The following is a 72,089-nucleotide window of genomic DNA, read 5'->3' as shown; positions in this document are numbered from 1 at the left end:
CTTATTGTGCATATTACTTATCATTGCTTCTTTCTTTCTTCTCTCTGCAATCCCTGGCCCCGTATTATCGCTGCTTGCAGCTATATTTACAGTATTTATTTGGGTAGTCTCTCATGCAGTGCCCAGGTATTATTACAGTATTTTATTTGGGTAGTCTCTCCTGCAGTGACCAGGTATTACTAGTGTTTTATTTGGGTAGTCTCTTCTGAAGTGCCCAGGTATTATTACAGTATTTTATTTGGGTAGTCTCTCCTGCAGTGCCCAGGTATTATTACAGTATTTTATTCGGGTAGTCTCTCCTGAAGTGCCCAGGTATTATTGTCTCTGATTCAAGTTGACAATTTATTTCCAAATAAAGGAGCAGAGAGGAGTGTTTGACCAAAAAAAACTTTATTAATTCCAGCAAATGTCCACAAAAAGAAAAAGTCCAAAAATAACTTAAATAAATAAATATGTGGTCAAAAACTGTATGCTTCACCACCCTCACCAAACCATTATTCCCAAAATGAATGTAAAGTCACCTTAAACAAGATACACCTCTTCCTGTGAGAGTCTGTAAAAATACAACAAACTGTTCATAGTATAGAAGGGAAAAGAAAAAATTCTAAAGGAAATGCATACAGGCTAACTAAATCAACATGACAAGACACATTCAAAAATGTAATTGGTGCTATACCAAAACGTCTAACTAGAGGTGGAGGCTTCAAGATATCAAATAATAATAAGTGTGTCTATTCCAAAATAATATTTGGCATGAAAAATAATGAAAGAAGTGAACAAAACAAAGAAAACATAAAACTGGCTCCAACAAAGGATATGGGAGCTTAGAGTTGGGTCAGCAGTTGAAAACATGCATTAGAAACATCTACATGAATGGCCTTCATACAAAATATTGTTTTCAAGTGTTTTGCCCATGAAAATATGCCTGCACAAAGTGGCTTTAATCCATTGAAACCAGAGGCCTTAGAAAGATAATGATGTCAGACAATAATGGGTACATTTGCCAATTTTAACCCTATAGTTTGCCTCTAACATACCTGTACTTTGACACACAGAAAATGAAGAGGAGCACATTTTTCTTGTCTAAATAGGTCTAAAATCACTTATTAAAGGAATCTTAATCTCAAACTTAATCTGGTAGGAAACGGAATCTATTGCTAACAAAGTGATCAACAATCAAATATATCCATATAAACGTATTGTTGTACAATTCACAGAAAATGTATCATCATTGAATTTCTACTTCTACGTCTTGGTGGCACCACGACCCATGATGGATTTCTTAGTGTTTCTCTCAGGTTTCAAAAGCATTATATAACACTTTGGTCCAAACAGCGCCGCCAAAAGGCCAAAACTAGATGATAAAATAGCAAATACCTCCACTACATCTGCATATTTGCCTGGTGAGCTGATATATGCTGGGATGAAGGCTATCCACACGGCACAGAATATCAACATGCTGAAAGTGATTAACTTGGCTTCATTGAAGTTGTCTGGAAGATTCCTTGCCATGAATGCTAGGAGGAAGCTGAGGAGTGCCAGTAAACCAATATAACCAAGTAACACTGCAAAACCAACTGTCGATCCCACTTCACACTCATAGACTATCTTATCACTGTGGTATTGTGTGTTTTTATGAGGTGTTGGTGAGGCAGACACAAGCCAGACTATGCAGATTATTGCCTGGATGGAAGTAAGAGCCAGAACTGTTCCTCTCTGCTGCACTGTACCGAAAAACTTCAGTATGTCTGCACCCCCAGGCTTGGAGGATTTGAACACAGCCAACACCACCATAGTCTTTACCAGGATACACGAGACACACAGCACAAAGCTGATCCCAAATATTGCATGCCTCAGCTGACAAGTCCAGAGTCTGGGACGTCCAATGAACAGAAGTGAACACAAGAAACACAGTTTGAGTGACAGCAAAAGTTGGAAGCTGAGTTCTGCGTTATTGGCGCGTACCATGGGTGTGTCTCGATGATAGATGAAGATTCCCAGGACAATGGCAGAGATAAATGTGCCTAGCAATGAGATGGTTGTCAAGGACATACCGATGCCCTCGTGGTAGGAGAGGAACTCCACGCTCTTAGCGACACAGTGGTCACGCTGGTGATTGGACCAGAAGTCCTCTGGACAACTGGTGCACCCAGTAGAGTCTAACGAAGAAGAGAAGATTAAAGGGACAGACAAGGACAGGATCAGCCTAAAGATAACTTGTTATGCATACAGAATGTGAATATACCAGTTTCATTGCTGGTCTCTCCCTCAGAACAAGCAATGCAGTCAAAACAGCAGACGGGCTGTCCTTTCCTTCTGGCCAGACGGGTTCCAGGGGAACAGCTCTCACTGCACACTGACCGAAGTGGCTACAGAGGAAAGTAACAATGATCATGTTTCAGTTCAAACAAAATTACATTCACATCATGAGCTCAACATTGATTATTTTAGAAAGCCAAAGTGACCTTTTTGGTTTCAAAGTTCCAGAAGATTCTGTCTTCATCAAGGATGAGTTCTTCGCCTGCGGAGGCTGACTCCTTGAAAATACCTACTGTCTGAACCTTTGTGCGTCCATCAGGGAGCCACTCCCAGTTCATGATATCACATATTGGTAAGGCGTCACTATTCTCATCAAATGATACTTGATCACCAAATGTTGTGGTGAAGTTGACCTTTTCCAGGTAATACACCAGCTAGAAATGGTGATGAACAAAATTATGAAGAGACCAATGTTTTGTACCAATATCATATTTACATATTCATTATTATTCTAAATTAAATCCAACCAGAAATTCTAGTGAACTGTCTATTAATATCACACCTGCCATGGTTGTATTGTATGCAAACTGGCACAGCTGTGCCCAGCGAAAGGCCCTATTCCTGGCACACATTGCAACATGTCATGGAGGGCATGGGCCACAACATACACAGCCTTGTACACATTATACTCTGCCCGGAGGTTAGACAAATCCAACAGTGTAGTTTCTGCTGTAGCTAGGTCCTCTTGTCCAGTACACACCCTTCCACCATTATCCACCCAATCTGACGGAAGGGGTGCAAATTTACACTGAAATGTGTTCTCCCAGAACTTCCTCACCTTAAGAAACAATTAATTAATACTCAAACAGAAATATAATAACTTTTAAAACAGACATCAGATTCAAATTGCAGATTAAATACTAAATTAATCGTGTGGACAGCTTCACTTATACAACGAACACTGTGTCAGCAAAGCTCGCAGAATCATCAAAGATCGTAGTCACCCCAACAAAACATTTTTTCAGAAAGATGCCACATGGAAAGTGGCTCCACAGTCTCAAGGCCAGTGGCAGTAGATTGAAAAAGAGCTTCTTCCCTTGGACAATCACTCACTTGAACGCACTAGCGAAAGTAAAGCTTGAGAAACGCTAATGCCCCCAAGCTCCGAAACTCTGATGTACCTGTACACAAGTAACAATAAAGATCACCTTGAAATTAAACAAAACACTTACTATGCTGTTTTCATTGCTGTTGTCAAGGTCATTGTCAGGGTGTATTTTCAACAAGAAGTCCTTGAGGCCTGGTATCTCTCCACGACGGACTGCAATACCCAGGGTGCCTCTCAGGTAGGGCATGTAACGAGGAGTCTGGAGCTTTGGCTGTTCTATGAAGCTCACGTCAGCTATCCACTGCCGACCTGTCACCTTCTGCCTTATCACCTACAACAACAACAATCATTTATTTTTGTAATAATAATACAATCTTCTGCAAATTAATCAAGACAAATGCAATCTAATAAAATTCTAACAATGTCATTTAGTTATAGCATTGGGGTTATAGCATTGGAGCAGTTATAGTACTGCTTTAATTTGCTATTTCTTTTCTATATATATGAAAGGATGTCTTCACTTCAATATAACTCATTTCACATTCCTTATAATTATGAGTAACATGGATCAGAACCCCAACCTCTTCCATGAGTTTGATCAGACGGATCCCATATTCAATACAAACGACCACACGAGCTGTGGACGTCTTCATCACAGAGACAATCCTCTGGAGTTCAGCCGGGTCGTTGTCCCAGGGCAGAACCTCCACGTAGGCCAGGCAACCCCAGCCAGACTGGGCCAGCTCAGACTGGAAGATCTGGGCCGCATCACGGCCGTAGGCATCATCCATAAACAACAGTCCTACCCAGGTCCACCCGAACCGCCTCATGATCTGGAGCATAGCTCGCACCTGATTGGATAAAGAATGGAGGTACAAGTGCTTAAACTACATTATTCACATAGTGGTAAATCCTGGACCTTTGCCAACTGAATTTACGAAAGGTCTGTCTGTCTGTCTGTCTGTCTGTCTGTCTGTCTAAATCAGTGAATCTCCTACACAGATTCCACAATGAAAAGGTCTAATAATTCTCTTTTTGATGCCTTTCAACAGAGTGAGAGACCTTAGGCTCCAGCAGTAATACACACAAGCAAATGAGATATGAGACGTGATATGCAACACCAATTACACTCACTAGAAGGAGGTATTTGCCAAGTGTGTGGAACATGCACTACTTAGAAGTTCACCTGGATGGTATTACTTATGATTGTTCTAAAGAAGGAAGGGTACTGATTCCGGTCACTCAGACAGGAGCACATGGCATGGGAACTTATCTGAAAAAGACACAAAACATCTGTTCAGTACAAGTTTCTTTTCTTTCTTTTTTCGGATGCATTTCTCCTGCAAGCAAAGCATGTGAGTGGAGCAAGAACTGACAAGGCTGTTCTCATGCTCGACTCAACCTGTCACTCTGCTCACCTCTCACCAAGATGAAATAAATAAACAAATAAATATACTCATTATTGACAGTACCATTAATTCATTAAGACCGGGAACGCATCTGTGTCATTTTAGATTTGAGCCATAACCATTATTTTACGCTTCAAAAATAGCAGATCTACAAGCTCATAGATCTGCTATTGTAGATCTGCTATTTTTGAAACATCTTGAACATTTGTGCAAATCCTTGAATACATATATTTTTTGAAACAACATTCTAACTCAAATCTTTGCGTCTGGGGGGGTCCCTGGAACAAAATATTTTGAGATGGGGGTCCGTGGACAAATACATATCATTTTGGGAGGTCCTTGAAAGATTTTAGAACCACTGATATAAAATATGTTGATCAAGGGACCCCCCCAGAAGCAAAGATTTGAGTTACAAAGGTTCGATTATATATTTGATTTGCAAAAACCTTCACGATTTTTCAAAAATAGCAGATGTACAAGCTCATAGTGCGGCACTGTATATCTGCTATTTTTGAATAGCCAAAGTATAAAATAACGGTTAAAGTGGTTACAAAGTTGCGTTCCCGGTCTTAATGGGTTAAGCACCTTGATGCATGCCATCCAAGAGCTTGTGTAACATAATGTACATGCTTTTGCTATTTCATAAAAGATTCTGCATTTTACACCAAATGGTCACAAAGACATATGTGACCACGAGAGACAGCCTGAATCAGGGCCTTAGAATTCCTACTCTCAGGGTCCAGGAAGAATCGAACACAGAATGCACTCGACCTTATGAAAACCTACATTCAAAATCTGACTGCTCCGCTCACATGCTCTGCCTGCAAGTAAATATGTTCTATGTCTTTCAAGCTTTAAAATACCTCAAAGGCTACATTGATTGTACGTGATTCATATTATATCGCTTCTGTCGGGTGGAAACCTCATATGGTTTGGGGAAAAAAATGGAGATAAGAGGTTTCTGATATTATATTAGGTGATGGTAAAAAGGTGGCTCGAGTATAAGCAACTTACCAGGGGCACCCTGTACAAACCTAAGACACTAGACATGGCGATAGACATCGATGAGGAAGGATCGCCCACAATTCCCAGCACTGGGGGAGAGCCAACACAGCTCTCGTCCAGTTGACTCTTCTTCTCTCTCCCGCTGATCAGCGACAGCGCTGCGCGGAACGAGACTCCCAGCGTGAAACAGGTATCATAGAGAATATACCCCAGAGTCAGGTTGGGCAGCAGGCTGGGGTTGCTGTTGACCTCTGCGACGGCAAAAGCCATGCACTGGGCCCATCTGAACTCGTCAATGTAGAAACTAAACTAACACACAAAATGTCCCCCCGTAAACTTGCATGTTTATCTTTGTAGAAATATACAGAGGTGGAAAAATATACTCAAAGTACCAAAAGTTAAGTTCAAAAATGATTGAAATGTCACATTGCGACGCGCCTATTTACAAATAGCCATATATAAAACAGGGGTTAATGTATGTTTTAAAATTTAATCATCTAACTAACTAGTAACCTCATTTCAAATAATTGTAGTGGAGTAAAAGTACAATATTTGCCTCTGAGATGTAGTGGAGTAGTATTAAACATTGGAAATACTCCAGTAAAATAAAAGTACCTACAAATTTGACTTGAGTACAGTACTTGAGCAAATGTACTTAGTTATACTTTACACCACTGGAAATATACAACATCAACTTTGGTCCTCATGCATCAAAACAAGGTCCCCTGTTCTCTTGCGTTGCTGTTGTGTTTGTGATACTCACTCATAGCAAATGGGGTCTTGTTGCTCGGAGGTGAAAGACAGATCAGGGAAGACAGAGGAGAGGTGGATATCGAACACGGCACCCAGAACCAAGTCCCCGGGCTTGTATATTCTGTTGAGATTAAATGATGCCTGTAACTCACAAGAAGAGGAAGGTGAGGAAGACAAAGGAGAGAAGGAAGAGAACAAGGTCAAGTGCAAGTATGAAAGCAGGCGTATGTCTGGAGAAGCCTTCATGACTATATCTTCCTCTGTCTAACACCCCCCCTCCTTTCTCTGAATCCATTGTCCAGTTGTTAAGTTTTATACCCAGTGCTGTGCCATCCCCTGTGCCACCTTATGCCAATACGTAATCTTTCACAACACCTTTCTGAGCAGAGACAGAGGTAGAGGCAGGGCTTAAGGTATCGTTGCATGTCGGGCAGAAACCTCTTATCTCCATGTTCTAACTTTTTGTGTTTGTTTTTTTGTAAATTAACTCCCCACTTGATCATACCACAGCGTCACACAAAAGCATCAAAAGCAGCAGATCTACAAGCTCCAAGCGTGTCGCTTCGCGCCACGTTTTTGAATTTGAATCCATAAAAGTAACCTTTGGGCAGTCCTGTGTGTGTCAATCACACTATCTCACCAGGGCTACATTGACAACGTATTCACCCACTGTAGGTCATGAAATACATTATGGATTTTAGATAATACTTTTTTCAATAATATTAATTATAAAATTAAAAATGCATTTCTAGTTATTATTCTGTGGACAAATAAATCGCTGTTTTGAAGGTTTAAGGTACGGAGCCCCTGAAGGGACATTACTAGGTAGATTGTTTGAAGGGTAGGTACATTTTTTGGAAGGGTCACTTTATTTTTAAAACGTGGCGGTTTATGTTTTGTGGTATGGGGAAAAGAATAATATGTTGGCAGAAAAGAAAACGAGACTATAAAACATATTTTTAGGGGATGACATTTATTTAAAAAGGGGAAAGATTTTTTTTTTGGGGGGGTGACTTTATTTTTAAAAGCTGGCGGTTTATGTTTTGTGGTATGGGGAAAAAAATAATATGTTGGCAGAAAAAAAACGGGGGGGGCTGACTTTTTTTTAAATAGTTGCTTAATTATTTAAGGGTGTATAAAATGTATCTTTTTAGTGTATGACATTTTTTGAAAGGGGGATGATTTTTATTTATTTATGGAATATAATTTTTTGTCTGATAAAAAAAACTTTTTGTCAAAGTTTTTTTTTTTTTTTCAATGTTTTTTTTTTTTTAGGTTAGTTTTTTTTTCCTGCATGACTTTGAAAAAAAAAAAAAAAAAAAAAAAAAAAAATCTTTGTAAAAAAAAAAAAAAAAAAACCAAAAAAAAATATAGCCTATCTCGAAAATAAAACCTCTCCTTTTCAAACTCGTGCGCACGAGTTTGAAACTCGTGCGCACGAGTTTGAAAAAGCACTTTATTTTGAAGGACAGGGCTTCTGTCAAAGGAGTTCCGGCAAGTACGTCCCTTCCTCTTTGACCAAATTTGGTCACCAGACTTTCTACTTTCCACCACGGAGGAAATAGCTGGTCAGCTAACGGTAATTTGTTTACAGGGAAATGATTGTAAGTGATTATGTGCTCTCATTAATCTACCGCTATCTGGGAGAATTAATGAATGAATTAATGCGTGTGTACAGCTTGCTTACTAACGTTAGCCATTATGCTAGCTAACGCTAACGTTAGCACCGTTAGCTCCATGGGTAGCACCCAGCTAGCACTGGCACTGACCCACTACGTTAATGTACGTTGCCGATCATATTTATGTTGTATATGGCATTGGTTCTCAAAGTGGGGTCCGGGGACCCCCAGGGGTACTTGAGGGGGTTCCAGGGGGTCCCCAGCTAAATGATGAACAGGAACCAAATGGACCCGTATGGGTCTGTAACTCTGAGAGTGTACAAATGGAACCATAACGGGTCCATTTGGTTCCATTTGTACACTCTCAAGAGTTAAATTAACATTGATTTTACAATATGAATTGGGGTCCCAGAGGTATAAATGCCATTAAATGGGGGTCCGTAGCCTAATGCATGTTAAACTGGGGGTCCTTGAAATTAAAATGGTTGAGAATCACAGCTAGAGAGCCGTAAAAACCTTCTCTTATTGGGGTCCCTGGCTTATCTTTTCAAATGGGGGTCCGTGGGGTAATAAGTGTCATTTTGGGGGTCCTTGACATGAAAAAGTTTGAGAACCACTGGTATATGGAGTGCAGCGTTTCAAAGTGATTTAATTCTGGGGAGAGAATGTCATCATATTGGCTGGCATGTTCTATCATGTTCTATCACATGAATAACGTTGACACCAAAAATAGCAGATCTATATATACTGATGCAATATCAGTTGTATGTACAATACAGGCTATTTAGAATAATTTAGCACAGCTAAAGGAGAGGGCTGTAAAGCTAAGGTAAAGCAATAAAATATGTTTGGCCCCTGTAACCCCATATCAACAAATACTTCAAACTATCCAAATGGAAATGTCAATAAAATGTCTATTGTTTTAAATTCCAACTTCAGCTACAAAGGCAAAGCTGGTGTCATCGATAGTGGATACATTTCCATGCCTGAGGGACTGTCATGGGTCAGTAAGTAAAGTTAATACATTGTTACAAAACATTCCAATGTGAATCCTACTGTAATGTGAACCATTATTGGCAACTCTGAATTTCAGTGTTGCTGCTGGTTATTTCCTAATGTGTGCATGTGTGTTTGTGTGTGTTCTTTTCTGATAACTTTCTCTACTTTATGATGCATGTTTCAACCCAGGCCAGGGAGGAGTCACATGAAAAAGGTAAAGCAAGGTGTCTTGGATTGAAATAAGGTACAAGTTGCCCTTCCAACTCAAATGTACAGTGACTACTGTACATTTAGGAGTGGATGTGACTATGCTTTTTGCAACAAACCGTTCTTGTAAACTTGGATGTTCATCTATCACCATTAGCTTGGGTTAATCTTTTTCTGCTCTTCACAGAATCAAATAACTGCAGACAAGCCTTGCCAAAACATGTGGCCACCACTGCAGACTGCAGATGGGACAAATTCAATCCAAGCCATAATCGAAGAGTTGCCGCATCTAGTGGACACTCAAGGCATGGTGAGGTTACATCTCACAGAATAAGTTTAGTACAGACTAAATCGATTATTGTTTGTGCCTTACACATTTTTTTTGTCTTTTCCTGTCTGTAGATTTCTCAGGATTTCTCGATGTTAAATCCTGAGTGTACTGGGAGATGAACTCTGAATTATCTGCGAAGATCACTCACATGGCCGGCCAGGAAGGAGAAGACGGGTGACCTTCGCGTCAACATACAGTAGATTTGCTCTCAGCTGGTATTCACATAGAGCTCACATATTCCGGAAGCAGTATGGGTTAGCTCCCCAGCCTTGGTCTCCAGCCTTGGTCTTCCGTGAGGAAGAAGCCCAACAAACAGATGGATCATGCAGACACATTTTTTGTAATATAGCCTAATATATAAGTTGGCATAAGATATTGATAGCTAATTACAGTGACATTATTTTAATGCTGTGTAAGGGCAGGCATGTGTGTTCCACCTACATGTGCATTCACACTCATGTTCAGTAACTTTGGACTCTATTTGGACTTGAGCACTACTGGGGAATTGACTCAACCTAGACTCCAGATATAGTGACTTGACTACAGCACTGGAGCTTTGGAGTTCAATTTAACCTGTTGTATCAACTTGTAATAATCTTGTTCTTTCCTCTCTTTTCTTTTCTTCTTCAGCCTGTGACAAACCTGGTGCAGTAGCTGACCGCAGCAACCACAGAGTATCCATATGTTTTTGTGCTAGGGGAGGGGCATCAGTGTTCCCAAGCTTATGTGATGATAAATGGGGCGGCCTTGGCGCACCCATCTCTTTTGGGTGATGGGTGTTTTAAAGCATTTTATGTCTTCGATCTCAATTTCCCTGAAACCATGTTCCCAGGTTTGGGAGTTCATTCAGACTTTCATCTTTGACATCCCAGGCTTCCAAGATTTCAAAAATGGGTTACCCCCCACACCCCGTTCAATGGTTCAAGTCATCCTGATGATAGTAAAGTACACTAGCTTCCAAGAGTTACCCCCCTCCAATGGTTTGAGTCTTTGTCATGTAAGCTAAGTATACTTCAAGTGCAAAAGAAAAAGGTTTTTTAATTGGTCTATTTTTTGGCCAAAGGCTTTCTGTTAGCAACATGAATGTGGGAATGTATGTCGGCATAGCATGAGATAAATGCAACATTTAGCATGTAATGACTTATGTAATGAACTAAGATCTATATGTTTTGTGGGGTAATACTATTCAACAGAGTTCAACGTGACATAAGCAATTGATAATGTAGGAAACAGCAGTCATGAACATGGCAAATGTCAAAGCACAAATGTCTATTTGTAATTCTTGTATGCACTTTTAATTTAAGCTGTCATTTATATCAGTGTGTATGTATATGTGTATAAATATATATATGTGTGTGTGTGTGTACACACACACACATATATATATACGTGTGTGTGTGTGTGTACACACACACACACACACACACACACAGCTTTGGTGGAAAACATCGGATTGCTGCTGGACGCCCTGCCAAGGTTACAACCTGACCTGACCATGTCTACAGCCAGCCATCTAAGAGGGCTTGAACAACACACCCAACATGATGACACAGTGATGATGTGATGACACAGTTATTGCTGATGTATACATTTCTGCAAAGAGTGGCAAATAAAGACCCTGATTTTGTAGGCTACGTGGTTGTGATGAGGAGTTAAAGTGACCTATCTATTTGATTTATTATTTCAATAACTTCAATGACAATAGCTGTACCTTAGCATGTCAATGAATTAGAAAGATGACCCAAGACGACTCACCTCTGCATTCACATGCCATTTGAGGTACTAAATAGCTGCAATAGCAGAACATGACCCAAGATGATGAGACGATGATTAGCATGTTAATTAGAAAGATGACCCAAGACGATGATGATTGTTAGAGTGAATCACCTCTCTTTCACTTGTAGAAGTTGGAAGTAAGTATAGAAGTAACTTATTTTTGATCAAAGTAGTTTTTCAATCCTGTAATCTCATTCACATAATATGGGCTCCAGGAGTAGTTAAATAGGTCTATATGGTTATACTGTATACATGCATGCATGTATGTTTTTATTCTTTTTTAATTTGTAGAAGTGATTCTATAAATAGGCGAAGCTCTCTCTCTAAGCCTATCTAGTTTTAGTTCTCCAATAGCTGCAATAGCAGAAGCATGAGGCATGTTAATGAATTAGAAAGATGGGGGCATTATATAGGCTACTGCCCAATAATCTGTGTGTGTGTGTGTGTGTATATATATATATATATATATATATATATATATATATATATAAACACACACACACATACACCGTATATCTAGGTGTGCCCTGGGATCTTTTGGCTATGCCAGGTGTGCCTTGGCACCAAAAAGGTTGAGAAACACTGCTACTCCATTCTACATTGTGTTATTACGTTGGTGGCATATTATAGACCTACTTAATATTCTACAATTTATTGAAACTAAAAAGCGGCGCAATTACTTCAGACTAAACTTGCATTAGAAAATCGTCCAGAAGAGAAAAGGGGGAAATAATAATGACCCGTCCGAAGGGCCACTCTTCCTGGGTACCAGATGGGACGAGTGCCCCCCTCCCAGCTCTGGAGGTGTGCCTCCGAGCTCCAGGTGGGTCCCCCGTTGTCCCTGCCCGAGCCCCGGAGCAACTCAGCAGAGGGGGAAGAGGGGACCCCACGCTTGCCGGGTAGAGACGGTCCACGGGCCGCCCGGAGCTCCGAGGCGCACCTCCAGGGTAGGGAGGGCACTCGTCCCATCTGGTACCCAGGAAGGGTGGCCCTTCGGACGGGTCGGGCAGCTGAGCACCGGCCGACACGGGGAGCCCCGTGGACCCCTGGCCAGTCCACTGGGACCTCGGTGGAACCCCGGCTGCCACCCCCGCCACGGGGACCCCTGTGGACCCCCGGCCGTTGAAAAAAAAACTTTGAAGATGAAACAATACTTGAAAAAAAAACACTCACTTTGAAAAAAAAAACTTGGAAACAAATAATAATAATCTTTGAGAAAAAAAAAAATCTTTGAAAAAAAAAAAAATCTTTGAAAAAATATATATTTTTCTTTGAAAAAAAAATATTTTTCTTTGAAAAAAAATATTTTTCCTCCTTCTCAAAGTCGTGCGCACGACTTTGAAAAAAAAACACTCACTTTGAAAAAAAAACTTTCTTCACTTTGAAAAAAAAAACTCACTTTGAAAAAAAAAACTTTTTCTCCTAAAAAAAAACCATCCCTCTTTACAAAAATGTAATTCTCTAAAAAGATTATTCTATACACCCTTTAATAATTAAGCAACTATAAAAAAAAATGTTAACCCCCCCAAAACAATCCTTCCCCTTTAAAAAAAAATTCAGCCCCTAAATATTTTGTTTTTATAGCCTCCTCCTTTTTTTCTGCCAACATATGATTTTTTTTCCCATACCACAAAACATAAACCGCCAGCTTTTAAAAATAAAGTGACCCTTTAAAAAAATGTATCTACACTTAAAACAATCTACCTAGTAATGTCCCTTCAGGGGCTCCGTATTAAGGTGCTAAAAAAAACACATGGTTTCACATACATGAAAATCGTCACACCAGGATCCACATTGTACAACCCAGCTTAATGCGTCAGGGGCCACATTGTACAACCCAGCTTAATGTGTCAGGGGCCACATTGTACAACCCAGCTTAATGCGTCAGGGGCCACATTGTACAACTCAGCTGCCAAGGACGACTTATGACGACTTTTTAGTTTTCATTGGTTTTCCACCAGATGTGAAACCCTCTGTGCTTATAGCAACTGTCGGGCGACCGATCATACATTGATATAAATATTCTGTGACCAGTTGAAAAGTTAAGAAAAACTAAAAACGCTGGCAGCGGGCAAACGCAGCCAGAAATACATTTGGCAGTGAATGAGTTCATGTGTCAGGGGCCACATTGTACAACCCAGCTTAATGTGTCAGGGGGCCCCACGATCCATGTTGTACAACCCAGCTTAATGTGTCAGGGGGCCCCACGATCCATGTTGTACAACCCAGCTTAATGTGTCAGGGACCACATTGTACAACCCAGCTTAATGTGTCAGGGGCCACATTGTACAACCCAGCTTAATGTGTCAGGGGCCACATTGTACAACCCAGCTTAATGTGTCAGGGGCCACATTGTACATGTGTCAGGGGCCCCTAGGATCCCCAATGTATAACCCAGTTTACTGCTGCCACCTGCCTTGTATTGTACCGTCCTCTATGTAGTACTATTTTGAGCTTATATACCTGACATTTGAATATTTCTAATCTAATTTCTACTTTGTTTTGTTTTAGCAAAAAACAGTCATTGTCATCCCTTGTTAGCCTGGCACGGCCAGACTAATATCACTGCATAGGGCTTTTCTTTTTTTTCTTTGCACTGGCAGTGGCAGATTCGTCTGGTTTCCAGGCTAATCCTTTGTGTCCCCTTGAGGGACAGGTTGTTTGTCAGCTCCAGCATTTGGAACATTGCCAGTGAGTCTGTAAACACTTCACTCAACTAGAGAATGATGCAATCTCTAAGCTTGGTAAAACTGGGTGGAAACTATTAGGGGAAAAAATCCTACCTTCATATGGGAGTGGTGATATGATTGGTTTCTAAAGCAGTGGGCGTAGCTTTGTGTTCTCGCCGGTGTTCTTGCAACCAGCGTGATCTAATATGAGAGTGACGACACTAGCGTTGGAACTATAGCCCATAGCGGTCCGCTTTGCGGCAAAATCAAAGCGCGTCGTAACTCTCTCTCCCTATGGGTCTGCTTGCAACAACCTTGCATTCAGAAGTGTCCAGATGTATCGGTAGACAGACATCTCTGATCGTCTGGCAACAACAGACTATTAACCCAGGTGGATACAGACTAAACATGAACTAGGTAGGCAAAGGCTGGTGTGTGATTCCCACAAGTGACATCTGGCCCAGAGGTGGTGAAATAGTGGCTCAACAGGTGCAACGTTGTACTTAACCTAATAGCTTGGTCTATTGTACAGTGTCACAGAGAGGTATGAGCAACTATACATCGAAATGGTTCTTGATACAAAATACCGCAAATGTAGATATATCAAAACAAACCACAGTATTGCAGTGATCAGTGGGTTTCAGATGGGAAGGATTTCTTCTGTATAGATCTGTAACCATAGGTGTGCTTGTGGGGGTGATGGCATCTTACAATAAATGCACGGAATCTCTGTACGTGCGAGCGAGTGCAGTGCCCGGCATCGAGTTGATCGGATGGCCGGTTCTCCAGAACCGCCAGAAAAGGCTCTGGCCGTAGTCCAAATGAGCCAATTGAATACTGGCATGCCGCCTATTTCACGGTCATGCCACCTATGCTACCTACATGTATGCTGCCAACATAGGCCACATGCCTGCAGAGGGGGCATGCCGCCAGCATAGTGGCCTGCACCTTTGACTCTATAGCTTAACGGAAGCTTTTATGACTAAAGTAATTAAATACCAGCCGCTCCTCCATACCACCACAGAGCTAGGTTATAGGGGCAATCTACTTCTGTTTATCTTTGGCAGCCTAGGACATAGGTTGGTTGTAATAGGTTTCCAACAACTTGGGATGCCTCTTCTATCATTGGTAGCCGCCAAATATGGTGAAGACGCTGTTACTTGTACCCCTGAGGGGTGTTATGGGTATTTGTCCAAGATTTGCTGACTTTAATTTTATACAGCACTTTGTAAATATTTGTGTCCTTGTATTGAATCGCTTATGTGGGCTTATAAAAATGTGGGCCAGCAGTTGAAAACATGCTGGTGCGCTTGAGGTTTGGGATGGCTAATATTTGACCAACTACTATAAAGCGCAAGGATGAAGTGATTGATTGTTTGAATACTTCATGAACAGTTTGCAAAAAGTACAGAGGTGTAGTTATACATAATAATGCTAAAAGGATAACACAAAAAGCCCTGAGGGCTTGTTTCAATTGTGGTCCTATGTATTCAATTCATCAAGCCATATAAAGACATACAATACTACAAGAGATCATCAATATTAGGAGCAGTAAAAGTATATTTACAGAAAAACAGTGGGGGTCATTTATTTTAGCAAGCTAGAAGACTTGTCTAGGTCCAGTTTAAAATTGCAGACAGGTGCTCTTTTATGGCGGTTTTGAAGGAGGGTAGGGAGGGAGTCACACTTTTTGATGGCTGTTGGTAGACTGCATTCCACATTTTGACTGTATGACATTTTATTAATTGATTTAACCATGCCCCAAAAAAGGCAAAATAATAATACAAAAAGGCTTCCGTTTAAAAATCAAACACATCTATTAATCAGATCACTTGAATGTGTGAATGATAAGGCTATCAATTCAAATCAGCTGGGGAATGCACATAGGACCCTCTATCTGCCCATCTGTCTGTCTGTCTTTCCTCCCAATCGTCTGTATGGATTGGGAGGGAGTGGAATTATTTCTTTTTACAACCACGTACAGTAGCTAAAGTTATCATTCTTCTTTGTTGTCTGTCTATCAATCTGTTCCGTTTCAGTTTTGTGTTTAATTACATGGTGCACGGCCGCGTGCCCACCTGGTAAAATACATTTTCACCCAAATGGAGTTAGTGTGGGTGGGATTCCCAAACAGCTCCCACTCCCGGGTGACGCAAGTGATTTGTTTGGAGAAATTTACCGCACGCGTACCATGCGTTTGGAAAGCTTCAATTGATGTCGGGGGCCGCTCACACATGGGCAGACTCACACATTTGCGAACAGCAGGCTGGGGGAGAAGGCGGGATGCGGCTATTTTAATTTATTTCCTATGGAAGTCAGGTGGTTTTCAAGCGTCTCTCACCAAATGTAGCGTTTAAGGGAGGGTTAATCAACTTAGCACAAACGTTTCTTTATCATAAATAAGATAAGATAGTAATTACATGTACACTCACAGAAAAACACACAGAAAATGTATTATCATCAAATTTCTGCTTCTACGTCTTGGTGGCCCCACGACCCATGATGGACTTCTTAGTGTTTCTCTCAGGTTTCAAAAGCATTATATAACACTTTGGTCCAAACAGTGCCACCAAAAGGCCGAAACTAGATGCTAAAATAGCAAATATCTCCACTACATCTGCATATTTGCCTGGAGAGCTGATATATGCTGGGATGAAGGCTATCCACACGGCACAGAAGATCAACATGCTGAAAGTGATGAACTTGGCCTCATTGAAGTTGTCTGGAAGATTCCTTGCCATGAATGCTAGGAGGAAGCTGAGGAGGGCCAGTAAACCTATATAACCGAGTAACACTGCAAAACCAACTGTTGATCCCACTTCACACCCATAGACTATCTTATCACTTTCATATTGTGTGTTTTTATGAGGTGTTGGTGAGGCAGACACAAGCCAGACTATGCAGATTATTGCCTGGATAGCAGTAAGAGTCAGAACGGTTCCTCTCTGCTGTACAGCACCAAACCACTTCATAATATCTGCACCCCCAGGCTTGGAGGCCTTGAACACAGCCAACACCACCATAGTCTTTACCAGGATACAGGAGACACACAGCACAAAGCTGATCCCAAATATTGCATGCCTCAACTGACAAGTCCAGAGTCTGGGACGGCCAATAAACAGAAGTGAGCACAAGAAACACAGTTTGAGTGACTGACAATAGAAGTTGGAAGCTGAGTTCTGAGTTGTTGGCGCGTACCATGGGTGTGTCTCGATGATAGATGAATATTCCCAGGACAATGGCGGAGATAAGTGTGCCTAGCAATGAGATGGTTGTCAAGGAGATACCCAGGGCCTCATGGTAGGAGAGGAACTCAATGCTCTTAGGGACACAGTGGTCACCCTGGGGATTGGACCAGAAGTCCTCTGGACAACTGGTACAGTCTGTAGAGTCTAACAAGAAGAGCAACACGGTTAAATGGGCAGAAAAATACAAAATTGTCCTAAAGAGGACCTGCCTAGCTACATAATGTAAACTTACCAGTCTCATTGCTGATCTGTCCCTCAGAACAAGCAATGCAGTCAAAGCAGCAGACAGGTTCTCCTTTCCTTATGGCCAGGCGGGTTCCAGGGGAACAGCTCTCACTGCACACTGATCGAGGAGGCTACAGAGGAAAGCAACAGTTATACATCTAGAAGTGTGCTCTTCGAAGCATATATCACATTCAGGCTGGGTTGCCTAGCCATTGCCATGGCTGTTTAAGTCTTGGGTGACCATTAAAGGAGAGTTCTGGTCATTTTAGGTTGTATGTTTTATGTGTCGCTAATCACTCACCAACATACAAACTCATCGTGGAGTCTCATGATACTCAAACATGCGCTGAATGTCCCGCATGAGCTATCGCTCATGCAGAAAGACATGACGCTGGTTGCTTGTTTCTCTCACCTGGCATGTGCCAGATTTTGACAACAGGGGCAGATCTGGAAATATTCAACGTTCCTTTGTATGTTGGTGAGTGATTAGCGACACATCAAACATACAACCTAAAATGACCGGCACTCTCCTTTAAGGCATCAGGAACCTGGGGGAATAGCATATGGTGCATCTTTAGACAATTGTGGTCCCCCCTACGACCAAAAGTGAAAACGTGCTCTATATAGAGGCCCCTAAAAAATTTTCAAATCATTCAAATTTGGGTAGATTGAAAGCTGTGTTCCTCCAGCTATTTATTTAATTATTATTATTAGTAAATTATGCCCATCCCGAAAAATATGAATAAAAAAGGCAATCATATCTACATTATATGACTCCAGAAATATGTGTACTGATTTGTGTGATTGTCCCCAAACAATCTGTAGGAGTCGAGGTATTAAAGTCGTTGCTTTTTCACAGAAAATACTAAACATGCTGTATTTTGATTTATTTATTTACCTGATTGTGGTTTCCACCCCATATTATTTTGACATTGCTTTTTAGTTTGAACTTTTTCCCTTCCGGAGAAGAACTATCGTAGTTGCCAAAATTGACAATATTCACAGTGCCATCATCACGCATCTGCCAATTCACTAGGTCATACTGTGCCGCAGAGTCTCCATTGTCATCAAACACAACTTTGTCTCCGTTCTGAGTGGTGAAGTTCACCCGTCTCAGATGCTCTAATACCTGCAGAGACAGTTTGTCAAGTTGGTATGACTGTGAGGATGACTATGTGATGATGAAGTCACATTTCGATTAGGAAATGTGTCTTGTACAGTGCAATCATGTGGAGGTGAAAACATGTGTACAACAATCAACTTCATCCCATGCTACAAAAGTAACCATTAACCCATATAAAGACCTGAAGCCGATTCTAAAAATGTCTTATAAATCCTAACAGTGTTTCTCAAACTTTTTCATGTCAAGGACCCCCAAAATTATATGTATTTGGCCGCCGACCCCCATCTCAAAATATTTTGATCCAGGGACCCCCAGAAGCAAAGATTTGAGATGAAAATGTTAAAAAATATATATATTCAAAGATTTGCACCAATTTTCAAAAATAGCTGATCTACAAGCACAAAGTATATCTGCTATTTTTGAATAGCCAAAGTATAAAATAAAAAAGTGGTTAAATTATAGTTAAAATCTAAAATGACACAGATGCTTTCCCAGACTTAATGGGTTAAGGAAGGTGACTTACAATGTACCAACCCATACATTGTCCATGTGGTATGAAAAATACATGAACTCACTTGTATAGGCTCGACATCAATCTCCTTTGCACAGCGCTTTCCCAGCATGGTGGAATTTGTGCCACTTTTACATTGCAATAATGCATGAAGGGCATGTGCTACTGCATATACAGCCTTATAGACACTGTTCACTGCCCTAAATTCTGTCATATCAGTGTAGTCATTGGGGACCGAGACTGTTCTCCGGCCTCCTGGTGGCGCTGTAATAGGGCAATGTTAAAGACGGCGTGCCGTGATTTTCAGTGATAATATAATATTTCCCCTCCTAAAACATAATCATCAGGTATTATGGTTATAGCCTCCAGGTAGAAACTCAAAATAGTCAGAGAAGACATAAGACACCATAAAAACACCACCAGGGGGCTTACTGAAGTTCTATCAACCTCATAGACACATGAAAAACAGAAAAAGTGCAAAACCATGGCACCACCGCAATCGGACGCTGTGTTTATCATTTACGGCATTTTGTTCAAAACGGGCCACTCCTGCAAACTTTAGATGTCAATCTTAGCCAATCAGGATGAAATATGAAAAATCGAAGAGATCCGTCGTGATCATGTTTACAGGTCCCAGATTTAAGACCCATATGCAGATAAGGTTTTTGCTGCTGGAAAGCTGTGGTAAGGCCTGTTAAACAGGAATAAAAGAAATGGGACACAATGAGACGCTCTTTCTCCAGTCAGTCTTCCTCAGCAGAATCCAGGCATACTTATTAATTCACAGCCTGTATTAACTTTTCTCTTTATATTGTTCTTTACCTTTTCTCATCAATACACTTTTACACGTGACTATGTAGAAAATAATATTGTACAATATTTTCTTCTTTTCTTTTCTTTTCTTTTCTTTTCTTTTCTTTTCTTTTCTTTTCTTTTCTTTTCTTTTCTTTTCTTTTCATCGTATTTCAATGGGTTTCACTGTCACATTCAGTTATAATAACCACATTTTTACCTAACATTTTAGTTACTTTTATATTCATCAGTTGCATCGGTTTTAACCAAAACAGTTTGGACTAGGTCACAAACCCACTCAAATTGGACACATAATTTCATAAAAATCGATCTCAAATGAAAATAATAACTTCACCAACAACTGTATGCAGTTTATGACACTTCAGTGTTGTACCAACCAACCTGTTAAAATAGGAATAAAAGAAATGAGACACAATGAGACGATCTTTTTCCGTAGTTACTGCACTTTGGCTTTGTAGGGCAGCAAATTACACCTTTGTTGGTTGACACTTTTCCATGAAAAAACATCACTGAGGTCATAATAGACACAGACAGAAATGTTACACTAGATTTGATTTAAAGATTTATTCAGTATAAGCGGTACAGTAACATGCATCACAGCTGTAACTTAAGTAGCTACAGTAGTTTACATATGTGTGGACTATTTAATTAGAGAGCTTTAGTTGCCATCTTGCTCATCATATGTTTTTTAGAATTTAGCTCTGGCTTGAAGATTATGATATAGCACTTTGGGGCAAATATACATATCAACAAACCAAAACTAGAGGCAAGGATAGCAAATATCTCCACAGCTACAGTGAACTTCCCAGGAGAGCTGACATAAGCTGGGATAAAGGTGATCCACACAGCACAGAATATCAGCATGCTGAAGGTGATAAATTTAGCTTCGTTAAAGCTATCTGGCAATTTCCTTGCAAGAAAAGCCAGTATAAAACACATGAGCGCAAGAAGTCCAATATAACCCAGCACAGCCCAGAAACCAACAGCAGATCCTAGGGCACATTCCAGAATAATCTTTTCTTTATAGTGCTTCATATTCTTGTTTGGGAATGGAGGGTTGATCGTTAACCAAAGTATACAAATCAGAACCTGTACTAGAGTGAAAGCCAGAACACTGAGTCTTTGCTGCGCCGGTCCAAACCATTTCATGACATTACTGCCTGGAAGTGTTGCCCTGAAGGCCACTAACACCACTATAGTTTTCCCCAGAACACAAGAGATGCAGAGAACAAAGGTTATCCCGAACGCTGTATGTCGCATTATACAGGACCAGTCAGAGGGCCGGCCAATGAAGGTCAGAGAACACAGGAAACACAGCTTCAATGAGAAAAGCAAAAGGAAGCTGAGCTCAGAGTTGTTGGCTTTTACAATGGGAGTTTCCCTATGAACTATGAATATTATTGATATTAGAAGTGACAAAAATACACCAAGACAGCAAAATACGGTCAATACTACACCCATGATCTCTTTGTAGGAAAGGAATTCGGCAGATTTTGGAATACACTTGTCTTTATTTTCATTCGGCCAAAATTCTGAGGGACACCTCAAACAGTCAGGAGAATCTGCAAAAGAATTACAGTTACTATAATAAATCTAAACTATGAAACACTGTATGTAAAATCTTTATTAAAAAAAGCGTATAAAATAGTGCAATCTGTAGCGTCACATTAAACTCTTGAGGGAAACATGGAGCCTATATGAACGCTGAAGCCACTGCCTAATTACGTGACTATCTCCATTGTCCAAAACACTGGATATCTCTTGACAAACCAATATTAGTATTATTCATAATAATACTATTCACATTATTTGCCTATTATGCCTAAGTGTAAAAGCGTCTCCTTCTATCATCACTTTCTGACAACAGCGCAACACGTTGGTATGTTTCCACATGTGTCCAATCCTGCGCAAAATATCTGATCTACAAGCACAACACAGTTGCTACGTGACAAGCTGTATGCTTGTAGATTTGATCTTTTTCCGTCGCTTCTATCAGCTGTCCACGCTGACAGAAGCGTCTCCTGTCCTGTCTCTCTCTGTCCCGTCTCTCTCTGTCCCTCTCCTCCCCATGTCAGCGCAACAAGAGAACACATCGCTATGTTCCACAAATGTGCTCATTCCTGCGCTAAATATCTGATCTACAAACATAAAACAGTCGCTGCCTGACGAGCCCTCTGCTTGTAGATCAGAACTGTTGGCGCAGCATTGGGCTGCCAAATTTTGCGAGAGAGATAAGCAGTCAGGTCTATGAAAATGTTACTGCATGCGTTGTGCCCTGACAAAACAGTGAGGCATGAAACCTTGTAAATGGGGTTTATAATGGGGTTTATAGCCGAGGCCAATTTGCAACCCCAGTCCCTGGTTAGACCTTTCCATATAAATATACCTAATACATTTTTTTTACAAAAGGACATGCATGAAGCTCTAATCTCAAGTATGAAATATATTTATATCTGCAAAGTAACTAGTAACTAAAGTTTTCAAATAATTGTAGTGGAGTAAAAGTACAAGATTTGCTTCTGAGCTGTAGTGGAGTAGAACATTATTACCATTATGATGTAATTATATATATAATTATAATAATAATAATAATAATAATAATAATAGAAAGACGTGGAAAAACAAGCCCAAAGTCGCTTATAATAAGCAGACATGGCAACATAAGACTTGCAGCGCAGCCGAGTCTGCTCTCTACGGCCGCTCGGCGGGCTTCTCTGTGGGGGGTCTCGAGGTGTAAAGTGCTCTAGGGAGGAGGAGAGACGGGGAGAGCGATCAATTTAGCCGAAATAAAACGGCTGGGATGGGATACATGGTATGTATTTCATATTTATAATGACTTAAAAAAAAACAAAAAAACGGAGATGGTTTGAAACATATATTTAGGAAAAGTCATGAAAGGGGAACTTTCTCAGAGCTTCCTGAGAGAAGTTAAGCCACTTTCAATTCTCAAAATCGGTCCCATTGATTGCTTAGTCACGGAAGTGTTAAGCCTAATATTATGTCTTGTTTTCTTATAATTTTTGTAAGCACATGAGAAGGATTGCATTTGAAATACACACTCACTGGTCTGATTACTTATTGTCCCCTCTGGGCATTCAAAACAGTCAAAGCAGCACACAGGTTTATGCTTGTTTATGGCCTTACGAGTCCCTGGTGGGCATGGCTCTCTGCAAACAGACCTTGGAACCTGTCACAGACATAATGCAGTCACTACAGAGTATTGAAAACATTTAATAAATGGTCAAAAATTCTGTCATTTCACAATACTTACATAATTCATATAGAGGTATTGAAGTTGTTGCTTTTTCACAGAAAATACTAAACATGCTTTATTTGTATTTATTTATTTACCTGATTGTGGTTTCCACCCCATATTATTTTGACATTGCTTTTTAGTTTGAACTTTTTCCCTTCCGGAGAAGAACTATCATAGTTGCCAAAATTGACAATATCCACAACGCCATCATCACGCATCTGCCAATTCACGAGGTCATACTGTGCCGCAGAGTCTCCATTGTCATCAAACAAAACTTTGTCTCCGTTCTGTGTGGTGAAGTTCACCCGTCTCAGATGATCTAATACCTGCAGAGACAGTTTGTCAAGTTGGTATGACTACGTGAGGATGACGTGAGGATGATGTGATGGTGAACTAACCTTTCGATTAGGAAATGTGTCTTGTACTGTGCAATCATGTGGAGGTGAAAACATGTGTACAACAATCAACTTCATCCCATGCTACAAAAGTAACCATTAACTCATATAAAGACCCGAAGCAGATTCTAACCCCCCTGAAGCAAATATTTGAGATAAAAATGTTCACTTTAAAAAATATATATTCAAAGATTTGCGCCAATTAAAAAAAATAGCTGATCTACAAGCTCATAGCGCGGCACAAAGTATATCTTGAATAGCCAATGTATAAAATAATAAAAAATAAAGTGGTTAAAATATAGCTAAAATCTAAAATGACACAGATGCTTTCCCGGACTTAATGGGTTAAGGAAGGTTAATTAGAATGTACCAACCCATACATTGTCCATGTGGTATGAAAAATACATGAACTCACTTGTATAGGCTCGACACCAATCTCCTTTGCACAGCGCTTTCCCAGCATGGTGGAATTTGTGCCACTTTTACATTGCAATAATGCATGAAGGGCATGTGCTACTGCATATACAGCCTTATAGACACTGTTCACTGCCCTAAATTCTGTCATATCAGTGTAGTCATTGGGGACCGAGACTGTTCTTAGATCCTCTGTGCCATTACACATTGCAGAGGTGTTAGAAGGAGTGAAGCTGCATTGAAAGACATCCTCCCAAAAATCTTTAATACGAGCACTATGCGGTTCATCCGATGGTTTCAGGTTTAGTAAGAATTCAGCAAGACCTGGGATGGCTGCCTCAGGGATCGCGAAACCCATTGCCCCCTGCAAGATGTTCTTTCTCTTTGCAGAAGCTAGGTCGACAACAGTGATCCAAGACTCACTGCCAACCCATTGTTTCCCCGATATGTTTTTTCCATCCAATTTATTTAAGAAACTTTTTGTATGGGCTGCGGACATGAACAACAGAACCACCTTTGATGATGACTTTCTTATAGAATTTGCAGTGGCATCTACCCTTTTGCTGGAATGCGTCACTGAGAAATACTCCATGTATTCAACACAGATGCCCTCTTTTTTTGCTTCCTTACGGAATTCAAATGTAGCCTCCCTTGAGTATCTGCCAGCTGAACGAACAACGCCAACCCAGCGCCAGTCAAAGTGCTTCATGAGCTGCACCAGAGCTATGACTTGGAAGCGGTCACTTGGAACAGTTCTGAAGAATGTAGGATAGAGCTTTTTGTCACTCAGGCAAGCACAGGTTGAAAGGTGGCTGATCTGTTAAAAAAAAAGAATCAATAAAGACATTGTAACCTGAACGAGGCCTGGCTGAATTGGTAGAATAATGCATTGTTATGGTGCAGTAAACCACTCCACCATAGTCTAAACAACCACTGCCCTCACCTGTGGTATTGAGAATCGACCAATTATTTTGTTAATAACAGCGCTTATTCCGGAAGATGAGTGCCCCAACACTGCCTGAATTCTTTTTGTGCAACCCTGACCTTTGGATTCCTCTCCGTTTAGAGCTTCTATAGACGCCCGTATCAGGTTTTCACTCCCACAGCCATTGTAGAGAATGTAGCCCAAAGACACGCCAGGAAGAAGTTCAGGGTTTGTGTTGATCTCCTCCACAGTAAAAATCAATGTCCGAGCTAACTTCAATTCCCTGTCATTTCTCCTGAAAATTAAATGGTTGCTCTCAAATTCAGTTTCAGGGAAATAGGATATAAAAACAGGCTATATTACAGTTAATAACATTGAGGTTCAGTTGAAAATGAGCAAAATTAACCAAAATAGCAATAGCAGCATACCATTAATAATAGTAGAACATTAATATCTGCAGCAAAGTCCACATATTTTAGACCACAGTAGACCACCTTATTTACAATTTATTTTACTTATACTTATAAAACATATGTAATTATACTTACTTTGTGCAGTATGAATATGGCATGAATATGAAGTCTTTCTGACCTACTAGCTTGCGTGTACTTGTCATAGAGAAAACTCCTCCAATATAAAGGTCTCCCTCTTTCAAAAACTCCATAAACCCTGTTTGCCCTATCAGTTTGCATGTTTGGTTTTCAGACTTGGTTTTTGCCAGTACAGCAAACAGGATGATAGTGAGCCATCCCATGATGGGGCTCTTCCCCATTCTGTAGCAACCCTGACCAGGAAGTCAGGAATATTTATCAGTTTTTTTTCCCTCAGCTATTGTGATACCAACAGCCAATGTGAGCACACGCCACACGCTCAATTCTCAGAAGAACTTAGTTTGTTTTTATCATGCATGAAAGAACTTTTAACCAATTTCTTGAGCTCAATTCTCAGAAGAAATTAGTTTGTTTTTATCATGCATGAAAGAACTTTTAACCAATTTCTTGACAACAAAAGAAGTCAACAACAAACCCAAACTCCACCTGTTGTTTTGATGACTCTGGTTTGTTTGTAAGACACATATCTATGTGAGAGTTATACTCGCCACAAGTAAAAAAGTGGTGTTGGTGTGTGCGATTATGGACACGGACACACACACACACACACACACACACACACACACACACACACACACACACACACACACACACACACACACACCCCACACACACACACACACACACACACACACACACACACACACACACACACACACACACACACACACACACCCCACACACACACACACACACACACACACACACACACACACACACACACACACACACACACCTCTCTAGATCAGGGGGGTACACATTCATGGTTACCAATATACAGTAATTCTTTTTGATGTCAAAGCTGTTCTGAAGTGTTTTAGCAGCCGTACCTCTGGCCATTTGTATCACCAGTTGATCAATTTGACCATTCTAATAGGCCTACATTTTACTATCGATAATAATCCCTAATAACGTTACTTAGGTTACTTGCTCAATATCCGTGTACACCATAGTTAAGTGTAAATTGATACAGATTTTAATGTATGGTTTGAACCTAATGCGATACACCTGGGTTTTCCTTGACTCGTTCGTAATCATTTCTCAATTCTATCTATAGTATAGATACTATATTTTGTCTCTTATTATCCACTAGAACAGTGGTTCTCAACCTGTGGTATGTGTACCACCGGTGGTATGTGAGGCCTCCTCTGGTGGTATGCAGAGGAAAGAAAAATTACAATGTAATATAAAAACATTTTATTTTGCAGGTGCATGTGACTGAGGTTTCGACTTGCGCCTTCCTTGAAGACGCAAGTCACTCGTGCAGACCAGTCGAGCGCTCCAGTGTTTCATTTGTGTAGTCTCTCCTGCAGTGACCAGGTATTATTACGGTGCCAGGCTTCCAGCATGGACCCGTTTTGTTATTGTCATTATTCCATTTATTCTTCTTCTTCTGCCGTTTTTGCCAGTTCTGGCTGAACCGTGCATACGCTTTTTATGAAACTCGGCCATATGATAGATGGTCATGAAAAACTATCAAGAAATAAATCTACAATCTTTTGTCAAAAGGTGGCGCTATAGCACTCAGTTGAAATGCCAACTTTGAACAGGTACAACTCATGCCCTGTTTGACCTACAGCCATAAAACTTCAATACACACATGCGTCTCCTCATGATGAACAACTTTCACACTTTGACTTTTGACCTCTGACCTTTAGATCTCCAACCATTTTGAATTATATGAAAAACAGTTAAAACCTATCTCCTCCTGGGATTTTTGAGTAATCTGCATGAAACACATTTACACATGAACTTTGGACCTATGCCGACTCAACGATGCAGCGGATTTTCCATAAGTGAAAAAATGAAGCTTTAATGAGCCAATGAATATTGCAGTTTTATGACAATTATTCATCTGCCCCTAACATATACATGCAGACTCACATTTCTTTGAAACTTTGCAGAAATGTAAAGGGTCATTCCATATATCACTAAAACCAATCTTACTCCAATTGGTCAAACAGGGGCGCTGTAGCAAGTTTTAGCGGTGCCAGCCGCTCTACACCTGACTATGTCCGTCCGTATGTCCGTTTGAGCCCGGATGTCCGTTTGAGCACGGGCTTTAAACAGCTATAACTCCAGTTCGCAGCATGCCAGCAAGTCCAAATTTGGTATGTGGACTTACACCACCAATTGGGACGAGCATTGATTGCTGAAGCCCCGCCCTGCCCTATTATAGCGCGCTCTAAACTTCACTATGTCCGTCCGTATGTCCGTTATGTCCGTTTGAGCCCGGATGTCCGTTTGAGCACGGGCTTTAAACAGCTATAACTCCAGTTCGCAGCATGCCAGCAAGTCCAAATTTGGTATGTGGACTTACACCACCAATTCGGACGAGCATTGATTGCTGAAGCCCCGCCCCGCCCTATTATAGCGCCACCAGGAGGCCACTGGCTTTAAACAGCGCTTTACACAGCTATAACTCCAGTTCGCAGCATGGCAGCAAGTCCACATTTGGTATGTGGACTTAGACCACCAATAGGGACGAGCATTGATTGCTGAAGCCCCGCCCCGCCCTATTATAGCGCCACCAGGAGGCCACTGGCTTTAAACAGCTATAACTCCAGTTTGCAGCATATGCCGCCAAGTCCAACTAATACCACCAATAGGGACCAACTGTAATTACATAAGCCCCGCCCCCTCTGTCTTCCCATTGGCTGGGCTTTAAACAGCCATAACTCCAGTTCACAGCATGCTACTGAGTACAAATTTGGTACGTGGACTCAGACCACCAATAGGGACCAACTGCAATGTAGTAAGCCCCGCCCCCTCTGTCTTCCTATTGGCTGGGCTTTAAACAGCCATAAGTCCACTTTGCAGCATGCTACCAAATACACATTTACCACGTGAACTTAGACCACCAATAGGGACAAGCTTTAATTGCTGAAGCCCCGCCCCCTCTGTATTGTCATTGGCTGGGCTACAAACAGCCATAACTCCAGTTAGCAGCATGCCACCAAGTCCGAATTTGGTTTGTGGACTTACACCACCACTAGGGACGAGCATTAATTGCTGAAGCCCCGCCCCGCCCTATTATAGCGCCACCAGGAGGCCACTCATCAAAGGCACCGCTTCCTTCACACAGGGTGCGATTTTTTTTAAATACAAACTTTAAACAGGCAAAAGTCATGCCTCGTTTGGCCGACAGCCATTAGACCTGCTTACACATGTGCCTTGACTAATGAGGAACACATCTATCACGTTGACCAGTAAGCACCACCCTTAGATTGTCCGCAATCTTGAGCAGTTTGAAAAACACTTAAACCCAGGATTTTTCAGCTATCTGCGTGAAACTGTTTCATCAGTGTGATCTCTTTTTTCAGGGTTTCACGTCTGTTGGTCCAATAGCTTGTCTCACAACCTCAAGGTTGCCAGTTCAAGCCTCACTTGGTGCAGACTTCATTTACGTTGCATTTCACACAACATGACTGTATCAATGAATAACGTGAAGATAACTATGGGTTACGGCTGTAACCCCGGTTATTTGATATTATGAGCGAGACATCTCGCCTATGGGGAGCGCTCTCGAGCCGCGAACCACAGAAGCATTACATCATATTTTCTCGTACAATCTTATTGGAAGAGGCTTGATCTGTCACTTGTCAATCACTGTCTCCTCCCCCCCCTTTATAGTGAGGGCGTGACCGATCAACCCCAGTTCAACATTTATTTTGCCTTCTCATTTCACAACAAAACAAGAAGGGCGTTTTGGCGAGATGTCTCGCTCATAATATCAAATAACCGGGGTTACAGCCGTAACCCATAGTTATTTTTCTATTATTCACTCAACATCTCGCCTATGGGGAGACCTCATACTCATCCCTTCTTGAGCATCGAAGTCCTAGTCCTCTCCCAAGGACTCGTCTCTTACCTGAAGGCATCAGCCACTGCCTGTGCTCCAGAGAGTACAGTCCTAGTTTAAACTTTTTAACTAATAAAGAGAAGACCCTCACAAGGGCCTAACTCCTACCCGGGGCCACACTGAGGACTGCATGTGCCACAGGGGGCGCAGTCACGTCCAAATTGTAAAATCTGGCAAAAGTCAAAGGTGAAGACCAACTTGCAGCCGCACATAATTCCTGAATTGAGACTCCTTTAAAGCGAGCCCATGAAGCTGCCATGCCACGCGTAGAATGCGCTCTCAGCGCCTCCGGTGGCAGAACTCCTTTACTTGAATAGGCTAATTGAATAGCCTCCACAATCCAGTGCGACAGCCTCTGCTTAGTGATGGCCTTCCCTACCATACGTGTGGCCCATGAAACAAACAACTGGTCTGACCTCCCTTGAGATCTAGACCTGTCAATGTATATCCTCAAAGCCCTTACTGGGCACAGACGATTAAGCCTCTCATCCTCCTGAGAGGCAAACGGTGGCGGGTGATAAGCCACCAGCTCTACCGGGCAACAAGGCATCAACGGGTTCTTGGGAACAAAACTCGGATTCGGTCTTATTGTTACCCTGCCCTCTGAAAACCTCGTACATTCTGGATGTATAGACAATGCATGTAGGTCACTAACCCTTTTAGCTGACACTAAAGCCACTAACAGTGCAGTCTTGAGCGATAGATACTTCATATCTACCTGATCCAGTGGTTCGAACGGAGCCATGGTTAAAGAATCTAACACCAAGCTTAAATCCCATGATGGAATCATGGATTTAGCTACCGGCAAACGACGCCTCGCGCCTTTCATAAACTGGCGAACAATTCTAAGTTCACCCGGCGTCTTTCCATCAAAGCCCCAATGGCAGGATGAAATGGCCGCTAAATACACTTTAATCGTCGAAAACGCTCTGCGCTTATCGACCCATACTTGTAGGAAAGACAATATGTCTCCTACTGAGGCTGTAACCGCCGTAATTCCAGAATCTCTACACCAATTTTCAAACGTACGCCACTTGTCTCCATAAGCAGACCTTGTGGACGAGGCCCTTGCACTCTGAATGGTTTCAACAACACCCGGAGAAAATCCATCAGCATCTAGATTCAGCCTCTCACGGGCCAAACCCACAGAGCCAGATGTTCTGGCTGAGGGTGTACTATTTCTCCTCCCGCCTGCGACAGCATTTTCCGACACAACGGGAGCTTCCAAGGCCGGTCGTAAAGAAGGGGTTGTATTTCTGACATCCATCGACCCCATTCCGGGGCTATTAGGAGAACTTTCGACCCTTCTAATCTCACCCTCTCTAATGTGGGGGAGATCAACCACAGAGGAGGAAAAGCATACAGTAGAACTCTGGGCCAGTCGTGTGCTAATGCGTCCAGACCCATCGGCGCTACTCCCTTCATTGAGAAAAACAGCTGACATTTCGTGTCTTCTTGTGAGGCCAACAGATCTATCTGTGCTCTGCCGTAACGGTCCCAAATCTGTCTCACTATCGACCCGCGTAGGGACCACTCGCTGTAACGAGGCGTCCCTCTGGATAACAGATCCGCCCCCCTGTTCAGAATCCCGGGGACATGCGTCGCCGTAATCGACAGAAGGTGTGAGTTGCACCATACTAACAGTCTGTGTGCCAAATCGTGTAACGGTGGGGACCTCAGTCCCCCTTGCCTGTTGATATAGCATATTGTCGACGTGTTGTCTGACCTGACCAGTACATGTCGATTCTGCACCATAGGAAGGAAGTGGCGAAGCGCCAGAATTACCGCCATCAATTCTAGGTAATTTATATGGAATGTCACCAACCTGTCGTTCCATAGGCCTCTCGCCCCGTAACCATCCAGTGTGGCGCCCCAACCAGTCATACTGGCGTCTGTCGTCACCACTATCCTGGACGACACCGTCCCTGTGAATACGCCTTCCGAGAGGAACTCTGGATCTCTCCATCGGCGCAGCGCGTCCATACATTCCTTCGTAACCCGGATTTTGCGGTGACGAATATAAGTGGGAACGCTCAGTGAATACATCCATCGTAGAAAGGGTTTCATTTCTAGCCTCCCTAAACGTATCAAGGCCACTGCTGACGCCATCAGTCCTGATATCCGTCTGCATAAACCTATCGAGACTATCTGATCTAGCCGAAACGGCACCAGAGACGTCTGAAACGAGGCTATTCTCGCTGGGGATAACCGCGCCGTGTTCCACATCGAATCCAGAGATATACGTAGGAACTCTATTGATTGCGCTGGTATCAACACACTCTTCTTGGCGTTGATCCTGAACCCCAAATTTTTCAGATGCGACACTACTAAGCGTGTGTGACGCCCCGCTTCTATTTCCGTGTCCGCCGATAGAAGCCAATCGTCTAGATACGTTGCTAAACGAATCCCCTGTTTCCATATTGGCGTTATCGCTGCTTTGGTGCACAGCGTGAACACTCGGGGCGACAAGGATAGGCCGAAAGGAAGAACCATAAACTCGTACGTTCTGTTCTCGAAGCAGAAACGTAGAAACTTCCAGTGTGGGCGATATATCTCGACGTGATAATACGCGTCCTCCAAATCTATTTTTGTATACCAGTCCCCTTGACGCAGTGTGCGTAGCAGAGCTGCGTTCGTCAACATTTTGAAATTGTATACTTTCAGATAACGATTCAGCGGTTTTAGGTCTAGGATGGGCCTCAGCCCCCCCCCCTTTCTTCCCTATCACAAAATAGCGGGAGTAGAAACCGTTCCTCTGTTGACTTATGGGCACTTCTCTTATGGCTCCCTTGCTTAGCAATGCGATTATTCCCTGTTTCAGTATCTCTCTCTTTTGGCCTGTTGCCTGTGAACATATTATCTTCGTAAAGGCTGGGGGTTTTCTCCCAAATTGTAGCTTGTAACCCTTTGAAACGGTGTGAATTACCCATTTCGAAGCTCCTATGTTTGTCCATTCCGCCATCTTTGATGACAGAGGCCCAAACGGCTTCGGTTTGTTTACCTTTAGTCCTACTGCTCTACCCTGTGGCTGAGCAGGGTATTGGCTCTGGTCTCTGTTCGACAGTACAGTATGGTAAAACAACATTTTCTCCTGAGATACTGAAATTACTGGTCTTAACACCTCGGGGCGACCTATTGTTTCCCGAGGTGCTAAGCTCATGACCCTCATGTTCTGAGACTGGTTCTGTTGTATATATCTGACCCCCCCTTCTGAGTAAACAGGCAGGTTTGGCAGTTGAACATTTATTACAGAACTTATTTTCGGCATTTTTATATGAGAAACATTTTTGACATTTATTTCTGGAATGTACAAAGTCTTTTGCCGTTTCAACGGTGACATGTCCGTGTGAACCGAGTCCACTACACAATGTCTCTTCCTCAGAACATGAGTGGCTGCCTTTTGTGTGTGTGGCGGGGGTTATTGCCGCTGCCGCCTGGGGTAACCGCGTCCGCGGCCACCGTTGATACCACCTCTGGGAGGTGGGGGAGGGGGAGCATCATTGCGTCTAGGGCCCTGACCGCCCCTGTATCCTCCTCGGAATCTTCCCCTGCCCCTGTAATCATTGCCAGCCCCGGACTGCTGTTGTTGGTAATGTGGGGCTGATCGGAGAGGAGTCCTCCGATTCCCTCTGAAGGAGTCTCCCGCCGCTGTGCGAGTGTAGGGATGATACGGATAGTTCTGGCGGCTCTGTGCTGAGCTGCCACGAGGCAGGCCTGCCCTCAGGGCTTCGGCCTCCTCACTTTCTCTCCTCCACTCCTTGGTCAAGTACTCTGTAGCTCGACCTAGTAGCCCCTCTGGCGTCAGCTTACTGTCCAAGGCAGCCTCGCGTTTGTCTGCGCGAAGGTTGGTCTTATCCATCCAGCGGGTCTTTCTTGTACCTGGAGCAGTGCCATGCTGCGCCCAGTAGCCTGTACCGCTGTCCTGATGTACACAAGGGTCTCGTCGTGTAGTCGCCTCATTTCTGCCATTTGTTCTGCCCCTGGTTCGTCTTTCACCTGGCGAAACATGAATGACTGTGATCCTGCCATTAGAGAGGCTGAGTTCAGGGCCTTCAGGATTGTGCTGAGCTCACCAAACGTTTTATTGTTGGTCTGAGAGAAAGCCCTGTCTTTATATTCTTTAAAAGCACCTCTCGAAGTAGCTGGGATCTGGGGGTGGAGGAGGTGAGCTGCTGTCGACCTCTCTACCGCATGAATATGAGCAAATCCGTGCTCCGCCAATTTAGCGCAACCCAGAAATGGATAAGGCGTGTGGGGGTGGGAGAGGGGAGTGCTGAATGACATGGAGGCATGGGCAATTACCTTGGGCATGAGCGGGAGAACTTGTTTTGGGCGTTTTTGTATTGCCCCTCCGAGGCCGTCAAAGACGTCCGCCTCCAGTGGAGTCTCCTCGTTCTGTGTGGGCCACGCCACTCTGCAGCGAGTCGCCGCTTTCTGAAACAGCAATAGCGGCTCTGTCGCGTCCATTTTCAAGCCGTCCGCCGACAGTACGGTGGGTAGGCCTTCTGGCCCTTCAGCGGCCCTCACTACGGCTGCTGTGGCCACTTGATATTCAGTCACAAACTCTTCCCCCGAGTGAACAGAGTGGACGTCCTCGTAATCGTCCTCCTCGTAATCCCCCTCTTCTTCTTCCCCCTCGGGAAATACATACACATCCTCACCGTATTCTTCGACGTCTTCGTAATATATACGGTCAAATTCCTCCATTACGACCCCCGAGTGTTGCAGCGGGCTATCTCTGTCAACATCCTCTGCCCAATCTGTGGGAGCAGGAGGCTGTGTCCTCGGGCGGGTGCCTTCCCGCTGTTCTCTCTGAGTGTCCCTCTCGGGCTCAGTTTCCCGCGTCAGTAATGGCGGTTCTACAGCCATAGTTGCTGCGGGGGTGGAGGTGTGTACCTGGGCTTGAGTGGCCTGTTGAGCCTGGCCGCTCGCCTCTGGGCGTTTGTCCGCCCTCACAAAGTGATTAAGTCTCTTTTGCCTCAGCCTACGGGGCATGGCGCCGCAAAAGCGGCAGTAAGCTAGTCCGAGCTCATCTCCTTTAGCTGCGTGTTCTCTCCCCAAGCAGTCTAAACATGCTTCGTGTGGGTCCAGAGTTGTCATCTCTGTGCTGCAGATGGCACATTTCTTCATAGGCGCTGGGGCCTTCTTGGCAGCGGAGCGTGTCGTCGCTGGGCGAGACATGTTCAGTATAGTCTTCCGACTAAATACTGTCTAATATATATATATATATTTCTATATAGTGTTAGCCTCTCGGCTATAACACGTCGCTAATCTGGCTCTCTCGAAAATAAGCCCGTAGGCTAGCTAACCCTCACAAGCGCTAGCCTCACGGCTAAACACAAAGGGATGCTAAGCTAGCTATCTTAGTTTGCACTAGCCTCTCGGCTATAATGCAAAGCTAACGTAGAAGCTAATGCTAGTCGAGTGCCGTTAGCTTATCCTCGGTACTAGCCTCTCGGCTAAAATACCGTCTAGTTACTCACTGATTTCGAGTAATTTCTCTGCGTCCAAGCGGTAGGTCTCTCTTGATATCAGGGAGTCGAGTCCTGTCCTTTTTGAGAGTCAAAAAACCTTACTGCTTTATACGGACTGAGATTAAATTCACTTTTCGTGGTTCTCAGTTGAGAAGCAAAATTGAACTGGGGTTGATCGGTCACGCCCTCACTATAAAGGGGGGGGAGGAGACAGTGATTGACAAGTGACAGATCAAGCCTCTTCCAATAAGATTGTACGAGAATATATGATGTAATGCTTCTGTGGTTCGCGGCTCGAGAGCGCTCCCCATAGGCGAGATGTTGAGTGAATAATAGAAAAATAACATGAAATGCTTATTTGAGAGTGTGTTTTCTCAATGCATGACATACTTCATTGTGAAAATAGCTGATCTACAATCTCACAACTATTCAGATAGCAACGAGAGTATGTTTTTTCAATGTATAACATACTTCATTGTGAAAATAGCCGATCTACAATCTCACAACTTTTAATGGTTTGTGAGCTTGTAGATCGGCTACTTTCACTAGTTTTGGTTCTGAGGAGATGTACAATTTCTTCATTGGTAAATGGTTTGTGAACGAGTGATCTTAGTGTTAGTGAAACAGGGGCTTGGTTCATGACGGAAGGCAAGAGTTTATGATCTACAACAGACAATATCAGCCTGGACAAAGCTATAGCACTATAGGTAGTGTTGCAGCCTATTAGTCCGAAGGTTGAGAGTTAGAATCCTGTTAATGGCAATAGGTTGAGATGTCCAATCAAACCATTCTGTTTCCATTTCTCCCTCTCATCAATCTATTCCGTTTCCATGTCTCTCTCTCTCTTCAATCTATTCCGTTAACATGTCTCTCTCGCTCTCTCTTCAATCTATTCTGTTTCCATGTCTCTCTCTCTCTCTCTCTCTCTCTCTCTCTCTCTCTCTCTCTCTCTCTCTCTCTCTCTCTCTCTCTCTCTGCCTCTCTCTCATCATCATGTAGATCGGCTACTTTCACTGGTTTCTGTTCCGAGGAGACATACAATTTCTCTATCGGTAGATGGTTAGGGAACCATTGATCTAGAGTAGTTAGCAAAACAGAGGCCTGGTCCGTCAGGGACAGAATGACTTAGAAATATCAACAGACACTGCAGGGCTATCGTATCTCTAGTTCAATGAGAAGAAAGGCAGCCTTGTAGTCCGGAGGTCACCGGTTCGATCCCCGTCCCCGACGATGTGTTGAGGCGATCATGATTTGGCATTCGTAGTATTGTATTTCTTGAGGTTAGGGGAAGGCATAGTTTCACTGAGGTTAGGGTTATGGGTTTAAAATGCTCATTTGTTAATTGCATGGTCTTCTTTCTCTCAAGTTCAGTCTTCTATGTTTCTATGGCTTATTGTGCATATTACTTATCATTGCTTCTTTCTTTCTTCTCTCTGCAATCCCTGGCCCCGTATTATCGCTGCTTGCAGCTATATTTACAGTATTTTATTTGGGTAGTCTCTCATGCAGTGCCCAGGTATTATTACAGTATTTTATTTGGTTAGTCTCTCCTGCAGTGACCAGGTATTATTACAGTGTTTTATTTGGGTAGTCTCTCCTGAAGTGCCCAGGTATTATTACAGTATTTTATTTGGGTAGTCTCTCCTGCAGTGCCCAGGTATTATTACAGTATTTTATTTGGGTAGTCTCTCCTGAAGTGCCCAGGTATTATTGTCTCTGATTCAAGTTGACAATTTATTTCCAAATAAAGGAGCAGAGAGGAGTGTTTGACCAATTTTTTTTTTATTAATTCCAGCAAATGTCCACAAAAAGAAAAAGTCCAAAAATAACTTAAATAAATAAATATGTGGTCAAAAACTGTATGCTTCACCACCCTCACCAAACCATTATTCCCAAAATGAATGTAAAGTCACCTTAAACAAGATACACCACTTCCTGTGAGAGTCTGTAAAAATACAACAAACTGTTCATAGTATAGAAGGGAAAAGAAAAAATTCTAAAGGAAATGCATACAGGCTAACTAAATCAACATGACAAGACGCATTCAAAAATGTAATTGGTGCTATACCAAAACGTCTAATTAGAGGTGGAGGCTTCAAGATATCAAATAATAATAAGTGTGTCTATTCCAAAATAATATTTGGCATGAAAAATAATGAAAGAAGTGAACAAAACAAAGAAAACATAAAACTGGCTCCAACAAAGGATATGGGAGCTTAGAGTTGGGTCAGCAGTTGAAAACATGCATTAGAAACATCTACATGAATGGCCTTCATACAAAATATTGTTTTCAAGTGTTTTGCCCATGAAAATATGCCTACACGAAGTGGCTTTAATCCATTGAAACCAGAGGCCTTAGAAAGATAATGATGTCAGACAATAATGGGTACATTTGCCAATTTTAAACCTATAGTTTGCCTCTAACATACCTGTACTTTGACACACAGAAAATGAATAGGAGCACATTTTTCTTGTCTAAATAGGTCTAAAATCACTTATTAAAGGAATCTTCATCTCAAACTTAATCTGGTAGGAAACGGAATCTATTGCTAACAAAGTGATCAACAATCAAATATATCCATATAAACGTATTGTTGTACAATTCACAGAAAATGTATCATCATTGAATTTCTACTTCTACGTCTTGGTGGCACCACGACCCATGATGGATTTCTTAGTGTTTCTCTCAGGTTTCAAAAGCATTATATAACACTTTGGTCCAAACAGCGCCGCCAAAAGGCCAAAACTAGATGCTAAAATAGCAAATACCTCCACTACATCTGCATATTTGCCTGGTGAGCTGATATATGCTGGGATGAAGGCTATCCACACGGCACAGAATATCAACATGCTGAAAGTGATTAACTTGGCTTCATTGAAGTTGTCTGGAAGATTCCTTGCCATGAATGCTAGGAGGAAGCTGAGGAGTGCCAGTAAACCAATATAACCAAGTAACACTGCAAAACCAACTGTCGATCCCACTTCACACTCATAGACTATCTTATCACTGTGGTATTGTGTGTTTTTATGAGGTGTTGGTGAGGCAGACACAAGCCAGACTATGCAGATTATTGCCTGGATGGAAGTAAGAGCCAGAACTGTTCCTCTCTGCTGCACTGTACCGAAAAACTTCAGAATGTCTGCACCCCCAGGCTTGGAGGATTTGAACACAGCCAACACCACCATAGTCTTTACCAGGATACACGAGACACACAGCACAAAGCTGATCCCAAATATTGCATGCCTCAGCTGACAAGTCCAGAGTCTGGGACGTCCAATGAACAGAAGTGAACACAAGAAACACAGTTTGAGTGACAGCAAAAGTTGGAAGCTGAGTTCTGCGTTATTGGCGCGTACCATGGGTGTGTCTCGATGATAGATGAAGATTCCCAGGACAATGGCAGAGATAAATGTGCCTAGCAATGAGATGGTTGTCAAGGAGATACCGATGCCCTCGTGGTAGGAGAGGAACTCCACGCTCTTAGCGACACAGTGGTCACGCTGGTGATTGGACCAGAAGTCCTCTGGACAACTGGTGCACCCTGTAGAGTCTAACGAAGAAGAGAAGATTAAAGGGACAGACAATGACAGTATCAGCCTAAAGATAACCTGTTATACAAACAGAATGTGAATATACCAGTCTCATTGCTGGTCTCGCCCTCAGAACAAGCAATGCAGTCAAAACAGCAGACGGGCTGTCCTTTCCTTCTGGCCAGACGGGTTCCAGGGGAACAGCTCTCACTGCACACTGACCGAAGTGGCTACAGAGGAAAGTAACAATGATAATGTTTCAGTTCAAACAAAATTACATTCACATCATGAGCTCAACATTGATTATTTTAGAAAGCCAAAGTGACCTTTTTGGTTTCAAAGTTCCAGAAGATTCTGTCTTCATCAAGGATGAGTTCTTCGCCTGCGGAGGCTGACTCCTTGAAAATACCTACTGTCTGAACCTTTGTACGTCCATCAGGGAGCCACTCCCAGTTCATGATATCACATATTGGTAAGGCGTCACTATTCTCATCAAATGATACTTGATCACCAAATGTTGTGGTGAAGTTGACCTTTTCCAGGTAATACACCAGCTAGAAATGGTGATGAACAAAATTATGAAGAGACCAATGTTTTGTACCAATATCATATTTACATATTCATTATTATTCTAAATTAAATCCAACCAGAAATTCTAGTGAACTGTCTATTAATATCACACCTGCCATGGTTGTATTGTATGCAAACTGGCACAGCTGTGCCCAGCGAAAGGCCCTCTTCCTGGCACACATTGCAACATGTCATGGAGGGCATGGGCCACAACATACACAGCCTTGTACACATTATACTCTGCCCGGAGGTTAGACAAATCCAACAGTGTAGTTTCTGCTGTAGCTAGGTCCTCTTGTCCAGTACACACCCTTCCACCATTATCCACCCAATCTGACGGAAGGGGTGCAAATTTACACTGAAATGTGTTCTCCCAGAACTTCCTCACCTTAAGAAACAATTAATTAATACTCAAACAGAAATATAATAACTTTTAAAACAGACATCAGATTCAAATTGCAGATTAAATACTAAATTAATCGTGTGGACAGCTTCACTTATACAACGAACACTGTGTCAGCAAAGCTCGCAGAATCATCAAAGATCGTAGTCACCCCAACAAAACATTTTTTCAGAAAGATGCCACATGGAAAGTGGCTCCACAGTCTCAAGGCCAGTGGCAGTAGATTGAAAAAGAGCTTCTTCCCTTGGACAATCACGCACTTGAACGCACTAGCGAAAGTAAAGCTTGAGAAACGCTAATGCCCCCAAGCTCCGAAACTCTGATGTACCTGTACACAAGTAACAATAAAGATCACCTTGAAATTAAACAAAAGACTTACTATGCTGTTTTCATTGCTGTTGTCAAGGTCATTGTCAGGGTGTATTTTCAACAAGAAGTCCTTGAGGCCTGGTATCTCTCCACGACGGACTGCAATACCCAGGGTGCCTCTCAGGTAGGGCATGTAACGAGGAGTCTGGAGCTTTGGCTGTTCTATGAAGCTCACGTCAGCTATCCACTGCCGACCTGTCACCTTCTGCCTTATCACCTACAACAACAACAATCATTTATTTTTTAAATAATAATACAATCTTCTGCAAATTAATCAAGACAAATGCAATCTAATGAAATTCTAACAATATCATTTAGTTATAGCATTGGGCTGAGTGGATGGTTTGGTTATTTGCTTATTGTGCGGAGAAGTGTAAAAAAAAATACACAATTACTGAGCATTTAAAGCAGCACTATGTAATTCTTTTTAAATAAAATAATATAAAAATAAACAATGTTGTCCAATCTATATGCTAGAGTATGTTAATACAATATAACTTATACAATTGGGTTGGTTGTATTTTGTCTCCCTGCTCTTCTATTGAGACATTTAGATTGTGTCAAAGGTCATGTCACCCCTAGACACAGGATCCGACACGAATTTTGACCTGATGGTCAAGATTCAATTTATCCCCTGATCAAACAGGCAGGATCTATACCCAGCTTTTTACTCAATGGTAAAAATGACAGCAATTGCACAGGAAACCGGGTTCAAATCCGGGGTAGAAGAGGAAAGTTATATAGTACTGCTTTAATTTGCTATTTCTTTTCTATATATATGAAAGGATGTCTTCACTTCAATATAACTCATTTCACATTCCTTATAATTATGAGTAACATGGATCAGAACCCCAACCTCTTCCATGAGTTTGATCAGACGGATCCCATATTCAATACAAACGACCACACGAGCTGTGGACGTCTTCATCACAGAGACAATCCTCTGGAGTTCAGCCGGGTCGTTGTCCCAGGGCAGAACCTCCACATAGGCCAGGCAACCCCAGCCAGACTGGGCCAGCTCAGACTGGAAGATCTGGGCCGCATCACGGCCGTAGGCATCGTCCATAAACAACAGTCCTACCCAGGTCCACCCGAACCGCCTCATGATCTGGAGCATAGCTCGCACCTGATTGGATAAAGAATGGAGGTACAAGTGCTTAACACATTGAGTGCCAAAAACGGTCCGGACCGTTTTTCATAATCCTAACATGGTGTGCCAAAAACGGTTATGGCCGTTTTTGGGGAAAAATATGAAAAAAAATAAAACAATTTTTTTTTTTTTTTTTTCCAATTTTTTTTTTTTTTTTTTTTTCACCGCACCAGGAGATATCATTTTACGAAGATTTAGACTCCAATCCACCTCCTGGTTGAGTTATGACTTCAAAAGCCTGTATCTCGGCTCTTGTGTACTTTTTGTTTTTACGATGTATTTTCGACTATTTTCAACTGGCTGCAACTATGGAACGGATTACCGAATGTTTTTAATCTTTTTCCCCGGATTGTACGAGACCTCTATGTGTGTAATGAGGGGATCACCGTGAGGACGGTGATCACTGAAAATGTTTTGTGACTACTTGAAAAAGGTCCAAAAATGGTTAAAATTCCAGGCACTGGAGGTACCCTGTTTTGAAAAACCCCTGGCACTCAACACTACATTATTCACATAGTGGTAAATCCTGGACCTTTGCCAACTGAATTTACGAAAGGTCTGTCTGTCTGTCTGTCTGTCTGTCTGTCTGTCTGTCTGTCTGTCTGTCTGTCTGTCTGTCTGTCTGTCTGTCTGTCTGTCTAAATCAGTGAATCTCCTACACAGATTCCACAATGAAAAGGTCTAATAATTCTCTTTTTGATGCCTTTCAACAGAGTGAGAGACCTTAGGCTCCAGCAGTAATACACACAAGCAAATGAGATATGAGACGTGATATGCAACACCAATTACACTCACTAGAAGGAGGTATTTGCCAAGTGTGTGGAACATGCACTACTTAGAAGTTCACCTGGATGGTATTACTTATGATTGTTCTAAAGAAGGAAGGGTACTGATTCCGGTCACTCAGACAGGAGCACATGGCATGGGAACTTATCTGAAAAAGACACAAAACATCTGTTCAGTACAAGTTTCTTTTCTTTCTTTTTTCGGACGCATTTCTCCTGCAAGCAATTAAAGCATGTGAGTGGAGCAAGAACTGACAAGGCTGTGCTCATGCTCGACTCAACCTATCACTCTGCTCACCTCTCACCAAGATGAAATAAATAAACAAATAAATATACTCATTATTGACAGTACCATTAATTCATTAAGACCGGGAACGCATCTGTGTCATTTTAGATTTGAGCTAAAACCATTATTTTACGCTGCAAAAATAGCAGATCTACAAGCTCATAGATCTGCTGTTGTAGATCTGCTATTTTTGAAAAATCTTGAACATTTGTGCAAATCCTTGAATACATATATTTTTTGAAACAACATTCTAACTCAAATCTTTGCGTCTGGGGGGGTCCCTGGAACAAAATATTTTGAGATGGGGGTCCGTGGACAAATACATATCATTTTGGGAGGTCCTTGAAAGATTTTAGAACCACTGATATAAAATATGTTGATCAAGGGACCCCCCCCAGAAGCAAAGATTTGAGTTACAAAGGTTCGATTATATATTTGATTTGCAAAAACCTTCACGATTTTTCAAAAATAGCAGATGTACAAGCTCATAGTGCGGCACTGTAAATCTGCTATTTTTGAATAGCCAAAGTATAAAATAACGGTTAAAGTGGTTACAAAGTTGCGTTCCCGGTCTTAATGGGTTAAGCACCTTGATGCATGCCATCCAAGAGCTTGTGTAACATAATGTACATGCTTTTGCTATTTCATAAAAGATTCTGCATTTTACACCAAATGGTCACAAAGACATATGTGACCACGAGAGACAGCCTGAATCAGGGCCTTAGAATTCCTACTCTCAGGGTCCAGGAAGAATCGAACACAGAATGCACTCGACCTTATGAAAACCTACATTCAAAATCTGACTGCTCCGCTCACATGCTCTGCCTGCAAGTAAATATGTTCTATGTCTTTCAAGCTTTAAAATACCTCAAAGGCTACATTGATTGTACGTAGGGGTGTGCCGATACACTAATTTCACGAAACGATACGATACGATATTTGGCTCACAACTTCGATACGATACGATACGCACTTTTTTTATTATGAAAATAAATGGGGGAGAAAAAAAGGAAATGCAAACAAATAATTCTGTTTTTGCATTATTCAGACATGCAAACGTGTAGCTTTTCAGCCGTTTTGAATCCAAATAGGGCAATAGTGTGACACCTGACCCGAAAAAAAACAACATGTTGTCACCCTTTTCACCTCGGGGCTGTTTGCATGCCTGATTATTTTGATTGGTGTAAAAAAAAAAAAAAAATAAAAAAAAAAAATTCAAAACGATATTTTTTTCCCCCAAAACGATACATATCGTCGCGAAAACGTATCGCGATATATCGCGGGACGATATATCGGCACACCCCTAATTGTACGTGATTCATATTATATCGCTTCTGTCGGGTGGAAACCTCATATGGTTTGAAAAAAAAATGGAGATAAGAGGTTTCTGATATTATAGTAGGTGATGGTAAAAAGGTGGCTCGAGTATAAGCAACTTACCAGGGGCACCCTGTACAAACCTAAGACACTAGACATGGCGATAGACATCGATGAGGAAGGATCGCCCACAATTCCCAGCACTGGGGGAGAGCCAACACAGCTCTCGTCCAGTTGACTGTTCTTCTCTCTCCCGCTGATCAGCGACAGCGCTGCGCGGAACGAGACTCCCAGCGTGAAACAGGTATCATAGAGAATATACCCCAGAGTCAGGTTGGGCAGCAGGCTGGGGTTGCTGTTGATCTCTGCGACGGCAAAAGCCATGCACTGGGCCCATCTGAACTCGTCAATGTAGAAACTAAACTAACACACAAAATGTCCCCCCGTAAACTTGCATGTTTATCTTTGTAGAAATATACAGAGGTGGAAAAATATACTCAAAGTACCAAAAGTTAAGTTAAAAAATGATTGAAATGTCACATTGCGACGCGCCTATTTTCAAATAGCCATATATAAAACAGGGGTTAATGTATGTTTTAAAATGTAATCATCTAACTAACTAGTAACCACATTTCAAATAATTGTAGTGGAGTAAAAGTACAATATTTGCCTCTGAGATGTAGTGGAGTAGTATTAAACATTGGAAATACTCCAGTAAAATAAAAGTACCTACAAATTTGACTTGAGTACAGTACTTGAGCAAATGTACTTAGTTATACTTTACACCACTGGAAATAGACAACATCAACTTTGGTCCTCATGCATCAAAACAAGGTCCCCTGTTCTCTTGCTTTGCTGTTGTGTTTGTGATACTCACTCATAGCAAATGGGGTCTTGTTGCTCGGAGGTGAAAGACAGATCAGGGAAGACAGAGGAGAGGTGGATATCGAACACGGCACCCAGAACCAAGTCCCCGGGCTTGTATATTCTGTTGAGATTAAACGATGCCTGTAACTCACAAGAAGAGGAAGGTGAGGAAGACAAAGGAGAGAAGGAAGAGAACAAGGTCAAGTGCAAGTATGAAAGCAGGCGTATGTCTAGAGAAGCCTTCATGACTATATCTTCCTCTGTCTAACACCCCCCCTCCTTTCTCTGAATCCATTGTCCAGTTGTTAAGTTTTATACCCAGTGCTGTGCCATCCCCTGTGCCACCTTATGCCAATACGTAATCTTTCACAACACCTTTCTGAGCAGAGACAGAAGTAGAGGCAGGGCTTAAGGTATCGTTGCATGTCGGGCAGAAACCTCTTATCTCCATGTTCTAACTTTTTGTGTTTGTTTTTTGTAAATTAACTCCCCACTTGATCATACCACAGCGTCACACAAAAGTATCAAAAGCAGCAGATCTACAAGCTCCAAGCGTGTCGCTTCGCGCCACGTTTTTGAATTTGAATCCATAAAAGTAACCTTTGGGCAGTCCTGTGTGTGTCAATCACACTATCTCACCAGGGCTACATTGACAACGTATTCACCCAAAACACATGGTTTCACATACATGACAATCGTCACACCAGGATCCACATTGTACAACCCAGCTTAATGCGTCAGGGGCCACATTGTACAACCCAGCTTAATGCGTCAGGGGCCACATTGTACAACCCAGCTTAATGCGTCAGGGGCCACATTGTACAACTCAGCTGCCAAGGACGACTTATGACGACTTTTTAGTTTTCATTGGTTTTCCACCAGATGTGAAACCCTCTGTGCTTATAGCAACTGTCGGGCGACCGATCATACATTGATATAAATATTCTGTGACCAGTTGAAAAGTTAAGAAAAACTAAAAACGCTGGCAGTGGGCAAACACAGCCAGAAATACATTTGGCAGTGAATGAGTTCATGTGTCAGGGTCCACATTGTACAACCCAGCTTAATGTGTCAGGGGCCCCCACGATCCATGTTGTACAACCCAGCTTAATGTGTCAGGGGGCCCCACGATCCATGTTGTACAACCCAGCTTAATGTGTCAGGGACCACATTGTACAACCCAGCTTAATGTGTCAGGGGCCACATTGTACAACCCAGCTTAATGTGTCAGGGGCCACATTGTACAACCCAGCTTAATGTGTCAGGGGCCACATTGTACAACCCAGCTTAATGTGTCAGGGGCCCCTAGGATCCCCAATGTATAACCCAGTTTACTGCTGCCACCTGCCTTGTATTGTACCGTCCTCTATGTATTACTATTTTGAGCTTATATACCTGATATTTGAATATTTCTAATATAATTTCTACTTTGTTTTGTTTTAGCAAAAAACAGTCATTGTCATCCCTTGTTAGCCTGGCACGGCCAGGCTAATATCACTGCGTAGGGCTTTTCTTTTTTTTCTTTGCACTGGCAGATTCGTCTTGTTTCCAGGCTAATCCTTTGTGTCCCCTAGAGGGACAGGTTGTTTGTCAACTCCAGCATTTGGAACATTGCCAGTGAGTCTGTAAACACTTCACTCAACTAGAGAATGATGCAATCTCTAAGCTTGGTAAAACTGGGTGGAAACTATTAGGGGAAAAAAATCATACCTTCATATGGGAGTGCTGATATGATTGGTTTCTAAAGCAGTGGGCGTAGCTTTGTGTTCTTGCCGGTGTTCTTGCAACCAGCGTGATCTAATATGAGAGTGACGACACTAGCGTTGGAACTATAGCCCATAGCGGTCCGCTTTGCGGCAAAATCAAAGCGTGTCGTAACTCTTTCTCCCTATGGGTCTGCTTGCAACAACCTTGCATTCAGAAGTGTCCAGATGTATCGGTAGACAGACATCTCTGATCGTCTGGCAACAACAGACTATTAACCCAGGATACAGATTAAACATGAACTAGGTAGGCAAAGGCTGGTGTGTGATTCCCACTAGTGACATCTGGCCCAGAGGTGGTGAAATAGTGGCTCAACAGGTGCAACGTTGTACTTAACCTAATAGCTTGGTCTATTGTACAGTGTCACAGAGAGGTACAGTATGAGCAACTATACATCAAAATGGTTCTTGATACAAAATACCGCAAATGTAGATATATCAAAACAAACCACAGTATTGCAGTGATCAGTGGGTTTCAGATGGGAAGGATTTGTATTGATCACTATTTATAAGAACACTCTTTTAGTTGTGATGCAGCACACCACTAAATGTACCAAATAGACGGCGGAGGCCCGCTCTGTTGTTCAAAGGAATAGTAAATGACCTTTACAGAAGCGCTTCTGTATAGATCTGTAACCATACAGTAGGTGTGCTTGTGGGGGTGATGGCATCTTACAATAAATGCATGGAATCTCTGTACGTGCGAGCGAGTGCAGTGCCCGGCATCGAGTTGATCGGATGGCCGGTTTTCCAGAACCGCCAGAAAAGGCTCTGGCCGTAGTCCAAATGAGCCAATTGAATACTGGCATGCCGCCTATTTCACGGTCATGCCACCTATGCTACCTACATGTATGCTGCTAACAGAAGCTTAAACGGAAGTTTTTATGACCAAAGTAATTAAATACCAGCCGCTCCTCCATACCACCACAGAGCTAGGTTATAGGGGCAATCTACTTGTGTTTATCTTTGGCAGCCTAGGACATATAAAGGTTGGTTGTAATAGGTTTCCAACAACTTGGGATGCAAAAAAAAAAAGCAGGTAACGGCTTGCAATCTCTTCAATCATTGGTAGCCGCCAAATATGGTGAAGACGCTGTTACTTGTACCCCTGAGGGGTGTTAAGGGTATTTGTCCAAGATTTGCTGACTTTAATTTTATACAGCACTTTGTAAATATTTGTGTCCTTGTATTGAATCGCTTATGTGGGCTTATACAAATGTGGGCCAGCAGTTGAAAACATGCTGGTGCGCTTGACGTTTTGGATGGATAATATTTGACCAACTACTATAAAGCGCAAGGATGAAGTGATTGATTGTTTGAATACTTTATGAACAGTTTTCAAAAAGTACAGAGGTACAGTTATACAATAATGCTAAAAGGATAACACAAAAAGCCCTGAGGGCTTGTTTCAATTGTGGTCCTATGTATTCAATTCATCAAGGCATATAAAGACATACAATACTATACAAGAGATCATCAATATTAGGAGCAGTAAAAGTATATTTACCGAAAAACAGTGGGGGTAATTTATTTTGGCAAGCTAGAAGTCTTGTCTAGGTCCAGTTTAAAATTGCAGACAGGTGCTCTTTTATGGCGGTTTTGAAGTAGGGGAGGGAAGGAGTCACACTTTTTGATGGCTGTTGGTAGGGCATTCCACATTTTGACTGTATGACGTTTTATTAATTGATTTAACCATGCCCCAAAAAAGGCAAAATAATAATACAAAAAGGCTTCCGTTTAAAAATCAAACACATCTATTAATCAGAGCACTTGAATGTGTGAATGATAAGGCTATCAATTCAAATCAGCTGGGGAATGCGCATAGGAACCTCTATCTGCCCATCTGTCTGTCTGTCTTTCCTCCCAATCGTCTGTATGGATTGGGAGGGAGTGGAATTATTTCTTTTTACAACCACGAACAGTAGCTAAAGTTATCATTCTTCTTTGTTGTCTGTCTATCAATCTGTTCCGTTTCAGTTTTGTGTTTAATAACATGGTGCACGGCCACGTGCCCACCTGGTAAAATACATTTTCACCCAAATGGAGTTCGTGTGGGTGGGATTCCCAAACAGCTCCCACTCCCGGGTGACGCAAGTGATTTGTTTGGAGAAATTTACCGCACGCGTACCATGCGTTTGGAAAGCTTCAATTGATGTCGGGGGCCGCTCACACATGGGCCAGACTCACACATTTGCGAACAGCAACGTGTCGGTGGGGGAGAAGGCGGGATGCGGCTATTTTAATTTATTTCCTATGGAAGTCAGGTGGTTTTCAAGCGTCTCTCACCAAATGTAGCATTTAAGGGAGGGTTAATCAACTTAGCACAAACTTTTCTTTATCATAAATAAGATAAGATAGTAATTACATGTACACTCACAAAAAAACACACAGAAAATGTATTAGCATCAAATTTCTGCTTCTACGTCTTGGTGGCCCCACGACCCATGATGGACTTCTTAGTGTTTCTCTCAGGTTTCAAAAGCATTATATAACACTTTGGTCCAAACAGTGCCACCAAAAGGCCGAAACTAGATGCTAAAATAGCAAATATCTCCACTACATCTGCATATTTGCCTGGAGAGCTGATATATGCTGGGATGAAGGCTATCCACACGGCACAGAAGATCAACATGCTGAAAGTGATGAACTTGGCCTCATTGAAGTTGTCTGGAAGATTCCTTGCCATGAATGCTAGGAGGAAGCTGAGGAGGGCCAGTAAACCAATATAACCGAGTAACACTGCAAAACCAACTGTTGATCCCACTTCACACCCATAGACTATCTTATCACTTTCATATTGTGTGTTTTTATGAGGTGTTGGTGAGGCAGACACAAGCCAGACTATGCAGATTATTGCCTGGATAGCAGTAAGAGTCAGAACGGTTCCTCTCTGCTGTACAGCACCGAACCACTTCATAATATCTGCACCCCCAGGCTTGGAGGCCTTGAACACAGCCAACACCACCATAGTCTTTACCAGGATACAGGAGACACACAGCACAAAGCTGATCCCAAATATTGCATGCCTCAACTGACAAGTCCAGAGTCTGGGACGGCCAATAAACAGAAGTGAGCACAAGAAACACAGTTTGAGTGACAATAGAAGTTGGAAGCTGAGTTCTGAGTTGTTGGCGCGTACCATGGGTGTGTTTCGATGATAGATGAAGATTCCCATGACAATGGCGGAGATAAGTGTGCCTAGCAATGAGATGGTTGTCAAGGAGATACCCAGGGCCTCATGGTAGGAGAGGAACTCAATGCTCTTAGGGACACAGTGGTCACCCTGGGGATTGGACCAGAAGTCCTCTGGACAACTGGTACAGTCTGTAGAGTCTAACAAGAAGAGCAACACGGTTAAATGGGCAGAAAAATACAAAATTGTCCTAAAGAGGACCTGCCTAGCTACATAATGTAAACTTACCAGTCTCATTGCTGATCTGTCCCTCAGAACAAGCAATGCAGTCAAAGCAGCAGACAGGTTCTCCTTTCCTTATGGCCAGGCGGGTTCCAGGGGAACAGCTCTCACTGCACACTGATCGAGGAGGCTACAGAGGAAAGCAACAGTTATATATATATATATACAGTTATATCTAAAAGTGTGCTCTTCGAAGCATATATCACATTCAGGCTGGGTTGCCTAGCCATTGCCATGGCTGTTTAAGTCTTGGGTGACCATTAAAGGAGAGTTCCGGTCATTTTAGGTTGTATGTTTTATGTGTCGCTAATCACTCACCAACATACAAACTCATCGTGGAGTCTCATGATACTCAAACATGCGCTGAATGTCCCGCATGAGCTACCGCTCATGCAGAAAGACATGACGCTGGTTGCTTGTTTCTCTCACCTGGCGTGTGCCAGATTTTGACAACAGGGGCAGATCTGGAAATATTCAACGTTCCTTTGTATGTTGGTGAGTGATTAGCGACACATCAAACATACAACCTAATATGACCGGCACTCTCCTTTAAGGCATCAGGAACCTGGGGGAATAGCATATGGTGCATCTTTAGACAATTGTGGTCCCCCCTACGACCAAAAGTGAAAACGTGCTCTATATAGAGGCCCCTAAAAATACATTTCAAATCATTCAAATTTGGGTAGATTGAAAGCTGTGTTCCTCCAGCTATTTATTTAATTATTATTATTAGTAAATTATGCCCATCCCGAAAAATATGAATAAAAAAGGCAATCATATCTATATTATATGACTCCAGAAATATGTGTACTGATTTGTGTGATTGTCCCCAAACAATCTGTAGGAGTAGTAGCAAAAAGTGTGTTTTGAAGAAAATGCAAAGTGTTGGAAAATCTAGTTTAGTGTATAGAGAGTTGCGGCATGACCCAAGGAATCCAGGGACATTTTCATTTTAATGGTACAACCTACATTTCAAAAGTTATACCGCCACCATGAGGCCAATTAGGAAGAACATGTCTTAGTGTGCATGCAATGTTTGGATCAGTCCATCAGTGTCAGAGATTAGCTGCACACAGACGGACAGACACACACATGGACAGGGGCAAATACATAATCTCCGCCTCCCGGTCTGGTGGCCTAGCGGAGGTAATAAATGACATTCACATCATTAGCTCAACATTAGGTATTGAAGAAAGTGAAAGTGTACCTTTGAGGACTCAAAGCTCCAGAAGATTCTGTCTTCATCAAGGATGAGTTCTTCACCAGCGGAGGCTGACTTCTTGTACACACCTACGGTGCGAAGCTTTGTGCTTCCATCAGGGAGCCACACCCAGTTTATGACATCATAGCTTGGCAAAGCATCACCATTCTCATCAAATGATACATCATCACCTAATGATGTGGTGAAGTTGACCTTTTCCAGGTAATACATAAGCTAGAAATGGTGATGAGCAAAGTTATGAAGAGCAAGATACTACTGCATAAAATATTACACAATATAAGGCCCTTCCGAATGGTCTGATTTTAACGCATTAAAAAGAGGACGACATCTTGCATACGAGTGGCGCGTTTTCTTTAGTTTTTTTAATTGAACCCAGTTTGATTCCTGTATTTTTTCGGATGCGTTAAAAACTGATTGACCAATAAAAAAAACTAAACTACACCTGTGGTTTTCAAACATTTTATGCCCCAGGCACACCAATGGTCAAGTCAAAATTGCAAGGCACACTTGAATTCATAGCAAAACATATTCATCCTACTATAGTATGTCCTTTCTACCAATGTCATATTTACATATTCATTATTATTCTACATTTGAATCCAACTAGAAACGTTAACAGGTAAACTGTGAATTAATATCCCACCTGCCATGGCTGTATTGTCTGCAAACTGGCACAGCTGTGCCCAGGGAAAGGCCCTCTTCCTGGCACACACTGCAACATGTCATGGAGGGCATGGGCCAGAGCATACACAGCCTTGTACACAGTATATGTGGCTCTGAGGTCAGACATATCCAAAAAGTTATTTTCTGCTGTTGCTAGGTCCTCTTGTCCAGTACACACCCTTCCACCAGAATCCACCCACTCCGACGGAAGAGGTGCAAATTTACACTGAAATGTGTGCTCCCAAAACTGCCTCACCTGAAGAAACACCGTGTCAAGACCGAAGATCAATTTCTACTTACTTTTAGCACGACAAGTGCTAAAACGAACAGATCTGCTATTTTTTTAAAATAGCAGATCTAAAAGCTCACAATGCGTTGCATTGCGCTGTGAGCTTGTAGAGCGACAAACAGAAGTAATAGAGCCCTGGGGGACTAAGTATATAGGGTTTAAGTTGTTAAGTTGTTAATTAAACAGACGTCAATTTTAATACTACTGTACATACATACCATGCTATTTTCATGTCTGTAGTCAGGGTCATTGTTAGGATGTATTTTCGACAGGTAGTCCCTGAGACCTGGTATGTTATCTGCACGACGGAGGGTGAAACCCAGGGTGCCTCTCAGGAACGCCATGAAGTGAGGAGCATGGAGTATGTTAGTGTTTGCCCAGGGCAACGTGGCTATCCACTGGAGACCAGTCACATTCTGCTTCACCACCTGTCAAATGAGTTTTAAGTTATAATATTGGTTATTTGATTATTTAGAAATCTAAAATATGATAAGCGATGCACAAATAATTATGTTTCCTACTTGAAAGACTTATTGCAGGCAGAACATCAGTAAGCTTTCAACAGGCCTTGTCTGTGTTTACGGTTTGACTCTCGGATGTTTACCCATATCACACATATATATATATATATATATATATATATATATATATATATATATACACACACACACACACACACACACACACACACACACACACACACACACACACACACACACACACACACACACACATTTCTTTGTATATATTCTTCACTCATACATAACTCATTCAATTATGAATCCCTCCTTGAATGAACACGAATCGTGACACCAACCTCTTCCATGAGTTGGATCATATCGGGCCCATATAAAAATGGAATGACCACACGAGCTGTGGACGTCTTCATCAGGGTGACGATCCTCTGAAGTTCAGCTGGGTCACGTTGTGGCAGAACCTCCACATACGCCACGCAACCCAGACCGGACTGGGCCAGCTCAGACAGGAAGGACTGGGCAGGTTTACTGCTGCCCTCATGGCCAACAAACACCACTCCTACCCAGGTCCATCCGAACCGCCTCAGGATCTGGAGCACAGCTCGCACCTGATTGAATAAAGAATGGATTCAGATTTGTTTTTACTGAATTTTACTGATCTTTTTTTTTTAACTGCTAAATGCCTAAATTGTAAATTGAAGTCAAAGTAGCTATAGGCTACAAAAAAAAAAATTAAATACTCTGTTACAAGTAAAGGGCCTCTCTTCAAAATGTACTTGTGTAAAAGTACAAAAGTATTAGCATCAATAGGCCTTTATACTTAAAGTACAAAAGTCAAACAAAATATATGTATTTCCCCCCCCAAAAAATAGCAGACTTAGGAGCTAGCGAGCTTAAGTGGTTCATGCATGTTTTGTGATAATAATAAAACAAATCTGCAAAGTAACTAGTAACTAAAGTTGTCAAATAATTGCAGTGGATTAAAAAGTGTAATATTAGCCTCTGAGATATAGTGGAGTAGTATATTTTTTATAAGTATAAAATATATTTTAAAAAAACACTAAATTCTACTTAAGCACAGTACTAGAGTAAATGTACTTATTGTTACTTTAAAATAATAATTATGCAAGTAGACGTTAAATTAGTCATCATGAAAATACTTCCTTGAGTATGAGTACTAAAGTAGCTACTCAAGTAAGTTACCTCAAATGATCTGATGTATTGTTTAAAATAATCAGAACATAATTGAAAATTCTACATGCTTGTGCAACAGAAAATAGCTAAGTGCAAATTCTAATATTCTAATATCTAAAATATCTAACTATATCCTATAGTCACAATAGACTAAATAAAATAACAATACACAGATATCTGCAGTCTCTCCGAGAATTAAGGCGGTACTATGTAACTCTTTTTTTTTAAAGAATATATCTTTAATTCTGTCCAATCTGTATGGTAGAGTATGTTATACAATATGACTTATACAGTTGGGGTGGTTGTATTTTGTCTACCTGCTCTTCTATTGAGACATTTAGATCGTGTCAAAGGTCATGTCTCAGCTAGACACAGGATCTGACTCAAATTTTCAATTTGTCCCCTGAGCAAGCAGGCAGGCTCTATTAGCTCAATGGTAAAAGTTTCAGCACTTGCGCAGGGAACCGGGTTCAAATCTGGGGTAGAAGAGTAAAGTTACATAGTGCAGCTTTAAATAAGCAGAATGTGCATTTAATTAAAAAACGGTATCTAAAAGGTAGGCAAATAGAACATGTAGCCAAATCATTTGGAGAAAAAAAAGAGTTACCTTCACGCCAGGAGTAAAAGGGAAGAAAGATGTTAAAAAAGATGTTTAAGTAAATGTAAAGGAATGTAAATATAACTCATTATTACCCACAATGGTGATATTGATTACACTCACTAGATGGAGGTGTTTGTCAAGTGTGTGGAACATGAACTACTTGATACCAACATATTTTGTCTGCATAGCAGTTCACCTGGAAGTCATCACTTGGGACTGTTCTGAAGAAGGACGGGAACTGGTCCCTCTCACTCAGACAGGGGCAGGTGTCGACATAACTGACCTGTCAAAGACACACAATATCTGTTCTGTTCATAATAGCCTAATAACACATTGTTCTGAGAAATGTCCGCTCCAATGTGCAATTTATCGGAACATTGAAATGACATGATACAAGTTAAACAGTGAACCTAGCATCGGATTCGGAAGCAATTAAATAATGCTCTGGGGGAGGGGGCTGAGAATGACACACGCACACGCACACACACACACACACACACACACACACACACACACACACACACACACACACACACACACACACACACACACATACATATACATATATATATATATATATATATATATATATATATATATATATATATATATATATATATATATATATATATATATATTTAAACTGGTGATGGTAAAGCGGGGTTCAAGTAAGTAACTTACCATGGGCACTCTGTACAAACCTAATATTCTAGAGATGTGAATAGAATTGGTTGTACACACAATTCCCAGCACTGGAGGAGAGCCAGCACAGCTCTCATCCAGCTGAAACGGCTCCTCTCTGCCAGTGATCAATGCCAACGCTGCAGGGACAGCTCCAAAGGGCATGCAGCTATCATAGAGACTGTAGCCCAGAGTCACGTTGGGCAGAAGGCTCGTGTTTCTGTTGATCTCAGTAATTGCAAAAGCCATGGTCTGGGACCATCTGAACACGTTAATGGAAAAACTGAACACACAAAATATTACTGAATGACTGAATTACTTGAATATTCATATTTGTATGAATAGACAACGTCAACTGTTCTTACGGCACTATCTTTAAAAAACAAGTTCTCTGTTTCTCATACTTGCTATTGCATTTGTGAGTGATACTCACAGTTTGCAAGTGGGGTACTGTGGCTTGGAGGTGAAAGACAGCTCAGGGAAATCAGCGTGGATGTGGACAGGAAACGCGCCACCCAGAACAATGTCTCCAGCCTTATGCATTCTGCTGAGATTAAACGGTGCCTGTAACTCACAAGGAGAGGAAGGTGAGGAAGACAAAGGAGAGAATGAAGAGAACAATGATAGCAAGTGCAAGTACACGTATGAAAACAGGCGTATATCTAGAGAAGCCCTCATGACGGTCCTCCTCTGTCTAACACCCTCCCCCCCTCTCTAAATCCATTGTCCAGTTGTTAAGTTTTATACCCAGTGCTGTACCATCCCCTGTGCCACCCTATGCCACTACGTAATCTTTCACAACCCCCATCTGGGCAGACATAGAAGTAGAGGCCGGGCTTAAAATACATTATTAATGCTTTCATATCAAAATAATGTTGTATTTGTCCTGCACGAGGGCCATCGGCAACACTTTGTCCACTGTCGGTCATGCAAGTTATTATTTGAACAACACAACAACAATAATAAATATAGCTGCAAGCAGCGATAATACGGGGGCAGGGATTGCAGAGAGAAGAAAGAAAGAAGCAATGATAAGTAATATGCACAATAAGCCATAGAAACATAGAAGACTGAACTTGAGCGAAAGAAGACCATGCAATTAACAAATTAGCATTTTAAACCCTCACTAACCCTAACCTCAGTAAAACTATGCCTTCCCCTAACCTCAAGAAATACTATGCGTAAGCCTACGAATGCCAAATCATGATCACCTCAACACATCATCGGGGACAGAGATCGAACCCGTGACCTCCGGACTCATAGGCCGCCTTTCTTCTCATTTAGCTAGATATATGGCCCCCCTGACAGTGTCTGTTGACATGTATAAGTCTTTCCGTCACTGATGGACCAAGCCTCTGTTTTGCTAACTACTCTAGATCACTGGTTCACAAACCATTTACCAATAGAGAAATTGTATGTCTCCTCGGAACCAAAACTTCCGAAAGTAGCCGATCTACAAGCTCACAAAACGTTGCTATCTGAAAAGTTGTGAGATTGTAGATCAGTTATTTTCACAATGAAGTATGTCATACATTGAGAAAACACACTCTCAAATAAGCATTTCATGTTATCTTTATCAATTGCACATGAATTCATTGATACAGTCATGTTGTTTGCATTGCACTTTAAATGAAGTCTGCATGAAGTGAGTCTTGAACCGGCGACGTTGCAGTTGTCAGGCAGACGCTCAAGCGAGAAACCATTGGACCACAGACCTGTGAAAAGGCAGCTCACACAGATGATACTGTTTCACGCAAATAGCTGAAAAATCCTGCGTTTAAGTGTTTTTCAAAATTTGTTTGTAGTTTGTTAGTTACAACATCTGATCTCAGAGGCACAAACACCCGATAAAGGTTCTGATCCCACCCATCCGAACCTCTGAATGATGTCATATTGTAATCAGGACTCAGCCGAACCAAACAAAAGTTGACTGTTTGGCTGTAGTATGCATTGAGCTTTAGTTACACCAACATTGCCTTGGTGAACATAGCCACTTACTGCTTATCTCATGAGAGCATTGGATGGAAACGCACATAATTGCTCTCTTACTTTAGCCACTTTTGTTTAGAAAACTAGAGGTTTGGGGCCACTACGCGACACTCACAGCTACGTCACACCACCGATCCGACCAATATGCCCATATATGGAGATCTCTGTATGTGTCAGTCCATGTCCCTTTTATGCACATATATGGGCATAAAAGGGATATGGAGATCTGAGCTGACTGATTTGTTTGCGCCTGATGCCATGACGACACATTGAGATTAGACAACACACTCCATATTTGGGCGTAGCTGCTTATATGTTATGGCTGAGTCATAGTGACATGAGCGTGACGACGTGGTTCGTCGGCCCGCCGGTCCTCCCTTAAGCCAATTTTAATATAAGATTTTGTTAATATTTGTGATACATTTTACTGGAAACCCAAACTTGTAACACCTGCCTTGTATTGTACTTAAGATATAAGAAATATAATAATAATAATAATTGTATGCTTTTACAACTGATTTTGAAACATTTCTTCATGGTCATCTCATTTCCATGCTGTGTGTGGTAGAACACATAACAGCCAGTGTCATCCCTTGTGTCCCCTAGAGGAACAGGTTGTTTGTGAGCTCCAGCACCTGGAACATTGCCAGTCTCTAAACACTTCACTCAACTAGAGAATGATGTAATCCCTCAGCCTTCGTTGCTAAAAGTGGGTGGAAACAATTAGAGACAAAACAACAACCACATTGCAGAAAATCAAAATGTTTTAGGGTGGTCTATCATACTGGGGTGGTGATATGATTGGTTTGTAAAGCAGTGGGCGTAGCTTTGTGTTCTCGCCGGTGTTCTTTCAACTACCTTGCATTCAGAAGTGTCGAGACGTAACGGTAGGCAGACATCTCTGATCATCTGGCAACAACAGACTATACCCATGTGGGCACAAATTAAATGAGCTGGGTTGGCAAAGGCAGGTGTGTGTGTCCCAGGGATGGCATCTGGCCCAGAGGTGATGAAACAGTAGCTCTCTGCACTAATGTTGGAAAATAATTAATTGCCAAGGCCGATGAGATGAGTCACCAGAGATTGTTTCAAAACACGCTAACATTAATTAAAAGGGACACAGGGGTGCTACTGTACGTCTATTGTACAGTGTCCATAATAACGAGAGAGATGGACGACAATAACACATCTTGATACAAAACACCCCAAATATAGATATATCAAAATAAAGTACAGTATTGTAATGACCAGTGGGTTTAATGTCAGAAGGGTTCATCATGGTGACTATTTTCCAAGAACACTCTTTTATTTGTCAGAACAACCAGGTGCTCACAGGAGATATAAAAAGGTAACAATAGTTAAATGTGTCAATGGTGCTCACGGATCAAACAGGATCAAAGATGAGGAAAAACAACAGACGATCCGAGCACTTAGGAGGACAAAGGAAGAGAAGCCTTCATCAAGGTCACCCTGATGAAGGTCTTTCGAGGTGGAAACATGTTGGCAGTTGCCTTTTAATAAATAAAGACTTTTCCTCCTTTTTTATTCCTGAGTGCCCGGATCATCTGTTGTTTTTTCTCATGTTTGATTCCGTTTTATCCGCTTGATCTGAGTGCTGACAATAGTTCCTGACTATGGTGCTGACTATAGTTACTCACTATGACCGCAGGGGATCGAACCCCGTTCCAGTGAACCAGGAGTGCCATACCAGTGTCTTAGCTTCTTGACTTAGGGACCTAGTGCCCCACGCGAACCTGCGTGCCCACCCTTAAACAATCCCTACCCGGATTAAGACTGAGCCTTTAGAACCGCAAGGACCTGGGTGTACAAACCGGCCGCGTCCCTGGGGGTTCCTAGGAGTACCACCGCCGGGCCCGCGCCGGCACGCCGGGTGGGTACTTTGACAATGAAAATGACAATGAGGGACTTTGACAATGAGTTCACCGTCCCTGGGGGTAAGGTGGACTCTGGAGTTGGACCCCACCACCGCCAAAACAATTATGTGTTTACAAAGAGCGCATATTAGGACAGTACCTCAAGGTACTGTCGCCCACTGTCCAGTACCTCCACGGAGGACAGACATGGCGGTCATAGCAGCAGGCGCTTCTCGGCCACCTGCTACAGTATATGACACGCCACGTCCGTGCACACGCTGGGAAAACCGGGTGCCCGGATCCCAGAGTCTGGATTTCAGCGGACGGAGGCCCCGGAGGTTCGAAGGCCTTCGACACCCTAACACCCCCAACAGGCAGAGGAACCTGGGCCGCAAACCGCCAGAGTTTACCGACCAATATAGTTACAGAATTACCAATATAAAACTAAAAGCTAAAAATTGGCAACACATCAAAGCAGCAGAAGATTTCTGATAAGTGTGTCCATGGCAATCCTTTTAAAACTCATTAGAGGGATCACAAAAGCACAATTTGAGTCTGGTCTGCAGGTCGTTCCATATGAAAGTGTTGCTAATGTAGGCAAAGCCCTCAGATGTGTGTTGTGAAAGATTACGTAATGCCATAAGGTGCCACAGGGGATGATACAGCACTGTGTATAAAACTTAACAACTGGACAATGGATTTAGAGAGGGGGGGTGTTAGACAGAGGATAACAGTCATGAGGGCTTCTCTACACATACACCTGCTTTCATACTTGATGTTGTATTCTTCCTTCTCTCCTTTGTCTTCCTCATCTTCCTCTTCTTGTGAGTTACAGGCACAGTTTCGTCTCAACAGATTGTACAAGTCTGGAGACTTGGTTCTGGGTGGTTTGATTCCCATCCACTACGCCTCTGTGTTCCCTGCGCTGTCTTTTACCTCCAAGGAACAGGATCCCACTTGCTATGGGTGAGTATCACGGACAGCAAGCAAGAGAACAGGGACCTTGTTTTGATGTATAGTACCAGGATTAGTTGATGTTGTATTTTTATACAAAGATTACTTACTGTCGCTGTCATGTGGAAACCATGTATTTGTCCAAAACTGTTACTTTTCAGGAAATGGAATGAAGAATGTGTTTTGGTGATGTTTCAATGTAGTTATTATTTAGTCACAAGCATGCCAATACTTGGTTTAAATGGTTCAAAATGTATAAAACACACTTAAGCACGTTCACTTCTTATTATCATTATTATTATTAATATTATTATTATTATTATACGTTTTTTTCACCCTTCAAAATAGCAGATCTCACAACGTGTCACATCGCAATGCTTAGTGAGCTTGTAGATCGGCCATTTCTTGCTACTTTTGTGTGACACTGTAGTATGTAATTTACAAAACAAAAACATTAACAAGTTGAAATGAGATATGAGGTTTCTTCCCGATAGCAATGATATTCAAGGTTACAGAGCAATGCCTGTATGTGTTAGTTTTCATCTTGAAGGGTTCAGAATGGCCCAGACAATGGCTTTTACCATCAATGAGATCAACAGAAACCCCAGCCTGCTACCCAATGTGACTCTGGGGTACAGTATCCATGATACCTGTCACACCAGTGGAATTGCGGTCCGTGGAACGCTGTCACTGATCAGTGGGAGAGAGGAGCAGTTTACACTGGATGAGAGCTGTGTTGGGTCCTCTCCTGTGCTCGGAATGGTGGGTCCTGATACCTCAAAAAGTTCTGTTGCCATCTCTAGAATATTAGGTTTGTACACAGTGCCCGTGGTAAGTTTCCTACACAAATCCTATATTTTACCACAAACTATTGCATGCTTTATTTTTGCATATTTGTTTATTTACAAATCTAAAATAACGCTATTGTCGGGCACTTTTCCGGAAATGAAATGAACATGTTCTTAGAACAACACAATACTGCCCCATCAAAGTTGGTATGACATGGTCAGATACTTGAATGGGTCTTTATATCATCATCACTTTACCCAAATACAGCTCATGATGAGTTTTTCCCTTTCTGACTACGTCATTCTAATCAATGATGAAAAAAACTATTATCTCCAAAGTTGGAGTTAGGTGTTTTGGGTAGGGTAGAGTTTTTTGTTAAAACAGCACTTTGTGCTCCAAATTGCTTCCTGAAATTGGATTCCAAATGGCAAACAATGGCCAAAATGTCTGCTTGTTTGACTTTATTGCTTTTTCTGAGGGAGGTATCAGCGATCAGACAGGGATTTTTTATTTATTTATAATAAATCGGTAAAATCAGGCAAAAATATGAATTAAATAACATAACTCTAACCTAACCCTAATCCTAACCCTAAAACCGAAATAAATAAACCAAAAACTGGGAAAAAAACGAACCCAATCCGCCCAGAACCGCGCAAAAAATTTCGCGCGCGCGGGGGGTTCTCATGCAGTGCGCATACCGCACCCCTAACCTAAAAGGTCTTCCCGCGGCTATGCAGATCGCAAGCTCTGCTTGCAGGGGATAATAATAATGATAATAACAATAACATTAACATTAACAATTTATTGTATATTACAGAACAGATGTTTTGTGCCTTTTTCAGGTAAGTTACTATTCTGCCTGCTCCTGTCTCAGTGACCTGAATCAGTTCCCGTCCTTTTTTAGAACAATGCCAAGTTTTGCCTTCCAGGTGAACCTCTACACATTTTTTCTTTAATACCTTGAAAATATTGTGATACAGATAATTAAAAGTATGCCACGTAAGTTCCATTGATCCAAACGGAACATAATTAATGGGTTTATCATTAAAATAAACATGCTCTGAAAATGCATGCACCCATGACCACTTTACACAGACCACGTTAAGTGGTCAGATGTGTGGGCCGCGAATGCTTTACGAGATTTTCAAGTGGGGTTGATTCCGGAAAAGGTGGGGAAGTGCTGGAGTGTGGAGGTTTCTGTTGACAGCATGAAAAGACAATGATTAGACCCTTTCCTTTGTGGAATCTGTGTAGGAGATTTACTAATTTGCCGCTATGTGAATAATCTAAACCAGGGGTCTTCAATGTTTTTCAGGCCGAGGACCCCTTAGCTGAGAGAGAGATGAAGCAGGGACCCCAATACATATTGTTTTAAATTGTGTTGCAGATTAAACTTTTTCATATATTTCATATAGCTTCATAGACTTGTTTGACGACACTATCATGTTGGATTCATGTTAATCTGTATTTTCAGACATTTAACCACTAAAACCGTCAGTACTCTACTTGACCTTTCACTCTGTACTTGGTCTGCTCTTTTTTCGATCTACACTAAACCTCTAGCCAGTAGATTGGCTATTCTTGGCTAAAGTTCTCCTCAGAATAGAAATGCTGTAATAACTCTGAGGACCAGACCCCCTATTGAAGACACCTGATCTAATCTAAGTACTTACCCCTCCATTCTTTATCCAATCAGGTGCGAGCTATGCTCCAGATTATTAGGAGGTTTGAGTGGACCTGGGTAGGCCTGTTGTTTGGCGACGACGAAGCTGGCCGCGATGCTGCCCGATTACTCCAGTCGGACCTGGACCAGTCTGGTCTGGGTTGTGTGGCGTATGCAGAGGCTTTGCCCTTTGACAATGACCTGGCTAGACTCCAGAGGATTGTCACTGTGATGAAGACGTCCACAGCTCGTGTGGTCATTGCATTTGCATACGGGAGCTATTTGCACAATGCCATGGAGGAGGTTTGTGTTGTATGTTAATTTAGGGATTCGTATACAGAAGGAATCTAAAATTAGTAATATTTATTTATTCATTTATTTAGTTGAACACACTCAACAGGTGGTGAAGCAGAATGTGACAGGTCTGCAATGGGTGTTACCTGCCACTGCAGCTTGGTGGGGAGACCCTCATCTCCAGTCTCCTCACTACCTGCCGTACCTGAAAGGCACCCTGGGTTTTGCCGTTCGTCGTGGAGACATACCAGGTCTAAAGGACTTCATGTTAAAAATACATCCTGACAATGACCCAGACCACAGCCAAGAAGATAACATAGTGAGCATTTGGATTGGTTTTGTATTTAAAATGCAATTTCTAAATGACATCTGCTATTTTAAATATACTTAAATCTCCATTTCTTGGGTTTCTTCAGATAAGGCAGTTTTGGGAGCACACATTTCGGTGTAAATTTGCGCCCCTTCCGTCAGAATGGGTGGATGCTGGTGGAGGGGTGTGTACTGGACAAGAGGACATGGGAACAGCAGACACTACACTGTTGGATGTGTCTAACCTCAGGGGAGAGTATAATCTCTACAAGGCTGTGTATACTGTGGCCCATGCCCTCCATGACATTATGCAATGTGTGCCAGGAAGAGGGCCTTTCACTGGGCACAGCTGTGCCAGTTTGCAGACAATACAGCCATGGCAGGTGTGATATCAATAAACAGTTTTCCTGTTAATGTTTCTAGTTGGATTACAATTTTGAATAATAGTGAAAATGTAAATATGACATTGATGGAAAAAATAAGAAAAAAGGACATGGGATCTTTCGTGTATCATCACATAGCCAGCTCAGTGTTGTGTAGTCATGCCCTCGTCTCTGGTCCTACGCCGAAGAGGCTGACTTCAAAGAGTCTGTATTTTCTTTTGAAGGTTGCCTATAAGAGGCAGTGGTGGAAAAAGTACTCAAATTAAAATAGCCTATGTATAAAACAGGGCTAAAGTGGTTAGTGTATGATTCATAATATCATAATTTATATCTGAAAAGTAACTAGTAACTAAAGTTCTCAAATAATTGTAGTGGAGTAAAAGTACAATATTTGCCTCTGAGATGTAGTGGAGTAGAAGTAAAAGTATTGGAAATTGGAAATACTCAAGTAAAGTACAAATACCTCAAAATTGTACTTAAGTAAATGTACTTAGTTACTTTCCACCACTGATAAGAGGCAGGTGGTAATTATATGTTTGTCATTCTGCTCAGACTCGCCGCACTTGCATGCTGCACTGTCTGCCAAGCCTCACTTCCTCATAGATGATTCAATCACAGCCGACCCCAGTATGTAGGCAGTTCAGCAGGGTCCATTGCTGGAGTGGTAGGTCACCTTTGGCGCCATCTCCCGGGTTCCGTTCAAGATATAGTGATGGATTCGTGTGGGCCCTGCCGTCTCCCACTTCTGCTTCCAAGATGCCATGCCATGCGTTAACAGACAGTCCTCATGGATAGAACGGAGCATTTCTTTTGCTGCCTTATTGTAGGGGTCCAATCAGGAGAGAGAACCCCACCACGGTCCTTCATCAGCTTGTGTTCCTGTTCCAATTCTGCTAATTTATTTGTTTCTTCACTCCCATTTTTTTTACCCCTTTTTCTCCCCAATTGATTCCTTCCCACACACATTTCTCTGCTGTCACTGCTGATGTATCCTACTTACTCGCCAACCAGTGAGGAGCCCCCACCGGGAGGACATTCGTTCTACTCGGAGCCCAACACTCCCTGCTGACAGGTGCCGCCCCAGCCTGTAGGATTACATGCAGTGACAATTATCACCCTCCCTGCCCGGCTTCCCTCCCCTGAACACGGGCCAATTGTGTTCATGCAGACACTCGAGAAAGCCGGACGCACCACGGTGGATTCAAACCAACAACCTCCGCGGTTCACTCCCAGTTTCACTTATTTATCCTGTATGAGTACTCTCTCCTGGTTGGATGACAATGTATTTTTGAGTTCACATAGCTGGAGCTGAACTGGTGCTGAACTAATCGGAATATAAAGATATTTAATCTCTCTCTATATATATTTAACTAAATCTAACAAAACAACAACAACAAAAAAGCCTGTAAAAAATATAGACGAAGGGAACGGTGATGTCACCCATTGGTCTCTATAGACTCGTTTTGAAGCCACTTTTTCAGCAAATTCAAATACGCCATCTTGGAACTTCCGATCCCGAAAGGCAACCGGAAACTAGCAAAGTATTTATGAAAATGTTTACTAATGTAATAAAATCACGTATAAATTCCGGCCAAAACCTCATTTACTTGAATGGAGTTCCCAGATTGCTGTCAATGTAACTATAGTGTAAATTGTATACAGTCTCGTGTTCTTCATTATTCTGCTCATCACCTCTAGCTTGTGTATTACCTGGAAAAGGTCAACTTCATCACATCATCTGGTGATCATGTATCATTTGATGAGAATGGTGATCCTGGTGAACCAGCCTTTGATATCATGAACTGGGAAACTGATGGAAGCGCAAAGTTTCACTATGTAGGTGTTGCCAAGAAGTCAGCCTCCGGAGATGAGGAACTCCTCCTTGATGAAGACAGAATATTCTGGAACTTTGAAACCACAAATGTAATTTCAGCGTTCTAAAAAAACTAGTATTGAGCTCAGGATATGAATGAAGTTTAGTTTGGACTGAAATTGATCATTGTTACTTTCCTCTGTAGCCTCCTCGCTCAGTGTGCAGTGAGAGCTGTTCCCCTGGAACCCGTGTGGCCAGAAGGAAAGGAGAACCTGTCTGCTGTTTTGACTGCATTGCTTGTTCTGAGGGAGAGATCAGCAATAAGACAGGTTGGTTTACATGACTAGTCCATTCAGACTGTTTGATTTATATTACTAGTCCATTCAGACTGTTTGATTTATATTACTAGTCCATTCAGACTGGTAGACTTTGTGAAGTATCGGTTTCCTCACTCCCTACAAAAAGTCAATGTTCATGTGCAAGTTCAGATTGATTAAGGATGAGGCCAGACGGACGGACGGACGGACGGACGGACAGACAGACAGACAGACAAAGGTTTCCATGCACATTCATTGTAAGATGTAGCAATGTAGGTTATCTTTAGGTTGATACTTTTTATCCGTCTCTTTAATCTTGCTGTTTTTGTCAGATTCTACGGAGTGCACCAGTTGTCCAGAGGACTTCTGGTCCAGTCCCCAGCATGACCACTGTGTCCCTAAGAGCGTGGAGTTCCTCTCCTACCATGAGCCCCTGGGTATCTCCTTGACAACCATCTCATTGCTAGGCACATTTATCTCTGCCATTGTCCTGGGAATCTTCATCTATCATCGAGACACACCCATGGTACGAGCCAACAACTCAGAACTCAGCTTCCAACTTTTGCTGTCACTCAAACTATGTTTCTTGTGTTCACTTCTGTTCATTGGACGTCCCAGACTCTGGACTTGTCAGCTGAGGCACGCAGTATTTGGGATCAGCTTTGTGCTGTGTGTCTCGTGTATCCTGGTAAAGACTATGGTGGTGTTGGCTGTGTTCAAGGCCTCCAAGCCTGGGGGTGCAGACATTATGAAGTGGTTTGGTGCTATGCAACAGAGAGGAACCGTTCTAGCTCTTACTTCCATCCAGGCAATAATCTGCATAGTCTGGCTTGTGTCTGCCTCACCAACTCCTCATAAAAACACACAATATCAAAGTGATAAGATAGTCTATGAGTGTGCGGTAGGATCAACAGTTGGTTTTGCCGTGTTACTAGGTTATATTGGTTTACTGGCCCTCCTCAGCTTCCTCCTAGCATTCATGGCAAGGAATCTGCCAGACAACTTCAATGAGGCCAAGTTAATCACTTTCAGCATGTTGATCTTCTGTGCCGTGTGGATAGCCTTCATCCCAGCATATATCAGCTCTCCAGGCAAATATGCAGACGTAGTGGAGGTTTTTGCTATTTTAGCATCTAGTTTCGGCCTTTTGGTGGCACTGTTTGGACCAAAGTGTTATATAATGCTTTTGAAACCTGAGAGAAACACTAAGAAGTCCATCATGGGTCGTGGTGCCACGAAGACATAATAATCACACATTGTCTTTGTATTTTATAACACTAAGTGTAAATGGACATATTTGATTGCTGATCAGCTTGCTGGTAATAGATTCACTTTTACACCAGATCAAACTAAATCTAGTCAGAGATACAAACCTCTATCTATCCTGAAGAAATGTTAACTTAAAGACAGATTTTAGGATTATCTAGACAAGAAATGTGCACCTCTTCTTTCTCTTTTTTTAAGGCCTCTAGTTTCAATGGATTAAAGTTGCTTTGAGTGATATTTTCATAAAAAGTCTTGAAAACAATAGTCTCTGTATGAAGGTTTATTAACGCTACCAACCAATGTGCACGTGCCGGCCTTCCATGTAGATTTTTCCAAAGCATGTTTTCACCTGCAGGCACAATTTATAAGCTCCCTTGCTGCTCACCCCTCCCACACCCTTGCTTCCCACTATGGTAGGTTATTCAGTGCAGGAAAAACACTTCCGCAAAGATCATTAATATTCCATACTTTAGCATGTTTATATATATATATATATATATATATATATATATATATATATATATATATATATATATATATATATATATATATATATATATATATATATATATATATATATATATATATATATATAATGTAGTCAAGAAGACCAGCTAATGTTTTGTTGTCTAGGTTTTCCCCCACAGAGCTTTGACATTTTGTTGAGTAGTAGGATTACACCCTCTAGTGGTTCCATACTATTATGACACATTACTATGTGGTATCTGCCATTTCACTGTGCTTCTACTTATACAGTCTGTTTTTAGTACATTTATTTATTATGATTATGATAATATAAATGCACTTGTAGATTTCTGTTCTTGCACACAGTCAGCTTAAGCCCTTGTACAACGTCTTCATTGTGAAATATAGCTTTTCACCCTTTGGTAAATAAAAGAAAATCATAAAGATGAAGTGGCTATGATCATTTCTCAAACATGATGTCATTGTGAGACATTTTGGTCCAGACCTTTTATGCCAAAATGGGCGTCAACTTCACAATAATTGCAAAAGAAACATGAAATGACAGGTCTTTTGAGTAAGCTGAGTGAATTTGGAGGAGTTTGTTAAAAACTCACAACCTGTGAAAATGGCTTGAAATGCACAAAAACGGCACTATAATATGTCTTCCTGTTGGGTTTAGGTCATAGGGTCAATCCACACATCTCCGTTCGCGAACGGACATGTGTGGATTGACCCATAGAGACACACGGCCGGAAACGGAAGGCCTACAAATTCACGCCCACTTTTGAGATAGCGCCGCTACTCGGGGTCCGTTAGAACGATGAACTGCAGCTCTCAATGCATTCCCTATGAGAGGATATGAGAGTTAGCCTACTTTTAAAATATTCCTATATTAACTGGAGACGATATTGATTTAAATAAAAATATGTTTCCAAATGTATGGAGTGTCTTTGTCAACATATCTTCTTGTTTTCTTAATAGTTGATGTGTTTCACATTTAATTTGCCACTTTAACGAGTTACCCATAGTGTTAACACAGCAGAGGGTAGACGGCAGACAGACAAGTTGTCGCATTTCAGTGACATCACTGCCTTTACGAGCGCGGAGCGCGCCGAGCGCTGACCAGTGGTGTACCCACTGTAGAGACAGGACAGGCGGTTGCCTGCCCAACTAAGATCTCGCCTCCCCTAAATTAAAAAAAAAAAAAAACCCGAAAATGTGTCATTGTGTGCTTAATGTCCTCAAAGTCACGCATCCAACAAGCTTTGAACTGAGCAGATTGGACCTTCTGTTCCAGAGATAATGACCAAAACATTTTGAAAACGGACACTTTCGCCAGTTTTCTGGGTATTGAAAACCTCAAGGGATGCGTCCGTGACGTATATACCATGCGACCACTTAAACTCTAAATCTCCGATGCTAGCGGTTTTTACATACTGATGGAGTATATTATAGTATATTGCGGGAATGCGGGTAGTATATCGAGATGACAGATATGGGACATTAAAAAGGATAAATGAAACAAATGGGACAGTTTATTAGAACACAAAAAAAATCGCTACAGCTTCAGTAGTTAACCAGTGAAATTACGGTATTTTACAATGCCTCTCATAGAGATTGCATTGAGAGCTGCAGTTCATCGTTCTAACGGACCTCGAGTGTCAAAAGAGGGCGTGAATTTGTAGGCCTTCCGCTTCCGGCCGTGTGTGTCTATGGCTCCAAGAGACTTTTTTGTAAGTCGGGACTTCATTATCGGGAATAATCATATTAATCTAAGCAATTTCAATAGGGTTTCGCAGTGTGCAGTGCTCGGGCCCTAATAATTGTATGCTTTTACTAAGCCCCCCCCCCCTATTTTTTGTGGTTATTGAGCTATATTTTGTTGTTTATTTCATTGTAATTCATGCTATTCGAGTTCATAGTATTTTTCATGGTATTACAATTTAAATAGTTAAAAAGTGAGAGTTCATGCATAAGTGTATTTAATTTCTGTCATATTGTTTTCTGTAATGTTAGTCTTCACTAAAATAGTCACTGTGTTCCAATCCTGCCAAAGATAACACATACAGAGCAATGGCTCCGCCGCGCCACAAGGGGGCATTACACTCCAGTGAGCGCAACAGGTGTCTGTCAGTCAAAGAGAAGGATCCAGTACATCCTGTCATTGTAATGAAGCAGACTGGACAGAAACGTGCCTAATTCATGTGTATGTGTTTAAACTGTCTTGTTGCAGGTGAGATATGATAAAGTTGGTTAACTGAGACACATGAAGTAGAATATGACCAGGGGGTATTTTGATGGTGGACAAGTTGGCCGTTTTGACTCCACAATGTTTGTTTGGTAGTATTTGTCCTCCATGCTGGCAGCTTAGCTTAGCAGCTTAGCTTAGCAGCTAAAGCTAAGTCCAGGTAGTGACTACAGAGGCCCCAAGCTGCTACTATGTGACTCTTGCTGTGAATAATTAATTCATTCTACCCCACAATAATAGTAATACTATGTTGGAACAGAACTATTTGGTGCCATGTATGTTATTTTGTGTAAAACGGATTTTTGTATGAATGTGATGTTATTTCTGTTTATGTATGATTCAGTCTATGTCCAGTTACAGTATAATGGTCAGTCAAAGAGAAGGATCCAGTACATCCTGTCATTGTAATGAAGCAGCCTGGACAGAAACGTGCCTAATTCATGTTTATGTGTTTAAACTGTGTTGTTGCAGTAAAAAAGATGAACATCTCAAATCACACTGATATGGACGCCTTCATTCATTGAAGTGTGTAACACATTGCAGAACCAATCAAAATGCTTTGGGGTGGTCTCATCGGGGTGGTGATATGATTGGTTTGTAAAGCAGTGGGCGTAGCTTTGTGTTCTCGCCGGTGTTCTTTCAACTATAGACAGGTTTCCTGTTAGTAAACATGAGAGGATATGACCGCGCAGAGGAGGGGGAAGCCTATAGAGGGCGCCATTACCCGCAGCAGCTCTGGTCAAATGTCCATTCATAAAAGAAATGATCTTCACCGGGTTTCATGAAAGTAGATTAAATTATGCAGTTTGTAATACCTTGTTTACTCAATAAAAATGATTTGTTAGAAGTTGGATCTGTTTGTATATAATAGCAGCATTATGCCTATTATGCCTATAATAGCAGAATTATGGCTATCTAACTCCCGAACATAACAACAGAGTGAACGGCGCAACAATTCGTTTCCCCCGAGCATGCGCAGATTGCGCATTCTGCTCTGTGATGACGTCGCGCGGAAATCCGTCTATACCTTGCATTCAGAAGTGTCCAGACGTAACGGTAGGCAGACATCTCTGATCGTCTGGCAACAATAGACTATACCCATGTGGGCACAAATTAAATGTGAGCTGGGTTGGCAAAGGCAGGTGTGTGTGTCCCAGGGATGGCATCTGGCCCAGGGGTGATGAAACAGTATTTCTCTGCACTAATGTTGGAACAACACCTGCCGATCCTGTTGTTTTTCCTTTTATTAGTTAGTGGTTATCCTTTTAAAGTTAAAGGCCGATTGTTACAATGGTCCTGACTATATTAATGACTATGGTGCTGACTATAGTGCTGAGTATATGAATGACTATGATGCTGACTATGGTGCTGACTGTAGTTACTGACTATGGTGCTGACTGTAGTTACTGACTATGGTGCTGACTGTAGTTACTGACTATGGTGCTGACTATAGTTAATGACTAGCCTGGGATCCAGCCTGCTTCACTACATTAGGCGGATACAACATCGTGCTGACTATAGTTACTGACTATGGTGCTGACTATAGTTACTGACTATGGTGCTGACTATAGTTAATGACTAGCCTGGGATCCAGCCTGCTTCCCTACATTAGGCGGATACAACATCGTGTGTTTCTATAGACCAATTAATTGTTTACTAACATTGAGACTGGATGCGCAGGTGATTTTTTCACGCAATCAATTTCCAACCTGTTGTTTCGGGATGCGCTAGTTTCAGCACACCCCAACCCCTTAAAGGCCGATTGTTACAATGGTCCTGACTATATTAATGACTATGGTGCTGACTATAGTGCTGAGTATATGAATGACTATGATGCTGACTATGGTGCTGACTGTAGTTACTGACTATGGTGCTGACTGTAGTTACTGACTATGGTGCTGACTGTAGTTACTGACTATGGTGCTGACTATAGTTAATGACTAGCCTGGGATCCAGCCTGCTTCACTACATTAGGCGGATACAACATCGTGCTGACTATAGTTACTGACTATGGTGCTGACTATAGTTACTGACTATGGTGCTGACTATAGTTAATGACTAGCCTGGGATCCAGCCTGCTTCCCTACATTAGGCGGATACAACATCGTGTGTTTCTATAGACCAATTAATTGTTTACTAACATTGAGACTGGATGCGCAGGTGATTTTTTCACGCAATCAATTTCCAACCTGTTGTTTCGGGATGCGCTAGTTTCAGCACACCCCAACCCCCTCTTGTGTGTTGGCTAGTGTGGCACGTCCTGGCGAGACCTGATAGAATGGGTTTCATTTAGCGCATACTGGTTGCACGCATACTGGTTCTTATCAGTGTGACGTCGTCTGTTAAGGGGTCTATAGTTACTGACTATGGTGCTGACTATAGTTACTGACTATGGTGCTGACTTTAGTTACTGACTATGGTGCTGACTATAGTTACTGACTATGGTGCTGACTATAGTTACTGACTATGGTGCTGACTATAGTTAATGACTATGGTGCTGACTATAGTTAATGACTATGGTGCTGACTATAGTTAATGACTATGGTGCTGTCTATAGTTACTGACTATGGTGCTGACTATAGTTACTGACTATGGTGCTGACTATAGTTACTGACTATGGTGCTGACTATAGTTACTGACTATGGTGCTGACTATAGTTACTGACTATGGTGCTGACTATAGTTAATGACTATGGTGCTGACTATAGTTAATGACTATGGTGCTGACTATAGTTACTGACTATGGTGCTGACTATAGTTACTGACTATGGTGCTGACTATAGTTAATGACTATGGTGCTGACTATAGTTACTGAATATGGTGCTGACTATAGTTACTGACTATGGTGCTGACTATAGTTATTGACTATGGTGCTGACTAGTTACTGACTATGGTGCTGACTATAGTTAATGACTATGGTGCTGACTATAGTTACTGACTATGGTGCTGACTATAGTTAATGACTATGGTGCTGACTATAGTTAATGACTATGGTGCTGACTATTATTAATGACTATGGTGCTGACTATAGTTACTGACTATGGTGCTGACTATAGTTACTGACTATGGTGCTGACTATAGTTACTGACTATGGTGCTGACTATAGTTAATGACTATGGTGCTGACTATAGTTACTGACTATGGTGCTGACT

General features: G+C 41.9%; 4 protein-coding genes across 4 annotated transcripts; all 4 read right to left on the bottom strand.

Annotated features, from left to right (window-relative positions):
- Positions 1 to 1,245: 1,245 nt before the first annotated feature.
- Positions 1,246 to 6,780, bottom strand: LOC311044212 (extracellular calcium-sensing receptor-like; the record flags this gene model as incomplete). The annotated part of the gene is made up of 8 exons (XM_084055653.1): positions 1,246 to 2,159; positions 2,246 to 2,369; positions 2,466 to 2,693; positions 3,492 to 3,698; positions 3,949 to 4,218; positions 4,554 to 4,640; positions 5,791 to 6,064; positions 6,545 to 6,780. The coding sequence occupies 8 exons, from the start codon at positions 6,778 to 6,780 to the stop codon at positions 1,246 to 1,248; spliced, it is 2,340 nt and encodes a 779-aa protein (XP_083911779.1).
- Positions 6,781 to 20,703: 13,923 nt separating this feature from the next.
- Positions 20,704 to 25,817, bottom strand: LOC311044203 (extracellular calcium-sensing receptor-like; the record flags this gene model as incomplete). The annotated part of the gene is made up of 6 exons (XM_084055641.1): positions 20,704 to 21,617; positions 23,119 to 23,242; positions 23,407 to 23,637; positions 24,122 to 24,937; positions 25,064 to 25,340; positions 25,594 to 25,817. 6 exons carry the CDS (start codon positions 25,815 to 25,817, stop codon positions 20,704 to 20,706), a joined length of 2,586 nt encoding a protein of 861 aa, XP_083911767.1.
- An 11,812-nt stretch (positions 25,818 to 37,629) lies between these two features.
- On the bottom strand, positions 37,630 to 44,516 carry LOC311044196 (extracellular calcium-sensing receptor-like; the record flags this gene model as incomplete). The annotated part of the gene is made up of 9 exons (XM_084055627.1): positions 37,630 to 38,543; positions 38,630 to 38,753; positions 38,850 to 39,077; positions 39,206 to 39,481; positions 39,876 to 40,082; positions 40,722 to 40,991; positions 41,863 to 41,949; positions 43,527 to 43,800; positions 44,281 to 44,516. 9 exons carry the CDS (start codon positions 44,514 to 44,516, stop codon positions 37,630 to 37,632), a joined length of 2,616 nt encoding a protein of 871 aa, XP_083911753.1.
- A 3,936-nt stretch (positions 44,517 to 48,452) lies between these two features.
- On the bottom strand, positions 48,453 to 55,117 carry LOC311044190 (extracellular calcium-sensing receptor-like; the record flags this gene model as incomplete). Its single annotated transcript, XM_084055616.1, has 9 exons — positions 48,453 to 48,761; positions 49,035 to 49,366; positions 49,455 to 49,563; positions 50,656 to 50,883; positions 51,841 to 52,050; positions 52,440 to 52,706; positions 54,090 to 54,176; positions 54,575 to 54,836; positions 55,008 to 55,117. 9 exons carry the CDS (start codon positions 55,115 to 55,117, stop codon positions 48,453 to 48,455), a joined length of 1,914 nt encoding a protein of 637 aa, XP_083911742.1.
- Between the last annotated feature and the right edge of the window lie 16,972 nt (positions 55,118 to 72,089).

The sequence above is a fragment of the Gymnoscopelus microlampas genome (genome assembly GCF_963454915.1).
Source record: "Gymnoscopelus microlampas genome assembly, chromosome: 1".
Lineage (NCBI taxonomy): Eukaryota > Metazoa > Chordata > Actinopteri > Myctophiformes > Myctophidae > Gymnoscopelus > Gymnoscopelus microlampas.
Note: the sequence above shows the minus strand (reverse complement) of the source record. Positions and strands in the feature narration are given on the sequence as shown.